The sequence below is a fragment of the Mus musculus genome, chromosome 11 (assembly GCF_000001635.26).
Source record: "Mus musculus strain C57BL/6J chromosome 11, GRCm38.p6 C57BL/6J".
Classification (NCBI taxonomy): domain Eukaryota; kingdom Metazoa; phylum Chordata; class Mammalia; order Rodentia; family Muridae; genus Mus; species Mus musculus.
The window spans coordinates 83,156,103-83,217,050 of record NC_000077.6 but is presented as its reverse complement, the minus strand read 5'-3'; the positions used below and the strand labels follow the sequence as shown (position 1 = coordinate 83,217,050).

Sequence of the window (60,948 nt, the reverse complement as noted above, 5' to 3'; positions counted from 1 at the left end):
AAATTGGTACCAAGAGTGGGGTATTCCTGTGACAACCTGACCATGTTTTGGGGAGGACTGTGGAAAGACTTTGGAACTTTAGGCTAGAAGATTGGTGGGATGTTGTATAGGAGTTTGGCAGGTAATGTTGAAAACAGTGCAGAAGATGGAGGTCTGGCTTGTGAAATTTCACAGGGAAGATTAAAGATTTTTTTCAGGGCCGATGCTATTTTGATTGTGAAGATTCTGTGGTTTCTGGTTAGATGAGGCTGAAGAATCAGCTGTGATTAACAGGATACCAGAACTACTAAAGCAAAACCTTTGCATTACTGAGACTTTTGATGCTGTTTAGCTGGAGCTAAGAAATTATTGGTGATTAAGAAGAGACCAGCATCATTGAGGTGACATCTTCTGGGAAGTGTTTTCTGAGAACACAGAGGCTGTGTTCTAGAGATAGCCAAGGTTGTACCTCATGCTGCAGCAGGACTTGTAATGTGTAAAAAATCAACCAGATGGTACCAATTTCCCAGGCATGAAGGTGTCATGAAGAGCAGCTGTCCAGGACTGAAGAGGTCATGCAAAGGAGGTAAGGCTTGGCACCATGAAGAGAGCTTATGAGAGGCTGTTGGTAAAGCCTAGCTACAGTGGAAGACAGCAGTGTTTTGGAGATGCCAGTACTGTGAGATGACCACCAAGAAAGCAGCAGCAGTGGAGTACAGGCATCTGGAGCCTAGAAGATAAACTGGGTGCAAAAAGGGCGGGGTTGGAGAAGTGACCCAAGCCCTTGGATGAGCCTAGAAGATGGTAAGTGGATCCCAGACATTGGATGGTTGGAGTTTAATTTTGCTTTTGATTGTGACTGTGCCATGATATTTTTCCCTCTTGAAGTAAGAAGATATTTAGTGGAGCCCACAGTTAAGAGACTTTGAATTTTTAAAAGACATTAAATTTTAAAAGATATTGGATATTTTAAAGGGATTGGACTGTTAATATGTAAAGACTGTGGGACTTTTAAAGTTATTGATATCTTGGGGATGAATAAGAAAGTAAGGGTTGAGGCTTTATAGTGATGTATTTGTGTGTTAAGTTGACATGGGGTCAATTGTACTGGCTGGTTTTGTGTGTCAACTTGACACAAGCTGGAGTTATCACAGGGAAAGGAGCTTCAGTTGAGAAAATGTGTCCATGAGATCCAGCTGTAACGCATTTTCTCAATTAGTGACCAAGAGGGGCGGGCCCCTTGTAGGTGGTACCATCTATGGGCTTGGTAGTCAATTGCAGGTGAGGCTCCACCTTCACCAAGACCTGCTTCCTGACCTGCTTGAGTTCCAGTCCTGATTTCCTTGGTGATGAACAACAGTATAGAAGTGTAAGCTGAATAAACCCTTTCCTCCCCTACTTGCTTCTTGGTCATGATGTTTTGTTCAGGAATAGAAACCCTGACTAAGACACAAACCGGTAACAAAAACGTTTCTATATCATATCACCTATTTCAACATTTTCTTTACTGACTTCTCTAGGAAAAATTTCTCCCATATATTAAAGGCACCGAGCATTTTATCATCAAGGAGTGGCTATGCAGATAAGGAGAGACATGTATTAATTAATTATCCAATTAATTAATAAATGTTGAGAGAGGCTCTCACTGCAAAACTCTTGCTGTCCTGTAGCTCTTTATATAGACCAGGATGACCTGCCTTCTTCTAGGTGCCAGAATCAAAGGCCTGGGTCACATGCATGGCTTAGGGACACATTATTAATGCTATAGTTTGTCATTGACATCTCCAATGGCCAATCCCTTCTCCAGAACTTGGTTTCCATTTCTCTGAAGCTCAAAGTCACATTTTCCTGTAGTAGTTTTTTATAGATTTGGAGAGCATTATCACCTACATACTGTGAAACATCATTGTGCCATACTCCATTTGTTTTTTTTATGTCTTGTCAGATTCGAATATGAGTTAAGACATTTCTCATACATTTCTCAAAACAGGGACTATATAACTTCCCACATTTAAAAATGCAGACATAAAAGAATCCCAGTTTCTCCTGGGTAAACTGTAGAAAGACTCATAACTTCCTAAGATTTCAACGAGAGCTTTTTCTAAGTCCTTTACTGCCTTGGCCGACAGATAATATTTTTGGGGGTAACGTATTTTTGTGCTTGTGTCATAAAGACACATTGTCTTATGACCCAAGTATGTTATCTTTACTATAATACCTATTTCCGCAGTGTAACCACAATGGTTTAACAACATCTGCTTTAATGTTAGGGCAATTTGTTTATAATAGCCCTTTAACTCGGCGCCTAGTTCCCCAAGAAGACTGCTGTTGCCTTCCAGGTTCTCATCTCCCTGGACAAAGACATACAGGGTCAGGAGACTGCCCTGGGAAATATGAAGCACATCCCAGATAACTTCCTGCTTCTCTTGCAAGCCCAGATCCAAAGCCCAGCTCTTGGAGATAACCAGTGTTCCTTTAAGCAGGGAGCCCAATTCTGTCCGGACTAAGTGCTCATAGCCTTCATGTTGTGAGAATGGTTTCATATAGAGGGCTTCTGGACAGCATATCACCTTTCCAGGCATCACTAGACAAGAAAAGAAACATAACAAATTATAAAAGTAAAATGCCCAGAATGTCATGTGTGACACATCACCAAGCAGTTTGTAAATCCCACACTTTGCAACCCAATGGAGAAGGTGAACACAAGATACCAAACACTGATTCATGAATGGGAAGGAGGCAGGTGAACTGGGACTTGGACACTCAAACTGCCAAAGAGGGAGCCATGGAAGCAGCTGAACACTCACAGTCTCAGAGGCTTGCTCTGGGGAACTCCACAGATGAGAAGAATCAGGGGAGCAAAGGACAGACTAATGTTGAGGACAGAACAGTCAGGTGATGAAACAGGAGAAAAGCATGGAGAAATGGGGAGGCTCCACAGAGCAAAGCAGGGAGCAGAGCACATTGGGGTGAGTTCACATGAGGCTCCGGTGTCTTAAAACCAGAATGAAATCAGAGAACTGAGATCAGGACAGGGGTACCTGAGTGTAAGTTACAGAAGCCCTATTGTACAAGAGAATGGGACAAGCAAGCTAGAAATGGTCTGAAGACAAACAAGAAGAACTGGACATGGATATATGAAGATCAGTGTACAGGAAGTTCAGTGTCCATGCAAGGCTGTGCTGCTCAGCTCTGATGGAAAAGGGCCTGCCATGAGGCCAGGCCAGGCCAACACTCTCACTGTTCTGCTGCAAACAGTAGGGCTGCATTTCCCCCTGAACTTTTTCAATAAAGTTCACAGCTTTATTGAAAGCAATGAATAAACTTTTGATAGGGAACCAGAGATGGATAAATTAACTGTTGGCATGTGAGGAGTTTTCAGGTTGCCCAAGCCCAGAAAGCAATCTTCCAACCCCCTTAGCCCAATGGCAATTGATTATTAATCTCTGTTCCTCTACCTGCAGTGGCATCCATCTGGCGCTTCACCCATTCCTCTGTGGTAAACCTCTTCACACAGCCACCTTCCACGTGCCAGGACTCGGGCTCTGCAGCGAACACTGCACAGCAGAACCTCTCCACTCTGAGCGCACACACATATGCACACACAGCTCCGGATTTGCGCACTTCGATGAATTTGCACGTGTACTTGATCTTCTCCTTCTCCCCACAGAAGTGAGTGACAGGCAGCTGTTGGATGCACTTTTCTATTTCACTCTCTAGAAGCACGAGATTGCTCTTCTCTGCTTCAAAACCAATAATTTGCTGCGTTTTGCCATCCAAGCCAATGAACAAAAATCCCCCATCAGTGTTTGCAAATGCAGAAACAGTTTGAGGGAGGAGCTCTAAAATCTTTTCCTTAGGAAAAATCTTTTCCTTAGGAGTCAATTTTACTTCAGCATGTATGGATTTAGTGAAACAGAATGTCTCCTCATAGGCAAGCCAGTCTCTGTTAAATAAGGAAAGACATTCATTTAGTGTTTCATTACAGACGATTTTCCCAGGTGAACTTGGTCTGGATTCTGCTTTCTCTTCGGGATCTGTCCTGGATTTGAGGAGCTGCACTGCATTCGCTACTTTCACTTCATCTGAGATTGAGTTGATTCTTCTGTACAAGTTCGTTTTCAAGGTGGTGATCCCCGGCCCTTTCTGATTCGGCTTCAATGGTTTCACAAAAACGAAAAAGTAGTCTTTGTGCTGCATGAAGTCTAGATAGTCATGAGGAAGGTGCATGATACCGGGTAAGGAATTTACCAAATCCAGTCCCATTCCATCTCTGGTGAAGCTGTAGTTTTGATTTTTAATGTGAGCCTTGACCACGCCCCCTCCAGAATTCAGCAGGGTGCACACAGCCTGTAATATACTTTTGGCTTCTTTTCTTCTCAGTTGAATATCTTTCATTGAATTCCTATTTTTCTCTCCAAGTGTGATTTCTCCAATAAACAGAACCAGTTCAGCATAGTCTGTGTCCTGATCAACAATGATGTTTGTTTTCCAATCACTGCCTCTGTTTCCCAGATGAAGTCCTTTCCTGGAAGACAGACAGAGTCATTACAAAAGGATCTACACAGTTAGAGGCAATTCTGCTTAACCTCACAAAGAGCACAACCATCTCAGCTGCACTGGATGAGCAAGTATGAAGGTCAGATGTGACATTTGTTTAGGGACTGTGGTAGTTTGAATATCCTTGGCCCACGGAAAGTGTCACTCGTAGGAGGTGTGGCCTTATTGGAAAAGGTGTGTCCTTGTTGGAGGAAGTGTGTTACTGGGTATATGGTCTTGGAGGGCTCCTAGTGTTCAAGTTCTGTTTAGGGCAGAAGGGAGTCCCATCCTGGTTGCCTTCAGATTAAAATATAGTACTACTGGTCTCCAGGATCATGTCTCCCCGCATGCTGCTATGCTTTTCACTATCTTAGTAATGAACTGAACCTCTGAAACTGTAAGCCAACTCCAATTAAATGTCCATTATAAGTGTTACCTCAGTTGCAGTGTCTCTTGACAGCAATAAAACCCCAAAATAAGACAGAAGTTGATATCAGAGACTGACTATAGCCGTGATAGGCCTGACCAAGATTTTGTTTGGAGGGAATGTGGATTTTGGAACTTTGTGTTGGGAAAGCAATGGAATGCTTTAATTGAGGCTTAATGGGCCATATTAGTAGAAATATGGAATACACTGGTGTTGAAAGTGATTTGAATTTTGGGGTCCTGGCTTAAGATGTTTCAGAGGAGCAGAAATTTACTATGTTGTCTAGAGATCATTCTTATGATATTTTGGTGAAGAATGTTGCTGATTTTTTTTAACTTTTTTGAAGAGTCTGCTAGAGGATGAGATGAGATTCCGATTATTGCATTGACTTTGTCCTCTTGTTTATTTCCATGATGTACATTGTCTATCAAGCACAGTTATCTTAGAGAGAGGAAAAATACAGCATGTCTGGGTGAAATATTAAATGGTGACCTGGAACTAGAATGGAGATAAATTCTGTTTCCAAGGATATTAAGTGCAATTAAGCAAATGGTGAACTCATGGCAGGCTCCCATAGAGATAAGGTTATTGTTTATGCTTTTGCAGTTGAATAAGTGGTAGTTACACCATGTTAGGTGTTATTATGACATGGTTACTATTTTCATTTGGACTTTTCATTTCAACTACAATTCAGAACTTGTAAAAATCTTGTGAAAATATTAAGATGTTAAAAATGCCAAAACCATGGGATACCTGCTGAGGAAAGCTCCTTGTAGTACGTTTGGGCTAATCCTACTTGTATTATGCTAATTATGTTCCCCAAATTGCCCAAGAATACACATGTCACGGTGCAAGACACCAAGGGTCACTGCCCCCATTTTGCTTTGATTGGTAAATAAAGATACTGGCAGCCAATGACTGGGCATGGCAGACAGAGGCAGGACTTTTAGGATTCCTGGGCCAGAGACTGAGGAAGGAGGGAGGAAGGAGATCTGCCATGCCTGGAGAAGAAGAGGGAGAGGAAAGGTCACTCCTTCTTCATCTCTATTCAGCAGGAAGATGCTATGGAGACTCATCATCCCTATCCCTTGGTTTTGAGTGTCTGGTTATGGTTATTTTATAAATTATAAGTAGGTTGTGGTTTTAAAGGATAATTTGAAAATGGTCAAAATTTTGAACAGGGAGGAAACTAAATAGAGAGCTTAGACTTGGGGATTTCTGTCGTTCCTTTCCTCTTCTCTAGCCTTTCTTTCTTAGGTAAGGGAAAGGAGGTTGAAAGGAAAAAGGGGGATAGAGAAATTTTAGAAGAAATTAGATAAATCAAAAGGATTACTGAATTTACTCTTAAACATTTCATTGCCATAATCATGCATGAGTAGAAATTTTTACATTTTGATGAAGAATTAAAGTTACATTTTCTTACATTGGTACAAATTAATATATTGATACAGGTTTAAGGCTGTTATTGGTGTAATTTTTTTATATTGATACAAATCTGAAAATTAATTTTGTTACTCTTAGATAGGCATTTTACCTACACAAATCACTTATGAATACCATGCTTAGACATAGTAATTTTAATAACTATTATTACAAACTGTTTAGGATGAATAAGTAAAGCAAGTTAAGGACCAGATAGTAAACTCATAGTAATATTAGGCTTAAGTTTAATAAAATGTTTTCAATATTATTCAAATGTAAATAGATAGGAGTAGTCAAGTTTTAACAGTTCAGATATGCTATGTTGACAGATAGTCTTCAGAGATCCACAGAATATGGCATTTAAAATCATTTCATTATTAATAGATCTTTTGATTAGGAACCATGTCTACTCCTGACAGTATCCCCTTCACACTTCAAAGAACATACTGATCATCACTACCTCCATATGGAGCTGCTCCAATTGTGGCAAGGTAGCCACTGGGCAAGAATCGTCTGCAGACAAAAAATTTATGTGTAGGAAAGGACACATGATGCAGGATAGTCTACAGCTTTGCTCTGCTAATTCCAGGTAAGCTAGTTCTTCATAATTCCTGCTTCACTTAAGGTCATTCAGATGGTTAGAGGCCAGGAGCCTGAAGACAGATGCTCCAACATTATGAGGAATATAGGGGACTGTCCAGGCAGTCATCTGTCTCTACAAATTGTTTAAGATTTAGAAGCTATATTTTTGTGCTTCCTCTATATTCAGGTAATATTTGATTCAGTCTTGGATCTCTGATGGGGTTGAAGACTAGTTATAGTCTCAAAACAAACTTAAGTTGTTTAACAATCAGGAAAACTATCTAGATTTGAAAGGATGGTTTTTAGATGATAATCCAAGTTAAAATCAAAACATAATTCAGGGGAGCATCTGCACTAGCCATCTTGGTTCCCAGATCCCACCGAGACTAGTCTGCGCAAGTAAGAGTATGGACTACAGAATCTAACAGCTTCTGGGACAGGCGGGAGCCACAGAGCTTCTGAGGCAGACCCCGTTTCAGGCTCCAGACATCCAGGCACCATCCCTGCCAGAGGAGAGGTGTCTGCCCGGCCTGGGAGGGAGTTGCCAGAGCATCTGCGGGAGCCATCTTGGTTCCTGGATCCCACTGAGACTAGTCTGCACAGGTGAAATAGAGTACAGAAGCTAACAGCTTCTGGGACAGGTCCTGTTTCGGGCCTTCATCTTCTGCCAGGAGGCAAGTCTGAAAGCCAGATATCTATGCACCTTCCCTGCAAGAGGAGAGCTTGCCTGCAGAGAGTGCTCTAACCACTGAAATTAAGGAGAGATCTAGTCTCCCAGGTCTGCTGATAGAGGCTAACAGAATCACGAGAGGAACAAGCTCTAACCAGAGACAACTATAACAACTGACTCCAGAGATTACCAGATGGTGAAAGGCAGACATAAGAATCATACTAACAGAAACCAAAACCACTCACCATCATCAGAACCCAGCACTCCCACCTCAGCCAGTCCTCGGCACCCCAACACACCCAAAAAGCTAGACCTAGATTTAAAGGCATATCTCATGATGATGGTAGAGGACATCAAGTAGGACTTTAATAACTCACTTAAAGAAATACAGGAGAACACTGCTAAAGAGTTACAAGTCCTTAAAGAAAAACAGGAAAACACAACCAAACAGGTAGAAGTCCTTAAAGAAAAACAGTAAAACACATCCAAACAGGTGATGTAAATGAGCAAAACCATATTAGATCTAAAAAGGGAAGTAGACACAATAAAGAAAACCCAAAGTGAGGCAACACTGGAGATAGAAACCCTAGGAAAGAAATCTGGAACCATAGATGTGAGCATCAGCAACAGAATACCAGAGATGGAAGAGAGAATCTCAGGTGCAGAAGATTCCATAGAGAACATTGGCACAACAATCAAAGAAAATACAAAATGCAAAAAGATCCTAACTCAAAACATCCAGGAAATCCAGGATACAATGAGAAGACAAAACCTACGGATAATAAGAGTAGATGAGAATAAAGATTTTCAACTTAAAGGGCCAGCAAATATCTTCAACAAAATTATAGAAGAAAACTTCCCAAACCTAAAGAAAGAGATGCCCATGAACATACAAGAAGCCTACAGAACTCCAAATAGACTGGACCAGAAAAGAAATTCCTCCCAACACATAATAATCAGAACAACAAATGCACTAAATAAAGATAGAATATTAAAAGCAGTAAGGAAAAAGGGTCAAGTAACATATAAAGGCAGGCCTATCAGAATTACACCAGATTTTTCACCAGAGACTATGAAAGCCAGAAGATCCTCGACAGATGTTATACAAACACTAAGAGAACACAAATGCCAGCCCAGGCTACTATACCCAGCCAAACTTTCAATTACTGTAGATGGAGAAACCAAAGTATTCCACAACAAAACCAAATTCACACATTATCTTTCCGCGAATCCAGCCCTTCAAAGGATAATAACAGGAAAAAAAAAAAAAAACAATACAAGGACGGAAACCACGTCCTAGAAAAAGCAAGAAAGTAATCCTTCAACAAACCTAAAAGAAGACAGCCACAAGAACAGAATGCCAACTCTAACAACAAAAATAATAGGAAGCACCAATTACTTTTCCTTAATATCTCTTAATATCAATGGACTCAATTCCCCAATAAAAAGACATAGACTAACAGACTGGCTCCACAAACAGGACCCAACATTTTGCTGCTTACAGGAAACCCATCTCAGGGAAAAAGACAGACACTACCTCAGAATGAAAGGCTGGAAAACAATTTTCCAAGCAAATGGTTTGAAGAAAGAAGCTGGAGTAGCCATTCTAATATCTAATAAAATTGACTTCCAACCCAACGCTATCAAAAAAGACAAGGAGGGGCACTTCATACTCATCAAAGGTAAAATCTTCCAGGAGGAACTCTCAATTCTGAATATCTATGTTTCAAATACAAGGCCAGCCACATTCATTAAAGAAACTTAAGTAAAGCTCAAAGCACACATTGCACCTCACACAATAATAGTGGGAGACTTCAACACACCACTTTCATCAATGGACAGATCATGGAAACAGAAACTAAACAGTGACACAGTGAAACTAACAGAAATTATGAAATAAATGGATCTAACAGATATCTACAGAACATTTTATCCTAAAACAAAAGGATATACCTTCTTCTCAGCACTTCATGGTACCTTCTCCAAAACTGACAATATAGTTGTCAGCCCTCAACAGATACAAAAATATTGAAATTGTCCCATGCATCCTATCAGATCACCATGGCCTAAGGCTGATCTTCAATAACAACATAAATAATAGAAAGCCAACATTCACATGGAAACTGAACAACATTCTTCTCAATGATACCTTGGTCAAGGAAGGAATAAAGGAAAGAAATTAAGGACTTTTTAGAGTTTAATGAAAATGAAGCCACAACATACCCAAACTTATGGGACACAATGAAAGCATTTCTAAGAGGAAAACTCATAGCTCTGAGTGCCTCCAAAAAGAAAGTAGAGAGAGAGCACACACTAGCAGCTTGAAAACACACCTAAAAGCTCTAGAAGAAAAGGAAGCAAAATCACCCAAGAGGAGTAGACGGCAGGAAATAATCAAACTCAGGGGTGAAATCAACCAAGTGGAAACAAGAAGAAGTATTCAAAGAATCAACCAAACGAGGTGCTGGTTCTTTGAAAAAATCAACAAGATAGATAGTCCCTTAGCCAGACTCACTAGAGGGCACAGGGACATCCTAATTAACAAAATCAGAAATGAAAAGGGAGACATAACAGCAGATCCTGAAGAAATCCAAAACACCATCAGAGCCTTCTACAAAAGACTATACTCAACAAAACTGGAGAACCTGGATGAAATGGACAAATTTCTAGACAGATACCAGGTACCAAAGTTAAATCAAGATCAGGTTAATGATCTAAACAGTTCTATATCCCCTAAAGAAATAGAAGCAGTTATTAATAGTCTCCCAGCCAAAAAAAAGCCCAGGACCAGATGGGTTTAGTGCAGATTTCTATCAGACCTTCAAAGAAGATCTAATTCCAGTTCTGCACAAACTATTCCACAAAATAGAAGTAGAAAGGCCTCTACCCAACTCATTTTATGAATCCACAATTACTCTGTTACCTAAACCACAGAAAGACCCAACAAAGATAGAGAACTTCTGACCAATTTCCCTTATGAATATCAATGCAAAAATCCTCAATAAAATTCTCGCTAACCGAATCCAAGAATACATCAAAACAATCATTCATCCTGACCAAGTAGGTTTCATTCTGGGGATGCAGGGATGGTTTAATATACAGAAATCCATCAACGTAATCCACTATATAAACAAACTGAAAGACAAAAACCACATGATCATCTCGTTAGATGCAGAGAATGCATTAGATGCAGAGAATGCATTTGACAAAATCCAACACTCATTCATGATAAAAGTCTTGGAAAGATTAGGAATTCAAGGCCCATACGTAAACATGATAAAAGCAATCTACAGCAAACCAGTAGCCAACATCAAAGTAAATGGTGAGAAGGTGGAAGCAATCGCACTAAAATCAGGGACTAGACAAGGCTGCCCACTTTCTCCCTACCTATTCAACATTGTACTTGAAGTCCTAGCCAGAGCAATTCGACAACAAAAGGAGATCAAGGGGATACAAATTGGAAAGGAAGAAGTCAAAATATCACTTTTTGCAGATGACATGATAGTATATATAAGTGACCCTAAAAATTCCACCAGAGAACTCCTAAACCTGATAAACAGCTTCAGTTAAATGTTGTCCTTTACAGGAGTTGCCTTGGTCATGTTTTCCCTTCACAGCAATGTACCCCTAACTAAAACAGTGGACAATAGCAATAAAGGGACTTATCACTGCTCAAAGTGCTTTTCTTAAAAGGAATATCAAAATAACGTACCCTGTAAAGTCTGAGGAACATTTCAGAAGGGAGTGCATGAAGAATGTCAGAGCTGACAGCTAGAAGCTGGAGAAATGGATCTGTGGTTAAGAGAACTTTCTGTCCTTCCAGAGGACTCAGGTTTGGTTCGCTGTATGACCTGGCTGAAGGGAGAATTCTGATTTCTTTAAAAAAACACAGGGTCCTTTCAGCAAAATCTTGCTGGCATATGCAATAGTGTCTGGGTCTGGTGGCTGAAAAAACACAGGAACATTGTAAGAATATAGTCTCATTTTAATCCCAGGTATGGGAAGGCGCTACATCAGATTGTCCATATGAGCTGAGTATGATTTATTTTGTGCTATATCAGAAGCATGGTTTGTCAGCTGCAGCTATTTCTGTGGTCTTATGACATTTGGAACCTTGGAGCTCTTCAGAGGATGTATAAATGCTAGGACTGTGAGAGGCAAGACTACTGTTGGCTGGTGTTGATCATTGTTGGTAGTTTCTGTTGGCTGTGGTTTCTGAAGTAATCTTGCCCAAAGAAACAACAACAACAATGATGGTGACAACAACAACAGCAACAGGAAATTAGATATCCTGAAAGCAAAAATCAAACTTGCACCAAGGAACTCAATGCCACTATTCACCAGGAAGTGGTCTTAACAATAATATCATCTCCTTTCCCCTCTCTCCTTTTTTTCTCTCTCTTAGACAGTATTAGTGGGTAAAAGGGTTTGAGGAAAGGGGGTGAAGGGTGGAAGAAACAAGAACCTACATAGTAGCTAAAAGTCTGGCTACAACTTGTGCCCAATGTGAGGCGGGGCAGAATGGGAAATTTTATTTTAGAGGCTGGATAGGAAATGGCAAGGGACAAAGGGATGGATATTCTTTTTCAAGATGCCAGCAGATTTATTGTGGCTTCTTCTGCTTGGATATCCCCCACTTTGCTGCCAGAGGGAGCTTTCTGTTTTACTGTTTGTGTGTTTCTTTCTCTGTGTGTTTGTTTTTTTTCTTCCTGTATTCCATTTCATAAGAAGTGTGGAGAATGGATGTCAGGTGAGAAAGATTATGGGTGGAGGTGGAAGCACACGGGAGACAAGGATACCAGAGAAGGAAGAACAAATGGCTCAGACCTAGTGACAGAGCAAGAAAATGGGAGTTTTTCCCAAGAGGAAAGGGGGAATGAAACTGTCCTGGAAGCAGATTGTGGTCCTCTCCAGTGTTGTGCACTTTCAGTGTCCAGTCCCTGCAGTCCCTGGGAGGGATGAGGAGCTTGGTGGGTATCTGCACAGGACACAAGATCAGAGAAAAGATGGAACAGACAGTTTTGAAAGAAAGGATTAATCTCAAACCAACTGTCACAGATAGAGGAAGTGTAGCCTAGGGATACCAAATCACCATCAGCTTTCCCAGTAATTATACAGCATGTGCCTGCTAACCATGTGGAGCATGGACGTGATGATATAGGGTAACATCCTATGAGAGATCCAAGGCATTTTAAAGAGGTGATGATTTTATATAGGATATATTCACCTCATGTGAAACAAATTCTGAATACTGGGATACTCGACATGGAATTATTCCATGGCAGGACCTTCTCCTAATGAGCAAAGATTTCAAGGGACCAATCAATGGGCAGTGGATAAAGAAGGAGGGCTGGGAGTTTTAGAAAGGAGAGAGGACAGGAGAGAAGGAAGGAAGATGGAGGAAGAGAAAGATGATCCAGATTCTGCATGGTTTAAATAGCCACAGGTAGCTATGAGTATCTTATAAATGATTGATAATTACAGGACAGTTTGTCTTATCTAGGTGGGCAGTTTATATCAATATCAATTGGCACTGAATTCATTGTGTGGACCTTTTGTGGAGTGAGAACTTACTGATATAAATCTGACTGATAGATTACAAGCCTCTAGAGTTTTGATTTTACCTGGTTACTGGGATTTGTGACAGCTAGCCACAGGGGACAAAAGACAGGGAAATATTACCAGAGTCTGAAGCAAGAGAACTGCAAGATGGGCGGTAGATTCATGGGGTTAATCACAGAGGTGGTGAGGCAGTTGGGGCCAGAGAGTTGCCGACATTAACTTGGGTTGGTGACTTTTTTTTTAATATTTCACACTACAGGTAGCACCCAATGTGGGGTAGGAATCCACTGGAAATTTAGGATTCTTGACCTATGAGTTCAAGATTTAGTCTGGGCGATCAGAGTGGAGTGTAGTCTGAGCAGAGTTGGGACATGTGATGGCTCAGGTGCAGGAACCTTGAAACAAAGAAAACAATTTCTGCTCAGAGACTCTGAGTCACAGAGAACTGGAGAATGGAAGCTGCCTGCCTCCTTGGCATATGTTGACTGGAGTATATTTTAATTCAGAGGCCGTTTTGTTTGTTTGTTTGTTTGTTTGTTTGCTTTTAGGATAGATTTACATACAGATTTTGTCTGAATCACATGGGCAATTTCCTCTGTGGTTCAGAACTAGGAAAGGGAAAATTACTGACTTCTAAGTAGAGAGCAGTGATAACTGCCTGCTATGAACAGGTGTTGATGGATATTTATTTGTCGCTCAAGGCAGAGATTACAACAAATATATGGTATAACAGGTATTAATAAAATAGAAATTTGTGGCTCCAGGCAGAGAGCACAACAGATAGATATAATAAAAGGTATTAATAAGAACAAGTCTGTGGCTCCAGATAGAGAGCATAACAGATAGATGGTATATATAGTCTGCAGGAAACTCATATTCTTTGAACGTGGGCTCCATGGGAATTTTGGATTAATATCTTGGCATGACAAATTAGAACAGGCCTAAAAATAGGTTCATACACTATTGTTTGCTTTACTTCATTTGTTTTGAATTGTTTTATTATCAAAATGAGTAGGATTATGAGTTTTGTGTTTGCTTTATTATTTCTCTGGAAGAGAAGGCAAGGAACAAGCTTTCCTGGTGGCTGAGTGAAGCATATGCTGATTTGGGAGAAAAGTTTTGTCTTTGCATTTTTAGACAAGGTGATTAAGACTCTGGATGCCTTCTAGAGTTATATGGAGCAGATATGACAAAGGAAGACCCCCTGAAGAACTAGATTCCAGAGAATCAAACAAAAAGCTATCTTAATGACACCAAAATTCTGTTTTGAGATTTATATATTACAATATGTACAGCTTCGGTGAGTTTCTTTGGCAGACATGCTGAACTGACCTACTTGATCTCTTAATCTCATGGACATTCAGCCAGATCCAGTCAAGACACAGACATCAGAGATTGTAACAATGGTTTGTGTGACTTTCTTAAGGCCAAACAACTCCCTAATTTTCCCTACCCTACCCTCAAGATATCTCAGTGCCCATACTCAGCAGAAGAGGTTATGAAGAGTCATTGTTCTGGTTCCCTGGGCTTGGGGGCTGGAGGTGGTTATTCTAAGTTGTCTTTCTGTGAAATTTAGTAATGATCAGAACTTAACAGTATATAGCTAGAATTGATGGTATAGCCATAATCTCATTTGATAGAAATCTTTATAACAGTTACTAAATTGAAGTTATAATTTCTTACATTGGTACAGAATTTGTTTTGGTATAGAATCAGGTCATTGGTATAAATTTCCTCTATTGTTACATACATTTTACAAGTTCAAGGACCTAGTCCTTCTATAACTGGTATAAACTGATCTGAGATAATTAAGCCTCTGAATTAAAGGCCAGGTAGCAAATTCTTGGCTCTGAGTTAATTGCTAGGGTATTTGCAAGATACTTTATTTAGAAATAGCTAAGAGTAGTGAATGGACAACAATCCAGATTACTTTACATAGATAGATAATTTTCAAAAACCCACACAATGTGACATTTAATGTTATTTATTCATTTGTTGTTGAGACATGTCTGCTCCTGACAACATTTCTTTCTTGGATTCAAAGAAGAAACTGAGCATCAGTGGAGTTGCTCCTGGTGTGGCGAGGCAGCGACTAGGCAGAAATTGCCTAATTCTTTTACAGACCTGTACTTTTCATGAGAGGCACCTTAGTTCTGCTGAGACAGGATAAGGAATTCCTTAATATTTTCTGTTTCAAAGGTCTATCAAATGATCCTGGGCCAGGGAGTAGTCTGCATTCGTGTGGGATGATGCTTTTTAAATATTTCATGCTGCATTATTCCACAAGACTGAATGTGATTGGTGACAGTCTATTGCAACTATACTAGAAGCCAGACCACAATTGCAATGGTTAACATGGTGGAGGGAAGAAGCCATAAATATTGAATATCAAAATATGTAAGGGAAATGAATACAGTCAATGATCTGGGTGAAGGCCAGTAGTCTGGTATATGTCTAAGGACAGACTCAGTTTAATGATGCTAGCAGAGAACTTTGACAACACTGAGGAACCTGAACAAAGGTCAGCTCTATTTTTAAAGATTATACAAAGTTGTGAGAAGTCTTCACTGATGTTTTGCAAAGATTAATCACAGCTGTGAACAAAGCTGTGACACATGTTGATAGAAACCTTGGTGTATGAAAATGCAAATACTGAATGTAAAAGACGCTATTAGACCATTAAAGCCTGGGCAGTGCCCATGGACAAGCTGATACAAGGTATGGCCGGTATTGGTTCTGATGTGTATAACGTTAATATCATAGGTTAAGCTATAGCCAAAGGTCTCGAATATTAAAGTGCCCAATGCTTCAATTGTGAAAAATTTGGTCATTTGCTAAGAAACTGTAATCAAGCCACTAAAGGTCTTAGATCTTAAAATGCTGATGCATTAATTGCGAGAAATATGGTTCTTTTGTAGCTTCAGTGTTCTTTCTAAATATAATCCAGAAAGAAGGCCTATGATTTCAGGGGTGAACAGACAGTGAGGCAAGAGTTGTCATTAGACTAAGAACTCTAGGTCCAAGAGAGATTTCCTTAGAGTAGGGAAATGAGACTGGGGGCCTGCCTTAAGGCCCTGCAGCAAAAATTATGAGTTATTTGGCTTTTGTCAGCCAGTAAAAGAAAGACAACCTCAACAGTCAGTAAGAGAGAGACAATGGGATATTGCCAAACCTGTGGAATTAAACCATCCTATATTCTGTAAGGATGTGTTAACATCAGAATGGCAGCCTCCAAAAACGTTGCACTGGGATGTGGGTTTTGTTTTTCTTTTTTCTTTATAAATATCTCTATAGGAAATGAAAAGCTGTGGATACAATCAAAACTTTAAAAGATTAGAATTAAGCCCAAGATATCTCCAGAAAATCTTGGCCATTGGTTCAAAAAATAGTAAGGTCTGGATCCCTAATTTGTTCTTGATTTGGTAAATAAAGGAGGTTGGGAGCCAATTTCTAGGCTGAAGGGAAAGGGGAGGACTTCTGGGTCCCAGGAGGAAAAGGAGTTGGAGGAAAAGAGAAGGTGCTTTACAGCCAGGCTTTGGAATGAGCAGCACACAGCAATCATGTAAGCTCTTGGGGGAGCTAGAACCAGCAGCCTCCACCACCAACAGATAGCCAGGAAGGTCGCCAGAGGCTGGCTGATATAGGCTATCTGAAAAATTCAGGGTAGGAGATTCTGTGCCCATCAATTGTGCCAGTACGCAAATTCTAAAGTAATAAAACTCTCTGAGTGTTTTTCATTCCATGGAGCAAAGGTGGGTAGAGACAGAAGCCAGGTCAGTGATGGAGGCTAGGAGGGGTCAGAGCAGGGGCTGAGCTCCTGGGCAAAGGTGGGTACATGATTTTTAAATTTACATGCAACAGTTCTTATACAATGTCTTTGTTTATAATTTCCCACTAAGCACAGCACAATTAATGTCTTAAAGCAGGAAGGGGGAAATGTAGTGGGAATTTGATTTCTTTAAAAAAAAATAGAACTATTATCAGAAAACATTTTTGTTTTAATCCCAAGTGTGAACTATAGGACTGCTTCAGAGTGTCCACAGCAGCTGGCTGTGATTTGCCTCATGCTCCAGCAGAGGGATGTGTTTGCCAACTATGATTATGTGATGTTTGGAGTTCTGGAAACTCTTCAGAGGTTATTTAAATGCTAGGACCCTAGGAGGTGAGGTTGAATCTTGGTTGTTGTTGTTGGGTTGTTGGTTGCTTGCTGTTGGCTGTGGTTGATTAAGTTGTCTTGCCCCAAGAAGAAACAACAAGAAGAAATTAAATATCCTGACAGCAAAGATGAAACTGTCCTCAAGAACTCAATGCCTATAATGAGCAAAAAGTAGTCTAATGAAAATATTACCCCCTCTCTCTTCTGTTGACATTTAGTCTAGGCTCTGCCCCACAGTTACTTGGCAGCAGCTGTTTGCCCCCTCCTCTCTCCCTTGCTCTTGCTCTATCCTCTTGCTCCTGTTCCCCCTTCTCTCCATTAACCTCCCCCTCTCTCCATTACTCTCCCTCTTTCTCCAAATGCTCATGGCTGGCCTCTATCCCTCTACTTTCTCTCTCTCTCTCTCTCGCTCTCTCTCTCTCTCTCTCTCTGCCTTTCTTTGTCTCTACCCCTTCAATTTCCCTCCACATGTCCTGAGTAAACTCTATTCTCTACTATACCATCATGTGCCTGGTTTCTCAAGGGGAAGGGATGCCTCAGCTTTGGCTGGGAGAGGTACCTCCCCCCACCCCACTAACTGCATACCCACCAAATGTATTCTTTTCTTCCTTATCTTTTTAAAAACATACCACTTGGCGCCACATAACTTGGATTTAGAAACTCAAAGATTCACATCCGCTACCATGTGGAGAGCCATTGCTTGCTAGACCTACCCCCTCAAACTTCAGAGAACTGGTAAGCTCCTTCACTTCACTGGTCAGCATAAGTGTTCTTGAGCTTGGAGCCACCCCTGTGTTGCCTTTGAGGATGGAGACATTCAGTCTTTATGACTGGTGTTTTTACTGACCCTCGTTCTAGGACCTCTTAACAGTTGGGTGAGTCCCTTCCCCTTGAAAGAGATGTTCGTGACCCTTCCTCAGGCTCTTGGAGCCAATAGAACAAACTCCTAAGCTTAGGTGGGCTGCTTTTTTCCATGAGTCTGGGACTCACCAGCCGCTAGCATTTGCATGATGACTCAGTATGTCCCGACTGGCTGGACATTTACTTTAGTTGTTAAATTTTGTTATCAGGATGCCAGCCAGTGGGAACATTTTTAATAACTTCCACATCCAATGGAGAGGTCTTCCCCACTCATCCCTACTTACAGAGCAGAGCATTTCTAGGCCTAATTCACAGTTCTCAGCAAATAATATCTCTACATGGCTACTTAACTGGTAGTTTTAAAACAACTCTCTACCTCGTGATCCATAGGCTTTCCTTTCCCTTCCCTTCTTCATTCTCTTGTCCTGCCACTAGTAGCCACTTGCTCTGCTCCAGGCTCGCTGTGGGAAAAGCAAGTCTAAATCCTCCCTCCCCCTGGTGCTTCTGTCCCTGCCCAGCTGTCCAGCTTTCATGACAGGGGCACAAGCTCTACTGCCACTGTGGGGAAAAGCATTTTTAGCCCTGCCCAGGTAGATTATATTGGTGCTGCATACACAGCCCTGTGCCTCAACTGCAGCTGTTGCTGCTGCCATCTCATGGGAAGGCAATGGCAGCAGGAAGGTGGGGGGGGGGGGGGGGACGACGTCTCCCTCAGGAGTGCTTGCCATCTGGCCTATTGTGGCTCCTCCTGGTCTTTGGGCTTCAGGATGAGCATCTTCTGCCCTGGCCACAGCATGGGCCCGCCTGGTGCACACAAGTGTGCACCTATCTCCCTCTCTGAGCTGGCCCTGGTTGGAAATGGAACAAGTCAAATCTCCCGTGGTGATCAGGAGTGGGATTGAGCCTGTGAACAGCCTTCTACTCTCATTACATTATTTCCTACAATGCCAATCCCTAGAGCCAATCCCTACAGCCTCTCCCGAGCTCCTATGTCTGATGCTCTCCATTTCATTCTCAGTTTTTTCCCCGGGGAATCAGCACCTGTTGCCCAGACTTTGCAGCCTAGAGCTGGGGCTACTCGGTTCTCCTATGTGTCTTGTCTGTTTCCATGGACTTAGCGCCCACCAGATCATTTCGTGGTGCTGGCCTGAAGTTGCCCAAACACACTTGCTTTCTGTCCCCATGCCACGACCTCAAGCCATTGCTGGCAGCTCTCTGATTTCTTTCTGTTCTGGTCCACATCGACACTAAGCCAAGTGCACACTAGATACAACTGCCATTTGTCTCTTTGTTTGTGCATCTCTTCATGTGTTTTTATCTACTGATACAACCTGCCAAAGTCACTTAAGATAAGGTTTTTGTTCTATCCTGCCTTGGTAAATAATGATTTTTAAACAATATGAGGTTAAAGATCACTGCCTTTTATAAATATATGTTTACCATTATTTTTAACTGCTGTTTAGTTATAGCATACTCTATTTGCTAGTACATTGTCAAACAAGTAATTAAGCAAGCACAGGTTGTCTAACTGAGATATGTTCAATAGATACTGCTGTCAGTCTTGTCAGAAGTCTGCTAAATGTATTAATATTTAAACTTATGACAGACAGAGACTCCCAAAACCTGATAGTTATCCCCTAAGTTCTCCAAGAAAAAAAAAAAAGGACACAACAAGAAGAGTCCTTCCTGGATTGTGGTATGATAACCCCTGAGAAACATAACCATTGTTTTGCCTGATGCCAGGGCATGGTCTACACTGTGGACAAACAGGATACCCTGAGAATTAAATACCTCATATTGCCTAAGCCAAGGTGGGTCATTTCTCATTTCACACATATCTAACTACACAGAAAAAAAGGTTTTTGTGTTCTGGGCTTGAAAGCCAAACTGACTCTGCCCAAGTTGCCATGGAGACCTCAAGGACCTGGAAGCTGTTTATGTAGTGGACCATATATGAAAATCTGTCATTTTAATTAATACATGACTCCTAGATTATACTTTATTTTCAGATTTCTGACTCTATTGACAGCTAAGGTAACTGTAGCTTGACAGCTAGAAAACAGACCTAGCTCCTTACCCTAAGGTAATCTACCACTGTATTAGCTCATTAGTACATTATTTAACTAGGTAAGACTGCCAGATTCTTACAGACTTTACGATAAACGATCACAAGTTCAGATGTAAGCTTTCACACATATAACCTGTTCCTTTCTTACCTAAGCTCAGTTTCCAGTGAGTAAACGCTTCATGTTTCCTCTTTTTGCTATGCCACCGTTCTAACACTGTTCGGTAGAGTTCTTATACATTTGCTTAACCCTAATCAAACATCCCACAATATGAAATATTATGTTCTCTTTAATTGTCTTTTTACTAAATTTAAAGGATTTCTCGGTGATGAATCTACATTATCATGCTCAAATATAAGTTTCCCTTGGTTGCCTTTTAACTATAGACTTAAGGTGTTTCTCTTGCTAAACTATATGATCCACCTGTATAAACACAAGCTCAAATGTAAGTTTCCTTTGATTTCTTTTTAACTTTAGACTTAGGGTATTTCTCCAGCTCAACTATATAATCAACTATGTTTACAAGGTCATGGTTTAAATTTCCTTTGTCTCTCAGATGTAAACTGAACATTGGTTCTCATTTTGCTAAATTTATATATATTAAGTTTCCTAGACAGAAGGAAAAACCCCTTCTTCCTCCTTCTGCTCTCTAAATGTTTTGTCTTCCCTAAGCTCTTCTTAAAGGCTCTTCCTGTTGGTAACAAATCTGTCTCTTTTGTAAACTTATAAGCTACAGGAAATCCACTCAGATCTTCCTCTCATGGACCAAATAGACTCCATCCAGATAAGTACACCTGCCAGTCAATGGCCCAAGTTCTCACTTCCTATCTATTCCAAAGGGTAGGATTCCTCTCCTGTGCCCTGGAATTGGGACTCCCCTCACCAAAAATCACCAAGACCTAAGGGTATCAAATGTACACCTAAGAAAAAAATTTCTCCCAAAAGTACTTAACTTTATTCTCCACGTTTAATGTGTGCATGTGAGTGTGTGTGTGAGTGTGTGAGTGTGTGTGTGCATGTGAGTGTGCATGTGAGTGTGTGTGTGAGTGTGTGAGTGTGTGTGTGAGTGTGTGTGTGAGTGTGTGTGTGAGTGTTTGTGAGTGTGTGTGAGTATGTGTGAGTGTGTGCGTGTGTGCGCGTGTGTGCATGTGAGTGTGTGTGTGTGTGCGTGTGTGAGTGTGTGTGTGTGTTCCAGCATTTTCTTAAGTCCAGGTCTTTACTACATCCAGGACAGCTCCTGAGGAGAAATCCCCAGATGCTCCAGTCTTCTCTCACAGACACAGATGCTTCTACTGCACATGCTCCTTCCTCCCTACCCATAGATGGTTCCACTGAACCTGGACAGCAAGGAAACAGCCAACTCTCTGAAGACTGGACCAACATCTCCATAACCATTTTCTTTTTTTTTTTTTTAATTTTTTTTTTTTAAGATTTATTTATTATTTATTATATATGTAAGTACACTGTAGCTGTCTTCAGACACACCAGAAGAGGGCATCAGATCTCATTACAGATGGTTGTGAGCCACCATGTGGTTGCTGGGATTTGAACTCTGGACCTTTGGAAGAGCAGTCGGGTGCTCTTACCCACTGAGCCATCTCACCAGCCCCATAACCATTTTCTTACGTTTTCCAGAGACAAGTCACCCCCAAATCAGCAAGAAGTAGCTATAGATCATGACAACCCTATTCCTGCTCCACTGTCACCCTTTTCTAATTTTCTCCTTTTTAAATTAAACCAAAATGGGGAAATGTTGGCATTTAGTCTAGGCTCCACCCCATAGTTACCTGGTAACCACTAGTATGCCTGACTCGCTATAAAAGGGGCTACTTGTCTTCTCTCTCTCTCTCTCTCTCTCTCTCTCTCTCTCTCTCTCTCTCTCTCCATCCCTCCCTCCCTACCCCACCTTCTCTTGATTTTGTTCTATCCTCTTGCTCCTGCTCCCATCTCTCCCCATTTTTCTCACCCCACTCTCACCATATGCTCATGGCCAGCCTCTACTCCTATATTCTCTCTCTCTCTCTCTCTCTCTCTCTCTCTCTCTCTCTTTCTCTCTCTCTGACCTTCCCTGTCTCTCCTCCTTCAACTCCCCTCCCAATCCCCTGAATAAACTATTGTATACTGTACCATTGTGTGGCTGGTCCCTCAGGGAGAAGGGATGGCTCAGCTCGGGACTGCAGAGGCATGCCCTTCCCCACCCCCACCCCCACTCCTAACTGCACATTCCCCAAACATGTTACTTCTCTCCTTCTCTTTTTAAAAAACACATTTTTTATCCACTTTTCTCTTCTATCTGGTATTAGAGGATTGAAAGGGATTAAGAAAAGGGGAGAAGAAGGATGGTACAAGAACCCAAAAAGTAGGCAAAGTCCTGTTACAATTGGCAGCTCACTAACATCTGTAACTTCAGCTCCAGGGATCAGACAATCTTTTCTAGCTTCTGTGGGCACCAAGCACACACCGTGTACACATAGATATACATATGCAAAAATAATAATCTTAGTGTTCTATTGCTGTGAAGGGACAAAATGTCCAATGCAACTTAGAAAGTGCAACATTTAATTGGGGTTTGCTCACTGTTTCCAGAGGTTCAGTCCATTATCTTCAGTTGGAAGTATGGCTGTATGCAGGCAGACACCGGTTCTGGAGAAGCCAAGAGTTCTATGGCTTGATCTGCAGTCAACAGAAGGTGACTTTTCCTGACTGTTCCCCACAGCCAGCCAGGAAGAGGCTCTGATTCCATGCTGTATGGAGCATGAGCATAGAAGAATTTAAAGCCTGTCCGCACAGTGACATACTTCCTCCAACAAAACAACACCTACTCCAATAACGCACCTCCTAATAATGCCACTCTCCATGTCCCAGTACCGAAACACATCAATCTGTAGGGTCCAAACCACCACACAGACATGCACATAAAGTAATAAGAGATAAAACCTTCTTAAAATGCTCTAAACACTGGAGGATGAGGATGGATACTGAGAAATGGTGTCTGCTAGATATGACATGACTCAGGACTTTCTTTGGTATCATTAACTGCACAAGATCAAGACACCAGTGTTATTTAACATTCCAGCAGGCAGAGTCAGCTAGACTCAGTGGGCCCCAAAGAACTAATTAATGGAGAGAAAGAGAAAATCATGTGAGGTATGGCTCAGAAAATATTTAGGGAATGAAAGAAGGGAAGAGAGGCACATAAATAAGATCAGGATATAATGTTACACATAGGAAATTATCAAGAATTAAAAAAAGGTATTTTATTAAAAAAAAGAAAATTAAAGACAGTGAATCACACTCCTGGGCACATATCCCAAAACATCTAGGCCATTGTACAGGACATACCTGTATACTCATGTGGGTTATCTTCCTGTTCATGTTCACAACAGCAGAGTAACAGAATAAGCAAGGGGCCCTTGAGCAGGTGAGTGGATGAGGAAATCATAGCATGTGCACAATTAAGATCCCTGCATGCTCAGCCTGAACTGAGAGTTTACTCATCCATAAGGAAGAATGAAATGCATCATTACAGGAAAATGGGTGGAACCGAGGATTATATGTCATGAGTCATACAGAAAGACAAGTATTGGGTATTTGCTTTTACATGCAGTATACAGCTTTTTGAAAAGATTTTTTTGAATTAATTTTTTTATTAGGTATTTTCCTCATTTACATTTCCAATGCTATCCAAAAAGTCCCCAATACACTCCCCCACCCCATTCCCCTACCCACCCACTCCCACTTTTTGGCCCTGGAGTTCCCCTGTACTGGGGCATATAAAGTTTGCAAGTCCAATGGGCCTCTCTTTCCATTGATGGCAGACTAGGCCATCTTTTGATACATATGCAGCTAGAGACAAGAGCTCTGGGGTACTGGTTAGTTCATAATGTTGTTCCACCTATAGGGTTGCAGATCCCTTTAGCTCCTTGGGTACTTTGTCTAGCTCCTCCATTGGGGGCCCTGTGATCCATCCAATAGCTGACTGTGAGCATCCACTATTGAAAAGATTTTTTAAAGTTTTATTTTTATTCTATGGACATTGGTGTTTTGCCTGCATGTGTGAGGGAGTCAAATCCCCTGGAACAGGAGTTACAGACTGTTGTGAGCTGCCATGTGGATGCTGGGATCCTTTGGAAGAACAACCAGTCTTCTTAACCACTGAGCCATCCCTTCAGCCCCATCATATAGCTTTTAAAGGGTATGAAAGCACTAGGGAGACTTATGTAGGAAGAGGTCTATCATGTGGGTGGAGGGACAAGGGAGAGTAAAGAGGAACCCATGACCAAAGGACATTCCACAGATGATAATATTACATTGAAACACTTAATTCAGTGCAATTTAATACCAATTAATAAGAAAGAGGCTCATGAGATTGGAAAAACATCGCCATCAACAACACATCAACTTTCCTTCGGACTTTCTATTTGAGGTCTTTGGAAGCTGTAGTTGCCTTTGCTGTTTGAACACTAGAGGGCACTGACAGCTAAAATGACAACTACAGAACCAACCTTACAGTAATAAGAGTTGGTTGGTTGGAAGGCTAAGGTGGGGCATTACAGTGACTTGGCCTATATCACATAAATGCAACTTTCCTCACGGGGCCACTGTGGTTGGGTAGTCTGTCCTACACCTGCTCAGGCAGGCTCCTTTCCTCAACCTCTTCTGGCATGGTTCCTGTCCTCTACCTCTTCTGGCATGGCTGAACTCTGCTCCTTTCCTCTCGCTTCTTGGCAGGAAAATCCTAAAAGTCCCCCCTTTGTCTGCCCTGCCCAGGCATTGACTGTGGGCATCGTTACTTACCAACCAGAACCAACTGGGGGCAGCCACGAAAACTCTTGACCAAACTCAATGCAGTAAAGAGTGCATTTTATACAGGGCTTTTAATATGAAGTTTCCTCCCCCCCCCCCTATTTCATATATAGGCTAACTTATAATTGGATTTTTAAAACCTTCAGGTTGGATTTTAAAGTTAGCCTGGATGTGGAGGAAGGGAGGGCCAGCCAGGCGATACAGAAGGGACTCATGTGAGCATTGTGGCAGAAACTAAAACCACATGCTGGTCGCCTTGTCCTTTCTAGACAGCCTTCAGGGAGGGTGACTAATTACAGGAGCGGATATATTCAAAACATCGCTCAGGCCTCATGATTATTTTCTGTGTTTCCTTCTCTTGCTCTCCATGATCTGAGGATATTGTTCCTTCCGCACTGGTCAGTTTCTTCTAAAGAGGCCCCTGTGTGATTTCAGTTATATAGCAGGACTTTCTGACCCAGAAGCGGTACAAATGATGACACAGAGGCTTTTGGGTATTTTAAAGCTTAAGCCTATAGCTGGGCAGATTCCCAACCAACTTTCTAGTTCATCCCGATTAGTCCTGGCATTACCTTCCATGTGTGGCCAGCTCTGTGTCTCTGCTCCTGTTCAGGTCCGTCTTTCATCTCCGAGGCCCCAGGCATTTTTGGCGCGCCTTTGCTTTCTTTTACCAGAGTCCCTCCCCCAGGAAGTTCTGTCATCCACTTCCTGCCCAGCTCCGGTGAGGGTGGGAGGCAGAAATCAGAGTGGCTAAGGACCTTGCACAGTCATCAGTGTTCCAATGTCTAGCTGCACAGCTAAGCTGAGAATTCCCCAGGATGCCTGGCACTCTAGGGATTATGCAAGGATGCCTCTGAAACAGAGTGCTGTCCATTACATTCTCCTAGTCAGACTGGCTAAACCTCTGTGGGACACTTGCTTCAGTCCCTAAAATGTAGCATTATAAAAAATTAGCAGGTCATAAAAGTATCTGTGTGTAGCTGGGGGGCTGGGTGTTCACAGCTACACCACCATGTGGAGGTCAGAAGACAACTGGCTCGAGTCAATTTTCTCTCTCTCCTGCACAGAGATCCCTGGGGCTGGGCTCCTCAGGCAAGGTGGGAGCTGCCTCCATCCACTGAGCCATCACTTCACTGGCTCCCACTCTTAAGTCTTTCCCCAAGGTTTGTCCTGTTGACCTGAAAACCTGACTCTGCAGCCAAGCATGCCATTACTAGGACTCCATTGCTCTTTCCCAGTTCATGTCCCTACCCAGGTCTCTGCCCCACACTGTTACAGTCATCCTTTACTTGGGTTCCTCCTTCTGACTTTCCTATGTTAATCCAGCTCCTGACCTGATACCCAAAGAGGCTGACATTAGGCAGGCAGCTGCTGCTTTTGTTGAAACTCTCTGCCAATGATCCTCCCGTGAGTTCCCGTAGCTTTGAGAGTGCAACAACTTCCTAGGTCATACATGATGTGTCCCACTACTCTCACGACTTCACACTGATGTCACCTCCATGAAACAAGTGTTTCTAATGTGTCTCAGCCCCAGTGGCTGTTGTGTGGAGGCAGAATGGTAGGGTGATCTCTAGTCCAGCTACTGTGACAGGTGTCACGAGGTGCTCATGCAGCTATGATAATGTGTCTTCTCACTTCCTTGGTCTTCAAAGGTCTAGGCCATAACTCTGAAAACCACAATCGCAAATCTTCAAAACAACTAAAACCCCAAAGCCAGAAAAACTTATCCTGGAAAAACAATAAGAATTCTTTAAGAGAATTTGATGACGTTTTGTTAAGATCATTTATTTTAGAAATATTAAAATGGCAGAACCTTTGTTATCCAAATTTTTTTATGTATAACTTCTCAGTTAATAATGAAGCTTTGTTGAAGAAAGATACAAGTAGAAGAACTGTATTCATAAAAACACAGATCTGAGGACAGAGCACATGAAAAAATGAAGTATATTTTAAAGATGAATTGTATTGATAAAGAAATAGATCAGAGCAGAACATGGCTAAGGATAATGGGGCCTGTGAACACCCAACTCATAGCCCCCATTATCAGAACTGTCGTGATGGGCAACCAGTCTTTTGATGAACTCCATCAAATGTCACAACAGGTTACCACTGTATGTACAATAGCTGCTAAGGGCTAAATGTCGAGAAATTTTATCCTTCACAAACGTAGATTTACAATAAAGACATTTCTTCCTTTACAAAGGAAATACCAACGTTTCAATTAATGCGTAATACTTGCATGTAAACTCAATGCTGTAAATACCTGTAAAGGTATTATCTACAGCACAAACAACATGATGATACGAACATAAAAAAATACATGTCAAATCCTAAACGAACAATATCAACATCTTAAAATCCTGTTATCAATACTTCATCGGAAATGATCATATAAATAGAAAAAAATAGATGCCATGTTGTAGCCCCATAGAAACTGCCAGCATGGCCTAAGACCAGCCTGTAGACTGTCTTACATACAAGAGATACAATGTTTTCCTTTAAGACAGAATGTGTCAAGACAGACTGGAATAAGAGTTAAGATATTTCTCGAAAAGTAAACTATATAGTTGCATGCCTTTAAAAATGCAGACATAAAACGATCACTACAGTTTTACCTGGGTAAACTGTAGAAAGACTCATTACTTCCAAATATTTCAGCAAGAACTTTTTCTAAGTATCCTACTCATCAGATTCGAATATGAGTTAAGACATTTCTCGAAAAGTAAACTATATAACTGCCCACATTTAAAAACGCAGACATAAAAGAATCCCAGTTTCTCCTGGGTAAACTGTAGAAAGACTCATAACTTCCTAAGATTTCAGCGAGAGCTTTTTCTAAGTCCTTTACTGCCTTGGTAGTCAGATAATATATTTGGGGGTAACATATTTTCGCGCTTGAGTCATAAAGACACATTGTCTTATGACCCAAGTATGTTATCTTTACTATAATACCTATTTTCGCAGTGTAACCACAATGGTTTACCAACGTCTGCTTTAATGTTAGGGCAATTTGTTTATAATAGCCCTTTAACTCGGCGCCTAGTTTCCCAAGAAGACTGCTGTTGCCTTCCAGGTTCTCATCTCCCTGGACAAAGACATGCAGGGTCAGGAGACTGCCCTGGGAAATATGAAGCACATCCCAGATAACTTCCTGCTTCTCTTGCAAGCCCAGATCCAAAGCCCAGCTCTTGGAGACAACCAGTGTTCCTTTACGCAGGGAGCCCAATTCTGTCCGGACTAACTGCTCATAGCCTTCATGTTGTGAGAATGGTTTCATGCAGAGGGCTTCTGGAGAGCATATCACCTTTCCAGGCATCACTAGACAAGAAAAGAAACATAACAAATTATAAAAGTAAAAGTGCCCGGAATGTTGTGTGTGACACATCACCAAGCAGTTTGTAAATCCCACACTTTGCAGCCCAAACGAGAAGGTGAACACAAGATACCAAACACTGATTCAAGAACTGTAAGGAGGTAGATGCAAGGGGGACTTGGACACTCAAACGGCCAAAGAGGGAGCCATGGAAGCAGCTGAACATTCACAGTCTCAGAGGCTTGCTCTGAGGAACTCCACGGATGAGAAGAATCAGGGGAGCAAATGACAGACTAATGTTGAGGACAGAACCTAGTCAGGTGATGAAACAGGAGAAAAGCATGGAGAAATGGGGAGGTTCCAGAGAGCAAAGCGGGGAGCAGAGCACATTGCCAGAGCTCCAGAGTTGGGGAGAGGACACCTCAGAGAGGACCACAAAGGAGGCTAGGCTTCCCTGGTGAGCACAGACTGGCAGTCCCAGCCATAAGGTAGCATACAGTTCTTCAAAGCCTTGTATCCAGTAAAGGAATTTGAAGGGACCTTCCACTGACAGGTTAGAGACACAGAGGAAATTTCTTTTGTTTGTCTCCCTATCTGAGAATGTCACATGTTTCCAGGTGCTATCTTGTGTGTGTGTGTATGTGTGATGATCAGTGTACAGGAAGTTCAGTGTCCATGCAAGGCTGTGCTGCTCAGCTCTGATGGAAAAGGGCCTGCCATGAGGCCAGGCCAGGCCAACACTCTCACTGTTCTGCTGCAAACAGCAGGGCTGCATTTCCCCCTGGCCTGAGACTTGGCAGTGATGTCAGCTTAACCTGCTGTGGCAGGTGACAAGACCCTTGAAGGGAATTATGAGGCCTGGTTCCTCCATGTTCTTGCTCTAGTTCCAGCTACTGGACAAGCACGCTGTATCTGATTTGGCCATTGTGAAGGGAAAAGCTCACAGCTTTATTGAAAGCAGTGAATATATTTTCCATAGGGAACCAGAGATCAATAAACTAGCTGTTGATATTTGAGGAGTTTTCAGGTTGCCCAAGCCCAGAAAGCAATCTTCCAACTCCCTCAGCCCAATGTAAACTGATTATTAATCTCTGTTCCTCTACCTGCAGTGGCATCCATCTGGCGCTTCACCCATTCCTCTGTGGTAAACCTCTTCACACAGCTGCCTTCCACGTGCCAGGACTCAGGCTCTGCAGCGAACACTGCACAGCAGAACTTCTCCACTCTGATCGCGCACACATATGCACACACAGCTCCGGATTTGTGCACTTCGATGAATTTGCACGTGTACTTGATCTTCTCCTTCTCCTCACAGAAGTGAGTGACAGGCAGCTGTTGGATGCACTTTTCTATTTCACTCTCTAGAAGCACGAGATCGCTCTTCTCTGCTTCAAAACCAATAATTTGCTGCGTTTTGCCATCCAAGCCAATGAACAAATATCCCCCATCAGTGTTTGCAAATGCAGAAACAGTTTGAGGGAGGAGCTCTAAAATCTTTTCCTTAGGAGAAATCTTTTCCTTAGGAGTCAATTTTACTTCAGCATGTGTGGATTTAGTGAAACAGAATGTCTCCTCATAGGCAAGCCAGTCTCTGTTAAATAAGGAAAGACATTCATTTAGTGTTTCATTACAGACTGTTTTTCCATGGGAACTTGGTCTGGATTTGAGGAACTGCACTGCATCCGCTGCTTTCAGTTCAACTGAGAATGAGAAGATTCTCTTGTACAAGTTGGTTTTCCAGGTGGCGATCCCCGGACCTCTCTGATTCGGCTTCCATGGTTTCACAAAAACGAAAAAGTAGTCGTTGTACTGCATGAAGTCTAGATAGTCATGAGGAAGGTGCAGGATACCAGGCAAGGGATTTACCAAATCCAGTCCCATTCCATCTCTGGTGAAGCTGTAGTTTTGATTTTTAATGTGAGCCTTGACCACACCCCCTCCAGAATTCAGCAGGGTGCACACAGCCTGTAATATACTTTTGGCTTCTTTTCTTCTCAGTTGGCTATCTTTCATTGAATCCCTAGTCTTCTCTCCGAGTGTGATTTCTCCTACAGACAGAACCAGTTCAGCGTAGTCCGTGTCCTGATCGACAGTGATGTTCATTTTGCAGTCACTGTCTCTCCTTCCCAGATGAAATCCTTTCCTGCAATATAGGCAGAGCCAGCGTTACCAGACAACACAACCATCTGAGCTGCTATGGAGGAGCAAGTGAGAAGGTCAGATGTGATTCTTTTTAGGGACTGTTGGGACAATTTTGATCTGACCACAATAATGGACACTCGATAAATTTTTAAATTTGAGTTCCTGATTGTATATGATCCTCTTCTATTTTGAATTAAGAAACTTCATTGGGCATGCACATCCTACATGGCACTGTGTTGTATAAGGTACTTTAAAATATTTTTAGCCTAATATATTTTATATTTTTATGTGTATGGGTGTTTTGTCTGCATATATGTATGTGTATCACTGAGATGTCTGGTGCCACGGGAGGTCAGAAGAGGTCTTGGATCCTTCGAGGATGGAGACATGGGTGCTTATGAGCCCAGTGTTAGTGCTGGCAATTGAATCCTGGTCCTCTGTAAGAGCGACAAGATACCTTACACTGTGAGCCAACACTGCAGCCCTACAAAAAGACATTTAACTTAAGTGCATTCTGTACACTGAGTGTGTTCTCCTGTCTAACTTCTTTGCTGTCACCATCCCATCTGTCCCCTATGCTCCCTTTGATAAATTCAGGTACACACACACACACACACACACACACACAAACGATTTCTCAGATGTTTATTATATACACTCTCGGAACCACATCTGAGAAGAAATGTGTGAGATTTGTCATTCTGAGACTGGCTTGGTTCACTTCATCTGATTCTGCCCTATGGTACCATCCCCTCCCCCTTCTTCTTTTGTGGAAGTTGGGGTGACAGTCAGGGCTTTAAATTTGTCAGCAAAATAATTCTCCAGGAAGCACAGCCTCTCTCCTGCTTTAATGTGGCTGTTCTCCATTCTCCAGCTCCCTCCTGGTGTGGCTTCCCGTTCTGGAATCCAGATCTTCTCTTTTCCTTCTCTCAGGACCTTTCGCTAATAGCATGAAGTCATATCTGAGCACTGCTCAGGAACACTCTGTAGAAGTCTTCGCACTTTCTCCATTTCTTCTGCCTGTCCTGATGTTGCTTTCCAGTTCTTTCCACTATGACAAAAACAAACCGTCTACATACCACGACGCCATCCATCTTCCTCGCTTGGCATGCCGTCCTCCCTGAAGAATATCCCCTGGACACTTGACTTGAACAGAGGGCTCTATGGATGTCTGTGGATTCACATCTTTCTCCAGCTGTGGGGTGTTTCCAGCCATCTCTCCTTCAGATAACTTCTCAACTCTTTCTGACTTCAGATTCTGGGGACAGAAACAATTAGTGTGCTAGTCTTCATAACAATTCTCCACACAGTGTTGGAGTCTGTGTGTTTTCTTCAGTTCCTACTTATGCTCCTTAGGCTTCAGGGTTTCATTGGTCTTTATGTTTACAGATTCATTTTTCTGCCTAGTGAGTCTGGTATTGAACCTTACTAAGTATTTCTTTTAAATTCAGTTAGTGAGGTCTTATAAGTCCTGTTTGGTTCCTTTCTGTGATATTGAATAATTTTATTCTCAAAATTGACTATCTTGGTTTCCATCTATAGTTAGACTAGCCCTCAGAATCCCAGGCAGGGATACTCCATCTTGTAGTAAGGATTCTCCTTCCCTCGTTGAAATGAGAGACTACATGAATAGAAGCCCTGCTTCCCATACTTGGACGGTGTGTGGTGACATCTGCAGAATCCTAATAAAGGCCCAGAAAAAAATAATTTTCAATGTTAAGAAAAATAATTTTCTCTTGTTCAGAGAGATGTCTTTGCATCGAAGAGCACATCCCTCTCTTCCAGAGACTCCAGTACAATTCCCAGCGTGCGTATGAGGACTCACAACCTTTTGTAACTCAGATATGTGGTCCTAAGACAACATGATACAGGACTCACAACCTTTTGTAACTCAGATATGTAGTCCTAAGACAACATGATACACACAAAATACATAAGTAAATTTAACATATTGTGTTAAACACAAATTTCCCATGATACCTATATATTTGGATTATGGCTTCCCTCAACTGAATCCCCGGTAGCTTATCTCTGCAGTGGCCAGCAGCAGTACAGAGACTCAGCACTGCTCAGAGTGTTGAGAATAATTGAGGACTGAGTACCCCTCCTTAAATGGACCATCAACACAACCTGACCTCTCAGGCTCAGGGAACACTGTCACAGAGAACACAGTAAAGAATGTCAGAGCTGAGAGCTGGGGGCTGGGGAAATGGACACATGGTTAAGAAAACACACTATTCTTCCTGAGAACCTAAGTTTGCTTCACTGCACTGACCTGAGAGCTCACTACCATCTGCAACTCCATTTCCAGAAACCAGAGAGCCTCTGTAGGCACTGTACACACCCCTTGTACATATACATGCACACAGACAAAACACATGGACATATAGAATATAAATTAGATTAATCTCCTTTTAAAGAAAGGCTGTAAAAGCTGGAGGACAGGAATAAATACTGAGACATGCTGTCTTCTGGGCATGATGTGGCCACTGTACTCATGGCTTCCTATAGTGGCATTACCTGCCCATGCTCAGCCAATTGGTCATTCACCATTCCAACAGGCAGCATTAACTGGATTCAGTGGGTCATAATTAATCAATTAATTAACTGGAGAGAGCAATGGGCAGGGGCTAGAAGTGCATTTAGGGAATGGTTGAAGGGAATGGAAGTGCATGAGACCAGGATACATTGTTACAAAAATGAAATTTTCCAAGAATAAACAAAAGATATTCTATTATGATTTAAAAAAAAAAACACTGAAGTTACACTCCTAGGCATTTGTCCTTAAGCATCTAGGCAACCCTAAAGGACACACACCTGTACACTCAGGTGAGTTGTCTTCCTGTTCACAACAACTGAGTTTGTGAACGAGCAAAGGGTCCTATCAGCGGGTGAGTGGATGAGGAAAACATAGCATGTGCACAATTAAACTCCCTACATGCTTAGTCCAAACTCAGGGTTTACTCAGCCATAAGGAAGAATGGAATTCATCACTGCAGGAAAGATGATGGAGCTGAGGATTACAGTATGTGAAATGATTCAGAAAGATGAATCATTAAAAGTATCAATGAACAATGTGTTTAAGGTATTAAGGTATGTGGGAAGAGGAGCAGGAGTGGGAGGAGCAAGAAGAGAGAGTAAAGAGGATTCCTAGGATCAAAAGACATCTTGCTTCTGATCATGTCATAGCGAAAACTTTATTCTGTAAAATTAATCTCAGTTAATAAGAAAGAGGCTCATGTGAATGGAAAAACATCACTACCAACAACAAGTCATCTTTCTTACAGTCTATGGCGTTTCTGTTTGTGGTGTTTTTAACCTGCAGTTTCCTTTGCTATTTTGACTCTAGAAGGCACTCACACAAGATGACAGCAAAGACAGCCATAGAAAACATGGGCTGGAGAGATGTGAGAGACTTTCATTGACTTGGCCAATATCAAATAAATGCAACATCTGTCCACTGCTGTGCGGTAACCTTCATTGAACTAATTTGTTTCTTGGAACTGAGTTTGCATGAGTCACTGTGACTTCAGTGCTACCCAGGTACACTCAGGACTCTTTTGCACTGTAAAAATTCAATTCTATGAACATGTTTAAGGGTGCTGTGTTGTATTATTGTTCTTAAAAATGTTTTATTTGTATGAGTGTTTATCTTTCGTGTATGTTTGTGAACATATACGAAACATATACCAGGTGTATGCCTGGTGCCTTTAGAGTCCAGAAGATGACATTAAGATATCTGATTTGGAGTTGAAAATGGTTGTGAGCTGCTCTTTGGGTGCTAGAAATAGAATCCATCCAGGTCACATGAAAGATCAGCCAGTGTTCTGAATTACTGAATCATCTATGCAGCCTTTGTCTGTCTGTCTGTCTGTCTATCTTTTCTTCTCTTCTCTTCTTTTATCTCCTCTCCTCTCTACCCCCCTCTCTCTTTCTCTTTTTTCTAACAGAAATGCTGTGTATTCAGAGTGAAGAATACACCTATGAAATATGTACATATTATGGGATGGTTAAATTAAGTTAATTGGTGGATATTAGCCCAGAAAATTAGAATACCCAAGATATAATTTGCAAAACTCATGAAACTCAAGAAGGAAGACGAAAGTGTGGATACTTCGATCCTTCTTAGAAGGGGGAACAAAATACCCATGGAAAGAGTTACAGAGACTAAGTTTGGAGCTGAGACTGAAGGAAAGACCATCCAGAGACTGCCCCACCCTGTGAACCATCCCATAAACAACCACCAAACCCAGACACTATTGCATATACCAACAAGATTTTGCTGACAGGACCCTGATATAGCTGTCTCCTGTGAGGCTATGCAGTGCCTGGCAAATACAGAAGTGGATGTTCACAGTCATCTAATGGATGGAACACAGGGTCCCCAATGAAGGAGCCAGAGAAAGTACCCAAGGAGAAGGGATCTGCAGCCCTATAGGAGAAACAACAATATTAACTAACCAGTACCCCCAGAGCTCCTGTCTCTAGTTGCATATGTAGCAGAGGATGGCCTAGTTGGCTATCAGTAGGAGAGGCCCTTGGTCTTGCAAAGATTCTAGGTCCTAGTATAGGGGAATGCCAGGGCCAGGATGTGGGAGTGAGTGGGTTGGGGAGCAGGGGGAGGGAGGAGGGTATAGGGGATTTCCAGAGAGGAAACTAGGAAAGGGGGTAGCATTTGAAATGTAAATGAAGAAAACATCTAATAAAAAATCTCAAAAAATTAAGTTAATTGATATATGCATTATTTTATACAAAAATGATACAAGTTGGTATATTTGTGTGAAGAACACAAAACACCAACTTCTACAACTAGGTCTGGTAGTACATCCCATAATCCCAGCTATCCAGGAATTACCTGAGGCAAAAAGATCACAAGTTCAAAGCCAACCTGGAATGCAGAGTGAGTTCAATGCCAGCCTTTGCAAGTTAGCAGATTTCTTTCTCCAGTTACCAAGTAACCAGAGGACTGGATACAGAGTTCACAAGCAGAGCCTGTGCCTGCATGTTCACAGCTCTAGGTACAACTCCCAGAATACAAACTTGGTAGCTTTGAAAAGGAGAACGCACTGCTGTTTACTGGAGGCACCCTGTTCTGCAAAGGTTCCCCTTACATGGCACACATCTTACAGCCGTTCAGTAACAGCTCCCAACAAGCAAGCCCACTTCCTAGTCACTGCTGTCCTAACTTCTACTTGTATCAAATCAGGTTCTTTAGATTCCTTATGTAAGTGACTTCATACAGGGTGTGCCTGTCTTCTGTGCCTGGCTTACTTACATAAAATAATGTTATTCAGGGTCATCCATGTGTTCACAAATGGCTCTCTCCTTCCATTTAAGTCTCCATGTCAGTCTTCAGTGTGCATGTACTACGTCTTCTGTATCTCTTATCCATCTGTGTATCTTAGGCTGATTTCATACTTTGACTTTTCCCAATATGCAGCAACAGCCAGGGACGAGCATCTGTCTCTCTGGCATAGTGACGTCATTTCCCTTGGACATATCTAGTAGTGCTTCTCATTTATTGAGGAGCCACTATGGTTTCCAAAATATCCACTGAAATTCATACTAGTCCACCCCTTTTGTGCAGGGATCCTGTTACTCCACATCTGGGACATTAGGCATCTTTCATCTTTTTGATAACAGACTGCAGGAACTGGAGAGACAGCTCCATGGTTAAGAGCACCTGCTACTCTTGCAAAAGACTCAAGCTACATTCATGCACATGAACTAAAATTAGTCTTAAAAAGACAGTCATGATATTGAAGAAATAGCTCAGTAGTAATGAGCACTGTCTGTCTGTCCAGGGGACACATATCCAATTCCCAGCACCCACATGATAGCTCACAGAATCTGTAACTCTAGTCCCAGGTGATCTGTCACCCTCTTATCTATCTCCGTGAGCACCAGGTACATATACAGTGTACATGCACACATGCAGAAAAAACATCCACACTAATGAAATAATAATTAAAATGTTAAGTAAATCAATCATTGTGACAAGAGTGAGTCATATTTAACTGTGCTTCTTGTATTTTCTCAATGGTTAGTGACGTTACATTGTTCTCAAATGCCTCTTGGTCCTTTGAAAATCTAGTTGAAGGGTCCCACTGGACTCTATCCAGCTGTGGGTTTTTTTTTAACAGATCAGGAAATGGGGCTTCTGATCTATCAGCACCCCAACTGTAGGATCTGAAATAAATCCCTTTAGTCCATCTGTAGTTGAATTGTGTCTGTAGTGTGCGATCTAATTTCATTCTTCTCCGTGTAGAAATTTCTCTTCAGTTTCTGCTTATAGGGTCACGTTTCTAAGAGGATGGGGCATCCTTACAGGGCTCTGGAGATCTACACAAACCTCTGCTTCCCCTGCCTCACTAGTTAGGCTTAGAGCATGCATAATTTTGAAGTGCTCAAGCTACCATAATTAGAATTCATCTTTGTGGAGCTAAGAGTTAAACCTAGGTCTGAGGAACTCTGTTATTGTCCAAGCATAAGTAAGCACCCTTCAGCTCTCCTCCATCCCATAGTCAGAGGAAAGCATTTGTTCTCACCCAAACCCCAGCAGCCTGTGCATTGGTAGAAGAGGCTACAGAAATGCTAAAGAGACAAAGATATTAGAAGGGGCAGAAGGTATCTCAGGCTTTACATGAGACAGTGGGCTGAGCCATCAATACCCTATTCATCCCAGAACAATAGGCTGGACGTGCTGTTGAAGTGGGAATAGAAAGAAAGTGGGGTTGCAGGATGCTGGTAAAAATCTGGCTCACTTTACCTTGTCCTGGAATCTGAGTTGCTTGGAGTCCACGGTGTTTCAAAGAGGGAACTTCGGGTTGTGTGTCCTCCTCAAGAGTAAGAGCCCTGTAAGGACAAGATTTCCTTCAGAACTGAATATGGTTCCTCCTTGATAAATTGTTAACCTTATGAGTTCTGGTTGTAGGTTGGGTTTTTTTTTTTCCTGCCTGTATGTTTTGTTGTTGTTATTAATGTTTCTATAGAGGGAATAAAGTGTTTACATCCCTTCCTTTCCCTTCTCTCTCTGCCCAGCATTAACTGAATTCTGGCCTGCAACCATGGTGCCCCTTCAGCATCCCAAGCACCTGTGATTATAGGCACACACTGTCACTCTGGTATCGCGTCCAGGACAGAATTCACTCTATTAATATTTGACTTAGGATTCTGTGTATAGGATGCTCTTCCAAAAATCTTTGCTGAAAGATGCTGGTGTTGAGTTCCTGGCAGCTTCCTGAGATGGGTGGGAAGTGCTGGCCTCAGCTCAGACACAAGCTCTGCCCTGAGCTGTGGACCTTTCTGAAGTGAACCACGGTGCAGCACACACATTAAACTGCAACGGAAGGACTTATCTTAGTGTTTCACTGACATGAAGAGCTACCTTTCCCCCACGGGCAGAGTTCATCATGGTCTGCCATGCTGGCAGAAACCCTAGTAGAAAGTTTGGCATCCGGGGCCTAGCAAACACAGAAGTGGATGCTCACAGTCAGCTATTGGATGGATCACAGGGCCCCCAATGGAGGAGCTAGAGAAAGTACCCAAGGAGCTAAAGGGATCTGCAACCCTACAGGTGGAACAACATTATGAACTAACCAGTACCCCAGAGCTCTTGACTCTAGTTGCATATGTATCAAAAGATGGCTTAGTCGGCCATCACTGGAAAGAGAGGCCCATTGGACTTGCAAACTTTATATGCCCCAGTACAGGGGAACGCCAGGGCCAAAAAGTGGAAGTGGGTGGGTAGGAGAGTGGGGGGGAGGGTATGGGGGACTTTTGGGATAGCATTGGAAATGTAAATGAGGAAAATACCTAATAATATATATATATATATATAAAGAAAGTTTGGCATCTTGTTTCGCCAGGCCACCACATCTTCTCATTTACAATTTGTTTGTAGAGTAATGAGCAGCAGCTTTGGTAAACCCATGTGAGCTACAATGTTTTTTTAAACGAGTGTTTTGCCTTATGTATGTCTGTCCAAAACACATGTGCCTCCTCGGTTTGGTGGATTTCTGAAGAGGGATTCCCTGGAACTGAAGACAGAGATGCTTGTGATCTACTACGTGGGTACTGGGAACCAAATCCAGGTCCTCCGTGAGAGCAACAAGTGCTCTAACCCTACAGTTCCTGTAAACTGCTGCTTAATTTCATATTGAGTATTAGTCTAACAGTGATTAGTAAGGTCACAGTTTCTGGGATTAGAGAAGGCACCAGGATGGATACTGTAATATATTTGCCGATCAGGGCTCATCCTGGATGATGCTTGGGAAATCTACTGATTTTTAAAAACATGTTTAAATTTTCTTTTTTTATTATTTTTCTTTATGGTTTCTGATACATGCTCTTGCTATGTCAAACCTGCTATGTAGAGCAGGCTGGCCTCTACCATTCAGAGATCCATGTGTAGTAATTAAGGGCATGTACCACCCCTTCTGACCAGAGCTGGTGATTTTCATTAATCCTAAGGGTTCTCTCATACAGCCCCTCCAAACTACACATATATGTGGTTAAGGAATATTTTTTAAAAGCTATTAGAATGGGAAATGTGAATCCTGAGAAAATATCCAAAAAAGGATTAAATTGCACTTGGGAGGCAGAGGCAGACAGATTTCTGAGTTCAGGGCCAGCTTGGTCTACAAAGTGAGTTCCAGGACAGTCAGGGCTATACAGAGAAACCCTGTCTCGAAAAAAAAAACAAAAAAAAAGCAAAAAACAAAAACAAAAAAAGGGGGGTGGGAGAAAGAAAGAAATAGAACCCTGAAGAAGAAAAATCTTGTGTTTGTGTGTTAGGGAGGGGTTTAACTCTAGCAATTTAATTCAGACTAAACCATGAGGATGTACAAAAATTCATGACCCATTGTACAAGGAGGTAATATTATCTTAGACCAGGAAATCATAGGCATGCTAGAGAAGTTTCCAGAAGCTGAATTACTAGGTCAAGTGATAAACTATTTATATATGAAGTATTCACCATTAGGTTTTTTTCCCCCCGGCAACTTTATCTTGGTCCGGTCTCTAGAAGCACACTGGGCACCCCTCAGAAGGCAGGCCTAGAGCTCCATGTCTATTACAAACTAACCCTTTCCCTCCAGGTTGCCCACACCCTCAGATCTGAGCATGGAGAATGACACCGTCCTAAGATAAGTTCAGAGCAGCCATGCGTTCAGATAGGCCCCAGCTGAAGGAAAGCATTTGGACACACTGCTGACAGTTCTAGACAACGTCAGCTAAAGGACGAGGTCTTGACTCCCAGGAGATGAACAGCAATGGAGCCTGCTGCATCATGCTAGAGCCAATCGCTGTGCTTTAGTGCCAAGTACTATCGGCTTCTGCATAGGAGCGCTGCCTGGACATGAGCCTGCATTCCTTAAGGCCCTGCCAGAGGTCTCCATGTACACCCAGAAGGCAGCAAGGAGCCAAGGCTGGTGTTGGCCTTGGAAGGCTGATGTCTGCATTGTGAGCTTCAGGCCTACAGACCATGCACAGTGAATTGAAGACCAGCCTGGGGTACACACCCAGACTCTGTCTGCCTCCCTCCCCTCTAAAATACTAACACAAAACCACAACTAGATTTACCTGGATCTAAAGCAGCCTGTATTGCTGGGAGAGGAGCAGTTTCATTTCTGTATATATACCAACTTCTGCATTAGTCAGGGTTCTCTAGAGTCACAAAACTTATGGGTAGTCTCTATATAGTAAGGGAATATGTTGATGACTTACAATCTGTAGTCCAACTCCCAACAGTGGTCAGCAGCAGCTGTGAATGGAAATCTAAGGATCTAGCAGTTGCTCAGTCCCACAAGGCAAGCAGGCAAAGAAGAGAGAGAGAGTTAGATGCTGCAGCCCCACCCTGTTCCATACACTGTTATGTGGTCTCTATTATTCTTTCCCTTTCAGCCCCACCCATTCAGCACCCCCTGAATCAGGCCATGTCCTAAGCCAGCATGCCAGGTTCACACAGCACATGGAAAGAGGACAGAAATCACATCTCACACCAAAGTGCAAAAGGACAATGCTCAGGCCTCTGGGAAACTTTAAAGTCAATGATGCTACATTGGAGTCCCCTTTACAGGAGCTGTGGGCTAGCCTGGGGCACTGGCCATCTCAGTTCAAAACCTCAACTATGGAAACTGTTCATACCCAGTACCTTCAGGCACTCAGTATGGACATGGTACTTAAATGCAAGGGAGGGAGCAAAACTCATCAAATTCCAAGACTGAAGTGAGGTTCAGAGACCTCCTGGTTCCTTGGGTTTTACTTAACTAGGTAGTTCCTTCTTCTCAAATTGTAGCATTGACTCTGGGGGGAAAATCTCTCTGAAGGAAATGCAGGCTGCCTGTCAGCTGTATCAGGCAGAAAAGGAGATGATGTTCAGAGGTCCTTACTCTGCCCCGAACGCAGGTGGATAAGCCAGCGCAGACAGAGGGAGCCAAGTAGAAGGATCTGTTTCTTGGGGGAACAAATCAAAATGAAAAAAAAAAAAAACAAAACAAAACAAAAAACAAAACCAAACAACCCAACCCTAGATCGGTCTTTCTCTCCTGGGTCAGTGTTTTGCACTTCTCTTGAGAAAGGGAAGTTCTCACCTTCTGGATTGTAAACTTACACAGAAGCATCTTTCTGGCTCTAGAGTACACCAGGCTGTGTCCTTTCCGGAGCCATATTTTCTCAGTGTTCAACAGGGTCAGGTCTCTAAGAGGATAGGGAACCCGCAAGGGACTCTAGAGATTCACACAAGCCTGCCAAACATACCACGCCAGATCTGCCTCTTCCTACATCACTAGTCAGCCTCAGAACAAGCATCATGGGCTCTCTCCCCCAGCAACTTTAAGCCCTCCCTCCTCCATCTCAAAGTGGGAAGCCATTTTCTCTCACCCCAAGCCTTCAGAGTCTTCCAGTCCTCAGCAGCCGGTGTTTTTGAAAGAATAGCTGCGAAGATGCCAAGGAGCCAAGATTCCTAGATGGAAAACAGCCAGAGTTAACTTGAGAGGGAAGGGCTATGCTGGCAACTGCTACCCCACATCCACCCAGAGCCAGTAAGTAGACAGGACACTGAGACACTGGGTGGGCACAGAAAGAGAATGACAGCAGGGTTGAGTTTGTCACAGTGGAACTGGCTCACTTACTCTGTGTCCTGGAAGCTGTGTTCCCCGAAGCTCAGAGCACCAGTAGGCTTGCAGGCCTTTCCCTTGCCCAGAGAGGCAGGAAAGGTGATCAGAGCTCAACCGCGGAGGGAGAGCAACTGATTCTGCGGAACCAAGCAAGATACAGCCGCTGTATGAATGCTCGCAGCTTTATGAATGCTCGCTGAGGTAAAATGGCGTAAGCCTCGCCTTTCTTTGCTAGTTTTATAAGTTAAATTGAGTCATCACTCTGAGACTTTGAGCATTTCGTCACTCCAGGAAGTATAACCGGAAGCTTAGATGCTTTGTGCCCTAGTGACTGGAATTGACAAAGAGAACAACGAATTTTTTAAATTTTCATTTTATTTATTTATTTGTTTATTTATTTATTTGAACAACTAATTTTTTAAAATTTTGAAAAGAAACAAAAGTGAAACTACCTAGAAATCACAGAGCACAGGTGTAAGGAGCAGGTGGGGGAGGGGAGAAGGTCAGGGAAATTTGCTCATTTATAATAAATCCTTGTATGGAAAATTTTAAATTTAATCAAAAATGAAGTTTCCTGTCTCCTTCAAGGAGTCTCTATCTTTACCAGGCTTCCCAGAGCAGCCTTAGCTCCAGGGCTTCCAAGAGCAGGCACTGGGAGGGATGTGAGGAGGAGAGCCCGGAATGTCCTGGAAGAAGAAAGGGGCATCATGGACGAATGTTGCACTAGCACAGGCAGAGGGGACACATGCAAATATTCACTCACACGAACACACACACAAACACACACAGGAACACTCACACTCAGGAACACACAAACACACACATTCACATATATACTCATGCACATTCACACACATGAACACACATACACATACACACACACATACTTACACACAGGAACACACAAACACACACACTTATACAGACACCCACACACAGGAACATACACACTTATACAGACACTCACAGATGAACACAAAAACATTGATTCACGCATACTCACACAATCACACATTCACAATACACTCCTGCACTTTCACACACACACATGAACACACAGTCACATACACAGACATAATCACACCCACTCATGCACATTCATGCACACATACTCACACACACACACACACACACACACACACACACACACTCCCATGCCTTTGCTTTCTTTGGGTCTGTTTTTATTCTAATTATGGCACTACAGTTTGTGTATCTCTTTACCTCATGAGCAATCTCAAGAATTCAGAAGCTGTTTTGTTTCTTTGTTTTCAGTTTGTTTTGTTTGTTTGTTTGTTGCGTGGTGGGGCATGCTTTAGTACATACATATTTAGCAAATTCTGGGTTTCTTTTGACATTGTCCTAACTGCAAATGGCATGTTGTGGTCACACTCATCCCTTTAAACTCTCTCACTTCCACTGCCCATAGGGACCATGGGTTTAAATGGTCAGGGGCTGAAATGCCCAGCTCTCTGGGGTCTCTGTGGTGTCAATCATTTCATCTGGGGAGCAGTACCCAAACCCCACCTTGCCTCACATGGCTGTTAATGAAAGTGTAGCTGAGAATCTCATTGTCAGGCTACAGGTAGGGGGCTGCCCTGTCAGAAAATAAACGTGTATGCTCCAGTGCCTGCTATGGCCGAGTTACATACATTCACCAACTCCTGCCATCCAAAATATTTATAATTCTATATGAATCTGTTTCCCTTTGCCAAAAGAATTTGAGCAAACAATTTGCCTAGGGATTTAACAAAACAATCCTACAGTGTTGGAGTATTGAAAGAGGAGATTGCTCCAGAGGGCCTGATTTCTTCAGGAGCCAGACTCTGACTGAAAAGGCTCGAAGGTTTGAGAAAGACACAGCTCCATTCTGTGCTTTTGTGGTACCACAAGTTCAGGAATAAGGTGGAGCCTTAGTTTCATTTATGTTTCCTCACCTTTGAGAGTTTCCATTTCCTCGGGAAGGAAAGCACAACCCTCCCAACTCCTCTGTCTCCGCCCTTCCACGAGCAAGGGCGATTTCCTGTTAGGCAATGCTCATCATTTTACAGACGATGTGAGGTTCACGAGCTCTGGCTTCAGACTGAGACACTGTGTCAGAGAAACACTAACTCCCTTGCAGAGCAATGGGGCAAAAAAATGTTTGTGTGAACCCTAAACTCTATTCACTGGTTTCTTTGGTTGTGAGACAGGGTCTCAGGTGTCCATGGCTGTGCTTGAATTGGCTGTGTCACCAACAAGGACATGCCCACCCCCAAGTGTTGGCACCCTAAGCCTGTGCCACCATGCCTGGCTGGCTTTATTTTACTTTTTTGATTGTTAATGCTCTTTAGTTAATGCCAAAAATAAAGGAGTGCTCTTGCAGTTTTCACACATTGAATTGTGCCCCGTTATACTCCCTTAGATCTGTCCCCTCCCCTAATTACCCTCTTTCTACCTTCATGATATACATGCAAATATACAGCTCATATGTGAGAGAACTGAGACACCAGATTTCATACATACTTGGTAAATCATCTACCTCTAAGCTCCATCCCTACCCAGAGCAGAAAGACTTGGACAAATTTCTTGCAGATTCCATTGGAAAATGGTGAAGCTGAACAAGGAGGAAATGAAACATTTATAAAAGAGTGTGAAGCAAGATTGGCAAAGGTAGACATAATGTTAAACTGTGTAGAGACAAAGATACAAATTATTTGAGAGATGGAGCTGGAAAATAGTGGTAAAATGTGTGCTTAGCATGACACACACACACACACAGACACAGAAAGAGAGAGAGAGAGAGAGAGAGAGAGAGAGAGCGAGAGGGAGGGAGAGAGAGAGAGAGAGAGAGAGAGAGAGAGAGAGAGAGAGAGAGAGAGAAAGTGAGAAATACAAGAGACTAACAAGAGGAGGAAATGATGAGGTTCCATCCTAGAGAAACTGTTGGCAACTGATGGCTGAAGGAAGGGCAGTGTCTTAGTTAGGGTTGCTATCGCTGTGATGAAACCCCATGGCCAAAGCAACTTGGGGAGGAATGGGTTTATTTGGCTTACACCTCCATATCACTGTTTATTATCAAAGGAAGCCAGGAAAGAAGCTCAAACAGGATGGGAACCAGGAGGCAGGAGCTGATGCAGAGGCCAGTGAAGTGTGTTGCTTCCTGGCTTGCTCTCCATGGTTTGCTCAGCCTGTTTTCTAATGGAAACCAGGACCATCAGTCCAGAGATGGTCCCCACAATGGGGCAGAGCCCTCTCCCCAAATCATTAAGAAAATGTTTCACAGGAGACCCTACAGCCTGATCATATGGAGACAACGTCTTAATTGAGGTTCCTTTTCCCAGAGGACTTTGGCTTGTGTCAGGTTGGCATAAAACTATCCAGCAGGAGGGTAGTCATTTCTGTCCTGAGATGTGGTTCCTGGTAGCTTGTCCATGCTTAAATACTGATGGGTGGCCCTGGTTTTAAAGAGAGGACATGAGATTCTGCTAGCAGCCTTCAGTTGAAGATGTGGAACTCTTAGATCCTCCTGCACCATGCCTGCCTGGATGCTGCCATGTTTCTGCCTTGATGATAATGGACTGAATCTCTGAACTTGAATCTGGGGTTTAGGTGTTGCAACTCAGAAAATTAACTTGAGCCAGATTCCTCTTGGCCACAACATGCATAGCCTGGTGCTGAAAACGGCTGCCGGCAAACAGCAAAAAAAGACCAAAAATGGGTCTCCCGGAAGTTCTTTGCTATCCTGTAACTCAGATGTGTTTCAGATTTGTCCCTGAGAGTTTTGAGTGCTTTTATAACAATGACAAGTATTCCATGTTTCTCTAATTTGCAGAATCCAGATCTGTATATACACGCATATTCATGGACACCAGAGGGCGACTGTGGGATGAATAAGGTAACCATCAGAAGAGAAGAGGAAGAAGAGGGTAGGAAAAAGAGGAGGTGACTGTTAGTACAATGGCCATCGTGTGGGAAGCTGTAACCAGTACATTATTTTATGTGTTGGCTAAAAACAATTTAAACACAAGCAAACATAAATATTCCAGATCCTCCAGTTCTGTCTACTCAACAGCAGGAGCTGTGTCTCAGATGCCAGAAGGATCACCTCTTTATCTTAGAAAGCATTGGTCAGAGAAGACAACAGCGCTATCCAGGAGGTCCTTGAGAGGAGGAGGAGTGGGTGATTGACTGGCAAACTTTGGGGGTGATTGTCACACCCAAAGTGAGTTGGTCATGATGGTTATGCTCATTCATGCCACTAAAGGCTTGTTGGGAACCTGCTGAGCCACTGAGGTCATCTGACATCTCTGTGGACATCGGGCATCTTGACAGTGGCAGCAGCAGCATCTAGCTCCATAGGCAGCATTCCAGTTATGCAGATTAAAGTGTGGTGCTTGATTTTATAAGTTCAAGATCTGAGTATCCAGGGCCAGACTGGAGAATCCTGTGAGGCCCTTGAATAACATCACCACAGGGAGTATTCCTTACTGGAGAGAGATACAGGTCTGAAGGTTAGAAGAAAAACCAAGTGACCTCCTAGAAGTCACCAGAGTGAAATCGTGAACATTATTGCACAAATGGTCTAGAATAGAGGAGTATTCCTACATAGACTTTAAGCTTGGGTTAAAACATCTAGGAGACCATGGAGGGAAGCCAGCCCTGCACCGCCAGGTAGAGCAGCATACATTGGCTCTGGAAATCCTGAGGAAGGGCACTGACCAGAATGTTCCAGGCTAAGTCATCAGCATTCCATTCCCATCATGCATCTTGTATGTGTGCCCTGAGTAGCCACCTGCATGGTACCTACCGCTCATGAAGACTCATGACAGGATACTCAGAACTCTGTTCCTTGTGGCTATCATTGGCATCTTCCATAAGCCCTAGGAGGCTCATTTTAGCTAAGTGATCTGGTTCTTCTCATTGTCAGGATGATACTGAGGCAGCTGGCCACTGTCCAAACATCACAGTGTGATTTTACTGAGAGTTAGCAACATATCTACTCTAAGGCTTTGTACTACAATGTAGCCAAGTGAGGCTTACATGTAGAATAATCATCTTTCCCCAGATGCAATGAAGGTAGTGTTTTGGTTTTTTGTTTGTTTGTTTTTACCTACAAGAAGTTTTCAACACTATTGCAGGCCATTTTTATGTAGCCTTGTTTTTCTTAACAGGCAAATCTTAAATACTCCCTTAATACAAACCAATAATATGGAAAACACTGAAGGAAATTCTAGACCATGTCTTGAAGGAAAGTCACACACATATACACATAATCCCCCCCAACACCCACCCCCACACACACATAAATAAATGCATTTGATAAATGAAAACCTTCAGAGTTTTTATTTTTTACTTCTAGAGGCTAAATAGGGGCTAGCACATGCTAACATGCCTTCTATCACTGAGCTACTCCTGCATCTTAGTTGACATAGCAAAGTGTCAGGGGACATTTTTTTAGAAGAATAATCATAGTACTCTAATTCTATTGTTCTTGTGGTACAGTAGGTAGATACCATAGACAGCAAGGCTTAACAGAAATTCCCACAATTCTCACACAGGGAGTCCAAGACCAAGACTCAAGCAAAGCAAGGGTCATTCAAAGATCACTTGACTTGACTGTCAGTCACTGTGAGCTCCCATGAACCTTTGCAGATAGGGACATAGGAAGCAACAGGCTCAACATGCCATCTGATATGGACACTGGTCCATGTGTTCTTTTACTCTCTGGCTTGGTTGAACCTTGCTTACTTCTGCAGTTGACCCATTTGCACACTGAGGCTTCAATATATGAACATGGTGGGTTAATGGCACAGCCATGTAGGAAAGGTAATGGCAAGCAAGTGAGTTTTCAGAGGATGGCCCACCATTTTACACAACTGTGATGAGTGTGCTCTGTGAGGAATGGACCCCAGAGACTTCTTCCAGGATTGCTTCTTGCTGCTGATAAGCCTTTTCTGCCACTATTGTGTAGCCTAATGATTCCTGGGTATCATCAGCCCACCCTATTGGCCAAATTTCCTGTAGATCAGTATGAAGACATACTTTCATATTATAATGCTATTTAGATGAATTAATGACTTTATAAAACTCCTGATTTATTTAAAATTATTTTAGAAAGTATATAGGAGATGATTTGAGATGTTTTCCCATAGATATAATAAAATTAGAATCAGTCTAGAATGTGCCCCCACATCATAGACTAGTAAGTAAAGGCTGCATACTAAGAAATATAATGAGCTTTCATAAATTGCACTAAGAAGACAAATAGACTTGGGACAGATTTATGATCAAGGAAAAATATTTACCGTAGGTCAGGTCCAAGGATGAGGCCACAGAGCTGCACTATGATAAAGCAAGGCCACGTGAAACTGTGGCTTTGAACTTATAATGAGGTTAAAGAATGTAACACTGCTTTAAACTTACTATCGACATCTTTCTGTAAATCCCTCTTGTGTAACATTTTGTTTGTGAGGTAACTTTATTAAGACCTTTTGTCTAAGAAGGTATAAGAAGGCTGAGAAAAGGCCAGGTGGTGGTGGCAGTGCATGCCTTTAATCCCAGCACTTGGGAGGCAGAGGCAGGTGGATTTCTGAGTTCGAGGCCAGCCTGGTCTACAAAGTGAGTTCCAGGACAGCCAGGGCTACACAGAGAAACCCTGTCTCAAAACAAAACAAAACAAAACAACCGAAACCAAAACAAACAAACAAACAAACAAAAAGGACACTGTATTTACATAAAGAAAAAAAAACAAATCTTAAAAAAAAATAAAAGAAGGCTGAGAAAAAAATAAATTGTGGCTGTTGGGACTCTGCTCCATCTACCAAACGTGCAAATATGCATAAATGCTTGCGTGTTTGTGTATTTGTGTGTATATATGTATATATATATATATATACACACACACATACCTATATATATATATATATATACATATATATATATATATATATACATACATACATATATACATATGTCACTATGTATATATGCCACACCTACTCCAGTGGAGTCTGCGTGACAATCTCAAAAGCTTGGCCATAGTCCTTAGGCAAAAAGTTTCATGGAAATGGGTCTCCTGGAAGTTCTTTGGTATCCCGTAACTCAGATGTGTTTCATATTTGTCCCTGAGAGTTTTGAGTGCTTTCCTTCAGTATATGTACCCCCAAGGAATGATTTAACAAATAGCTAATTAGATTGAACTTTGCTTCCTGGCCTTTTACCGATGTCCTGATGTCCTAGGCAGTCCTTGAACTGATCCTGGGCTTGGAATTTAGTAAGAATGTTACGTGTTCAGACAAGTTGTGTCCAGTATTGAAAGAGAGATAGTGAAAGAAATCAAGCATTACTATCTACTATATAGAGTTAGAAATTTCAGAGCAGGCTTCGCAAAGTAAGTTTAGAATTCTTATTATACTCATGTATGGCAGACTACATTACCTAATAGATGAAAGTTTGGTGGGCTCCTCTGGTAATGGAGGTCCCCCACAAACAATTTAGAATACAGCTGAGTCACTCCCATATATAGGAATTTACAAAGGTTTAGGAAAAAGACTGGGCTGTGGTTTAAGGAAGAACTAGTGTATTGCACTATTCATGAAAAAGTTAGCAAGAGCAGAACTCCCTAGCACATATTTTCACTAGCCCAGAGCAATAACATAGTTAGGTATTTACTAAGAGCTGGTTGGTGGTGGGTTAAACAATAAATCAGAATTGGAACTATGGCTTGGGTATGAAAGCCCTTGCCCCTGGGGCATAAAGACCTCACACCTGGCTTCTAAGAATAAGCTGACCTTAGATAGGGCTGACTTTGTCTCAGATGTTACACTGCCTGGTTCCTGCTAACTTTTATGTATGCATTTCTATGTTTTGTTTAAAGAGTCGTTATGCATCTGATTACCTTAATGCATCACCTAATTTCCTTGTTTTCTTCTGTAATATAAGTCTGATGCTCGCTTTGAGAAATTACATTCAGATCCTACACTCTCTCTTGTGTTCATGTCTGTTTGTCACTCACCGACTCCTTGCCCACCTGAATATCAGGACCCGGATTTCTCCTGCAGGTTGAGGGACTCAGACTGAGCCAGCCTGAGACATATATATATATATATATATATATATATATATATATATATACACATACATATATATATATATACACATACATATATATATATGTTTGTGTGTGTGTGTGTGTATGTACATAAGCATGGATGTGCATTTGTGAAATTGATGAATCTGATGATTTGTCCGGTGGAGTGTGTATATGTGTGTATGAATGACTTACTCTTTATCCTTTTCTTTCTCTCTCACTCACAAAGAGTTAATGAGCTCTGATCCTCTGCTAAGCCAGTGTGAGCACCCTGAGTTAAAGAGTAAAGAGCCCAAGTGATTAAACTTCCTTTTCCTAATCCACTACTGCTATCAGCAGGAGTTAACTACCAGAAGCCATCAGCTCTGGCCTCCTGAACAGTAAGGAGGAGGTGCTGGCCAGAGGTAATCAGCCTATGTCCTGCCTATCACATATCAGTGCCTAGATGTCTGAATGTCAGGGTGGGACCCTACAAGTCACGGAGACACATTCAGTTCATAACACTGGCTCCCAAGACAGCAAAATCAAAGGGAGGACATGACAATCCAAGAATGACTTAAAACTGTGTGATGCTTAACCTTCATTGTCAACCTGATTACACTTAGAGTTTTCTAAGAAACATACCTAGTTTTGTCAGGGAGAAAGTTTCCCAAAAGTTTAGCTGGAAGGGCAGACCCACCCCGATATGCATGCTTCATCCCACAGTCTGGGGTCCTGGTTTGAATAAAAAACAGCATTCAGGGGCTGGAGAGATGGCTCAGTGGTTAAGAGCACTGACTGCTCTTCCAAAGGTCCTGAGTTCAAATCCCAGCAACCACATGGTGGCTCACAACTATCTGTAACAAGATCTGACATTCTTCTTCCAGAGTGTCCAAAGACAGCTACAGTGTACGTACATATATTAAATAAATCTTTTTAAAAAACCAGCATTCACCACTCTCTGTGACCAGTCACCCCACAATCTAATCCTCATAACTAGAGACCCTCTCAATACCACTCCACCCCTACCATGCTAGACTCCACCCTCAGGTGTATTGTTAGTAACCAGAAATGTCAGCAATAACTCAGAGAGAACTAAGCTATAAACATATATAGACATTGATTGTCTTTGGTGGGGCTGCATTCATGAATAGGGATCCAAGTGACACCTTCAGCAAACACTTTTGTATCTTGTTTACTTGTTTAAGACAAGATCTTGGGTACTTTCTCTAGGTCCTTCATTGGGGACCCTGTGCTCTGCCCAATGGACGACTGTGAGCATCCACTTCTGTATTTGCCAGGCACTGTCAGAGCCTCTCAGGAGACAGCTATATCAGGCTCCTGTCAGAAAGCTCTTGTTGACATCTGCAATAGTGTCTGGGTTTGGTGGTTGTTTATGGGATGGATCCCCAGGTAGGGCAGTATCTGGATGGTCATTCCTTCAGTCTCTGCTCTGAACTTTGTCTCTGTAACTCCTTCCATAGGTATTTTGTTCCCCCTTCTAAGAAGGACCAAAGTATTCACACTTTGGTCTTCCTTCTTCTTGAGTTTCATGTGTTTTGCAAATTGTATCTTGGATATTCTGAGTTTCTGTACTAATATCCACTTATCAGTGAGTGAATATCATGTGTGTTCTTTTGTGATTGGGTTACCTCACTCAGGATGATATCTTCCAGATCCATCCATTTGCCTAAGAATTTCATAAATTCATTGTTTTTAATAGCCTCATAGTACTCCATTGCGTGAATGTATCACATTTTCTGTATCCATTCCTCTGTTGAGGGACATCTGGGTTCTTTCCAGCTTCTGGATATTATTTTTAAAAGGCTACTATGAACATTGTGGAGTATGTGTCCTTATTACAAGTTGGAGCATCTTTTGGCTATATGCCCAGGAGAGGAATTGCTGGATCTTCCAGTAGTACTATGTCCAATTTTCTGAGGAACCACCAGACTGATTTCCAGAGTGGTTGTACCAGCTTGAAATCCTACCAGCAATGGAGGAGTGTTCCTCTTTCTCCACATCCACGCCAGCATCTGCTGTCACCTGAGTTTTTGATCTAAGCCATTCTGACTGGTGTGAGGTAGAATCTCAGGGTTGTTTTCATTTGCATTTCCTTGATGATTAAGGATATTGAACATTTTTAGGTGCTTCTCAGCCACTCGGTATTCCTCAGTTGAGAATTCTTTGTTTATCTCTGTACCCCATTTTTAATGGTGCCAGGGCACTCTGGTGGAGTCAGCTTGTGAGGCAGAAATGCCAAAAGGCTGCTCATGAGAAATGAATTTCTAGGACTCTCCTGGATATCTGGCAGAAACCAGCTCTCCAGTATGGATCAGTTTTGACAGGTGAAAAGCCTAGAAGCTGTTCCACGAGGATAAGAGTTCCATGGAAATTTTCCTCCCAGAGTTATGGCGTTTTTTCCCTAACCCATAATAATCAAATTTCCACCACATTAGTCTAGTGTATAGATTCACGTGCACTCTATTAAGCATTACCTTATAGTAAATGCCTTTTAAGATTGTGTTCCAACATAGCTAAAGCCTTTTCCCAGTGTTCTTAGATTACAGATAGCAGCAAGGAGCTTAACCCATTCAGTAACTAATTAAGCACTAGCCATTAATTCAGTGTCTGAAAATAGAGTCTAATATTCTCACTGAGATAGAAATTCATATTACAGACTACATTCCATACCAAGAGCAAATTAGTATACTATACTGAAAATGGACAGTCTCCAGCTATAGATATGAATTAACAAGGCCTAGATAATTTTGGGGTCAGTGACACTACATTAGTCTTGAGGCATATCAAGAGTTAACACCTGGGGCTATTAACTCTAAGTGTAAAACTCTTGCCTGGCAGAAAGTGCTAATCTCTAAGGTAAACATTTATCTGGTCCCTACAAATTCCCTTTGTAGTCACTCCCTTTGCATCTGTGCTATCTCTAGTGTTAAACATTTATCTGGTTCCGTTTGAAGTCACTCCTTTTGCACCTGGAAAAATTCAATGTGCCTTATTCTGTTATGATTTGCAATTTACTCTGTATTATAAAAAGTCTGAGGCTCGACTGTAAAATTACATTCAGATTCAACACCTCTCTTGTGTGATTGGCTGATTGTCACTACATCCTAATCTTGCCCATCTACTCTAGAGACTCTTTCCTACGCAGACACAGGGATCCAGAGGGTCTGCGGCATAATGGGTTATTTGGTTTTCTGGAGTCCAACATCTTTATATATATATATATATATATTGGATATTAGCCCTAGAAAAAGTACCCAAGGAGTTGAAGGGGTTTGTAGCCTTATAGGAGGACCAACAATATGAACAAACCAGTACCCCAAGAGCTCCCTGGGACTAAACCACCAACCAAAGAAAACACATAGTAGGACTCAGGGCTCTAGCTGCATATGTAGCAGAGGATGGCCTAGTCAGCCATCAATGGGAGAGAGGCCCTTAGTCTTGTGAAGGTTCTATGCCCCATTATAGGGGAATGCCAGGACCAGGAAGCAGGAGTGGGTGTGTTGGAGAGGGGAGAGGGGATTTTCAGAGTGGAAACTAGAAAAGGGGATAACACTTGAAATGTAAATAAAGAAACTATCTGATAACAAACAAACAAATAAATAAGTCAAGGTCTTGGATGTAGCTAAGGCTGACTGGAGCACCTTACATAGCCAGTTAGTAAGCCCTTCGTTTTACTAACACCTATTGCACTCCTACTGCAATATAGAATCATCAAGCCTTGCTGTACAAGGTTAAAATATATTTAGATTCATCTATGTTATTTCATGTGTTTGAGTGTTTTCCTTGTACACATGTTTCTGTGTCACTTGTGTGTATGGTGTCTGGAGAGGTCAGAAGTTGGTATCACATTCCACATAGCTGGAAATGGGCATTCAAGCCTTGTTGGTGTTCTTATCTCAGTTGGGGCAGAGCAGATAGATGGCAGTGCATTGTTCATCTTAGCTTGATGTCTGGCTTGGTGGCTAAAGGTGTCACATGCCTAGGAGTCATTAAACTAAACTAAAATCAAATTGAAACTGGTAGCACAGCCCAGGAGGAGGAAGAAAGACAGACAGACACCTACAGATACCCATGCCACCCTCAGACCTGCCTTTCAGTGCACAGCACGAACACATAGACACATGTTTCTACCACACCAGGCAGCAGGAATGGAGCATGTCACCCAGAGCTTGCCACCCACGAGACCAGCCTGCAACACAAGCCACCACAATGTTCAAGTATGTGATTGTCCAATGAGAAAGAAAGAAGATAAATGGAATTAGAGACAGGAGGGCGGAAAGGAGTAGCCTTTTGTAAGGGGCCATCCCTGCCACCTGGAGTCATGGTTAGATCTTAGTTAAAGCTGTGGCTGGGGGCCATGAATGAATCCCTGGCTATGCAGAGCCAGGGGTTGGTTTTTGAGGTTCATATTACAACCATAGAACATGGTGTTGTTCCTGGTTGGGTCTGTTGTGTTAGAACCGAGGCTTGTCCAGACAGATCACACCAGACCAGTACAGTTCCATGGGAGAGGTTTATGGGGGGGGGAGGACAAAAGGGGGAAATGAAGATGAAGAGTGAAAGGGGAAGAGGTTAGGATGGGTCAGACTTTTACTTGGGCTATGACATAACCACTAGCAGGTAAAGGTAGGAGACAAAGCAGGTGGATTCTGGGAATATGTGACAATTGCCATGGCAACAGATGCGGGGGGCGGAGTCCCTGTCACCTATGGGTGGCCTCGCCCTCATCACTGGATTCAGAGGTGAACTGCCAGTTCCTAATGCCAACACACCTCCCTCTTTCTTATCATAAAGAAAAGAAAAAAGGGAGGGAGGGGAGCTGATGGTGAAAGGGGAATAGGGTCGTTGGATCTCTGAAACTGATTCCTGCTGTCTAGGGGTGTAGCTTACTTTCACCATTGGGGTCCACTTGGTAAACGTTCTCATCAGGCTCCTCTGTGGATAGAGACTCTTCTGTGGGATTTATTGTTTCTCTGACACTAAATTTTTTATCTTCTTTCTCACTTCCACTGCCCACAGGGACCATGGGTTTGAATGGACAGGGGCTGAAATGCCCAGCTCACTGAGTTCTCTATGGTGACAATCATTTCATCTGGGGAGCAGTACCCAAACCCCACCTTGCCTCACATGGCTGTTAATGAAAGTGTAGCTGAGAATCTCACTGTCAGGCTACAGGTAGGGGGCTGCCCCTGTCAGAAAATAAACGTGTATGCTCCAGTGCCTGCTATGGCCAAGTTACATACATTCACCAACTCCTGCCATTCAAAATATTTATAATTCTATATGAATCTGTTTCCCTTTGCCAAAAGAATTTGAGCAAACAATTTGCCTAGGGATTTAACAAAACAATCCTACAGTGTTGGAGTATTGAAAGAGGAGATTGCTCCAGAGGGCCTGATTTCTTCAGGAGCCAGACTCTGACTGAAAAGGCTCGAAGGTTTGAGAAAGACACAGCTCCATTCTGTGCTTTTGTGGTACCACAAGTTCAGGAATAAGGTGGAGCCTTAGTTTCATTTATGTTTCCTCACCTTTGAGAGTTTCCATTTCCTCGGGAAGGAAAGCACAACCCTCCCAACTCCTCTGTCTCCGCCCTTCCACGAGCAAGGGCGATTTCCTGTTAGGCAATGCTCATCATTTTACAGACGATGTGAGGTTCACGAGCTCTGGCTTCAGACTGAGACACTGTGTCAGAGAAACACTAACTTCCTTGCAGAGCAATGGGGCAAAAAATGTTTGTGTGAACCCTAAACTCTATTCACTGGTTTCGTTAGTTGTGAGACGGGGTCTCAGGTGTCCATGGCTGTGCTTGAATTGGCTGTGTCACCAACAAGGACATGCCCACCCCCAAGTGTTGGCACCCTAAGCCTGTGCCACCATGCCTGGCTGGCTTTATTTTACTTTTTTGATTGTTAATGCTCTTTAGTTAATGCCAAAAATAAAGGAGTGCTCTTGCAGTTTTCACATATTGAATTGTGGCCCATTATGCTCCCTTAGATCTGTCCCCTCCCCTAATTACCCTCTTTCTACCTTCATGACATACATGCAAATATATAGCTCATATGTGAGAGACCTGAGACACCAGATTTCACACATACTTGGTAAATCATCTACCTCTAAGCTCCATCCCTACCCAGAGCAGAAAGACTTGGACAAATTTCTTGCAGATTCCATTGGAAAATGGTGAAGCTGAACAAGGAGGAAATGAAACATTTACAAAAGAGTGTGAAGCAAGATTGGCAAAGGTAGACATAATGTTAAACTGTGTAGAGACAAAGATACAAATTATTTGAGAGATGGAGCTGGAAAATAGTGGTAAAATGTGTGCTTAGCATGACACACACACACACACAGAAAGAGAGAGAGAGAGAGAGAGAGAGAGAGAGAGAGAGAGAGGGAGGGAGGGAGAGAGAGAGAGAGAGAGAGAGAGAGAGAGAGAGAGAGAGAGAGAGAGAGAAAGTGAGAAATACAAGAGACTAACAAGAAGAGGAAATGATGAGGCTCCATCCTAGAGAAACTATTGGCAACTGATGGCTGAAGGAAGGGCGGTGTCTTAGTTAGGGTTGCTATTGCTGTGATGAAACCCCATGGCCAAAGCAATTTGGGGAGGAATAGGTTTATTTGGCTTACACCTCCATATCACTGTTTATTATCAAAGGAAGCCAGGAAAGAAGCTCAAACAGGATGGGAACCTGGAGGCAGGAGCTGATGCAGAGGCCATTGAAGTGTGTTGAAGGCTTCCTGGCTTGCTCTCCATGGTTTGCTCAGCCTGTTTTCTAATGGAAACCAGGACCATCAGTCCAGAGATGGTCCCCACAATGGGGCAGAGCCCTCTCCCCAAATCATTAAGAAAATGTTTCACAGGAGACCCTACAGCCTGATCATATGGAGACAACTTCTTAATTGAGGTTCCTTCTCCCAGAGGACTTTGGCTTGTGTCAGGTTGGCATAAAACTATCCAGCAGGAGGGTAGTCATTTCTGTCCTGAGATGTGGTTCCTGGTAGCTTGTCCATGCTTAAATACTGATGGGTGGCCCTGGTTTTAAAGAGAGGACATGAGATTCTGCTAGCAGCCTTCAGTTGAAGATGTGGAACTCTTAGATCCTCCTGCACCATGCCTGCCTGGATGCTGCCATGTTTCTGCCTTGATGATAATGGACTGAATCTCTGAACTTGAATCTGGGGTTTAGGTGTTGCAACTCAGAAAATTAACTTGAGCCAGATTCCTCTTGGCCACAACATGCATAGCCTGGTGCTGAAAACGGCTGCCGGCAAACAGCAAAAAAAGACCAAAAATGGGTCTCCCGGAAGTTCTTTGCTATCCTGTAACTCAGATGTGTTTCAGATTTGTCCCTGAGAGTTTTGAGTGCTTTTATAACAATGACAAGTATTCCATGTTTCTCTAATTTGCAGAATCCAGATCTGTATATACACGCATATTCATGGACACCAGAGGGCGACTGTGGGATGAATAAGGTAACCATCAGAAGAGAAGAGGAAGAAGAGGGTAGGAAAAAGAGGAGGTGACTGTTAGTACAATGGCCATCGTGTGGGAAGCTGTAACCAGTACATTATTTTATGTGTTGGCTAAAAACAATTTAAACACAAGCAAACATAAATATTCCAGATCCTCCAGTTCTGTCTACTCAACAGCAGGAGCTGTGTCTCAGATGCCAGAAGGATCACCTCTTTATCTTAGAAAGCATTGGTCAGAGAAGACAACAGCGCTATCCAGGAGGTCCTTGAGAGGAGGAGGAGTGGGTGATTGACTGGCAAACTTTGGGGGTGATTGTCACACCCAAAGTGAGTTGGTCATGATGGTTATGCTCATTCATGCCACTAAAGGCTTGTTGGGAACCTGCTGAGCCACTGAGGTCATCTGACATCTCTGTGGACATCGGGCATCTTGACAGTGGCAGCAGCAGCATCTAGCTCCATAGGCAGCATTCCAGTTATGCAGATTAAAGTGTGGTGCTTGATTTTATAAGTTCAAGATCTGAGTATCCAGGGCCAGACTGGAGAATCCTGTGAGGCCCTTGAATAACATCACCACAGGGAGTATTCCTTACTGGAGAGAGATACAGGTCTGAAGGTTAGAAGAAAAACCAAGTGACCTCCTAGAAGTCACCAGAGTGAAATCGTGAACATTATTGCACAAATGGTCTAGAATAGAGGAGTATTCCTACATAGACTTTAAGCTTGGGTTAAAACATCTAGGAGACCATGGAGGGAAGCCAGCCCTGCACCGCCAGGTAGAGCAGCATACATTGGCTCTGGAAATCCTGAGGAAGGGCACTGACCAGAATGTTCCAGGCTAAGTCATCAGCATTCCATTCCCATCATGCATCTTGTATGTGTGCCCTGAGTAGCCACCTGCATGGTACCTACCGCTCATGAAGACTCATGACAGGATACTCAGAACTCTGTTCCTTGTGGCTATCATTGGCATCTTCCATAAGCCCTAGGAGGCTCATTTTAGCTAAGTGATCTGGTTCTTCTCATTGTCAGGATGATACTGAGGCAGCTGGCCACTGTCCAAACATCACAGTGTGATTTTACTGAGAGTTAGCAACATATCTACTCTAAGGCTTTGTACTACAATGTAGCCAAGTGAGGCTTACATGTAGAATAATCATCTTTCCCCAGATGCAATGAAGGTAGTGTTTTGGTTTTTTGTTTGTTTGTTTTTACCTACAAGAAGTTTTCAACACTATTGCAGGCCATTTTTATGTAGCCTTGTTTTTCTTAACAGGCAAATCTTAAATACTCCCTTAATACAAACCAATAATATGGAAAACACTGAAGGAAATTCTAGACCATGTCTTGAAGGAAAGTCACACACATATACACATAATCCCCCCCAACACCCACCCCCACACACACATAAATAAATGCATTTGATAAATGAAAACCTTCAGAGTTTTTATTTTTTACTTCTAGAGGCTAAATAGGGGCTAGCACATGCTAACATGCCTTCTATCACTGAGCTACTCCTGCATCTTAGTTGACATAGCAAAGTGTCAGGGGACATTTTTTTAGAAGAATAATCATAGTACTCTAATTCTATTGTTCTTGTGGTACAGTAGGTAGATACCATAGACAGCAAGGCTTAACAGAAATTCCCACAATTCTCACACAGGGAGTCCAAGACCAAGACTCAAGCAAAGCAAGGGTCATTCAAAGATCACTTGACTTGACTGTCAGTCACTGTGAGCTCCCATGAACCTTTGCAGATAGGGACATAGGAAGCAACAGGCTCAACATGCCATCTGATATGGACACTGGTCCATGTGTTCTTTTACTCTCTGGCTTGGTTGAACCTTGCTTACTTCTGCAGTTGACCCATTTGCACACTGAGGCTTCAATATATGAACATGGTGGGTTAATGGCACAGCCATGTAGGAAAGGTAATGGCAAGCAAGTGAGTTTTCAGAGGATGGCCCACCATTTTACACAACTGTGATGAGTGTGCTCTGTGAGGAATGGACCCCAGAGACTTCTTCCAGGATTGCTTCTTGCTGCTGATAAGCCTTTTCTGCCACTATTGTGTAGCCTAATGATTCCTGGGTATCATCAGCCCACCCTATTGGCCAAATTTCCTGTAGATCAGTATGAAGACATACTTTCATATTATAATGCTATTTAGATGAATTAATGACTTTATAAAACTCCTGATTTATTTAAAATTATTTTAGAAAGTATATAGGAGATGATTTGAGATGTTTTCCCATAGATATAATAAAATTAGAATCAGTCTAGAATGTGCCCCCACATCATAGACTAGTAAGTAAAGGCTGCATACTAAGAAATATAATGAGCTTTCATAAATTGCACTAAGAAGACAAATAGACTTGGGACAGATTTATGATCAAGGAAAAATATTTACCGTAGGTCAGGTCCAAGGATGAGGCCACAGAGCTGCACTATGATAAATCAAGGCCACGTGAAACTGTGGCTTTGAACTTATAATGAGGTTAAAGAATGTAACACTGCTTTAAACTTACTATCGACATCTTTCTGTAAATCCCTCTTGTGTAACATTTTGTTTGTGAGGTAACTTTATTAAGACCTTTTGTCTAAGAAGGTATAAGAAGGCTGAGAAAAGGCCAGGTGGTGGTGGCAGTGCATGCCTTTAATCCCAGCACTTGGGAGGCAGAGGCAGGTGGATTTCTGAGTTCGAGGCCAGCCTGGTCTACAAAGTGAGTTCCAGGACAGCCAGGGCTACACAGAGAAACCCTGTCTCAAAACAAAACAAAACAAAACAACCGAAACCAAAACAAACAAACAAACAAACAAAAAGGACACTGTATTTACATAAAGAAAAAAAAACAAATCTTAAAAAAAAATAAAAGAAGGCTGAGAAAAAAATAAATTGTGGCTGTTGGGACTCTGCTCCATCTACCAAACGTGCAAATATGCATAAATGCTTGCGTGTTTGTGTATTTGTGTGTATATATGTATATATATATATATATACACACACACATACCTATATATATATATATATATACATATATATATATATATATACATACATACATATATACATATGTCACTATGTATATATGCCACACCTACTCCAGTGGAGTCTGCGTGACAATCTCAAAAGCTTGGCCATAGTCCTTAGGCAAAAAGTTTCATGGAAATGGGTCTCCTGGAAGTTCTTTGGTATCCCGTAACTCAGATGTGTTTCATATTTGTCCCTGAGAGTTTTGAGTGCTTTCCTTCAGTATATGTACCCCCAAGGAATGATTTAACAAATAGCTAATTAGATTGAACTTTGCTTCCTGGCCTTTTACCGATGTCCTGATGTCCTAGGCAGTCCTTGAACTGATCCTGGGCTTGGAATTTAGTAAGAATGTTACGTGTTCAGACAAGTTGTGTCCAGTATTGAAAGAGAGATAGTGAAAGAAATCAAGCATTACTATCTACTATATAGAGTTAGAAATTTCAGAGCAGGCTTCGCAAAGTAAGTTTAGAATTCTTATTATACTCATGTATGGCAGACTACATTACCTAATAGATGAAAGTTTGGTGGGCTCCTCTGGTAATGGAGGTCCCCCACAAACAATTTAGAATACAGCTGAGTCACTCCCATATATAGGAATTTACAAAGGTTTAGGAAAAAGACTGGGCTGTGGTTTAAGGAAGTACTAGTGTATTGCACTATTCATGAAAAAGTTAGCAAGAGCAGAACTCCCTAGCACATATTTTCACTAGCCCAGAGCAATAACATAG

General features: G+C 42.2%; 2 protein-coding genes across 11 annotated transcripts; both read right to left on the bottom strand.

Annotated features, from left to right (window-relative positions):
- Positions 1-1,896: 1,896 nt before the first annotated feature.
- Slfn3 (schlafen 3) lies at positions 1,897-25,721 on the bottom strand. Its single transcript, NM_011409.1, has 3 exons — positions 25,643-25,721; positions 3,438-4,507; positions 1,897-2,563 (listed from the first exon to the last, which is right to left on the bottom strand). Exons 2-3 carry the CDS (start codon positions 4,375-4,377, stop codon positions 1,950-1,952), a joined length of 1,554 nt encoding a protein of 517 aa, NP_035539.1. The 5' UTR covers positions 4,378-4,507; positions 25,643-25,721; the 3' UTR covers positions 1,897-1,949.
- Positions 25,722-26,834: 1,113 nt separating this feature from the next.
- On the bottom strand, positions 26,835-41,879 carry Slfn4 (schlafen 4). Of its 10 annotated transcripts, none has more exons than XM_006532660.3 (8): positions 41,658-41,879; positions 41,407-41,488; positions 41,118-41,223; positions 40,252-40,980; positions 37,295-37,380; positions 31,605-31,783; positions 29,487-30,526; positions 26,835-28,388 (listed from the first exon to the last, which is right to left on the bottom strand). In XM_006532660.3, exons 6-8 carry the CDS (start codon positions 31,739-31,741, stop codon positions 27,757-27,759), a joined length of 1,809 nt encoding a protein of 602 aa, XP_006532723.1. In that variant the 5' UTR covers positions 31,742-31,783; positions 37,295-37,380; positions 40,252-40,980; positions 41,118-41,223; positions 41,407-41,488; positions 41,658-41,879; the 3' UTR covers positions 26,835-27,756. The 10 variants fall into 10 exon arrangements, with proteins under 10 accessions (XP_006532723.1, XP_006532724.1, XP_006532722.1 ...); XM_006532661.3 differs by having other exon boundaries at positions 40,252-40,974; XM_006532659.3 differs by having other exon boundaries at positions 41,138-41,223.
- Between the last annotated feature and the right edge of the window lie 19,069 nt (positions 41,880-60,948).

Coding starts and splice junctions, on each gene's coding strand:
- Slfn3 (NM_011409.1), bottom strand. CDS start 4,377: ATGAAAGATATTCAACTGAGAAGAAAAGAAGCCAAAAGTATATTACAG. Junction 2,564..3,437: donor CCAGATGGATGCCACTGCAG/GTAGAGGAACAG, acceptor TTTCTTGTCTAG/TGATGCCTGGAAAGGTGATA.
- Slfn4 (XM_006532660.3), bottom strand. CDS start 31,741: ATGGCTGGAAACACCCCACAGCTGGAGAAAGATGTGAATCCACAGACA. Junction 30,527..31,604: donor GGAAGATGGATGGCGTCGTG/GTATGTAGACGG, acceptor CCTATATTGCAG/GAAAGGATTTCATCTGGGAA. Junction 28,389..29,486: donor CCAGATGGATGCCACTGCAG/GTAGAGGAACAG, acceptor TTTCTTGTCTAG/TGATGCCTGGAAAGGTGATA.